Source organism: Nothoprocta perdicaria, unplaced genomic scaffold, assembly GCF_003342845.1.
Source record: "Nothoprocta perdicaria isolate Ctin4 unplaced genomic scaffold, notPer1 scaffold_370, whole genome shotgun sequence".
Lineage (NCBI taxonomy): Eukaryota > Metazoa > Chordata > Aves > Tinamiformes > Tinamidae > Nothoprocta > Nothoprocta perdicaria.
Window position 1 is genome coordinate 267,240 of NW_020455611.1, and position 60,846 is coordinate 328,085.

At 43.6% G+C, this 60,846-nt stretch overlaps 2 protein-coding genes across 4 annotated transcripts in view; both read right to left on the reverse strand.

The window, feature by feature from the left end:
- Window positions 1-1,434: 1,434 nt before the first annotated feature.
- CAPN6 (calpain 6) lies at window positions 1,435-48,547 on the reverse strand. 3 transcript variants are annotated; one of them, XM_026044545.1, is made up of 13 exons: window positions 48,504-48,547; window positions 39,851-40,025; window positions 20,808-20,939; window positions 20,187-20,395; window positions 19,631-19,823; window positions 17,031-17,224; window positions 15,235-15,312; window positions 14,778-14,973; window positions 11,510-11,632; window positions 9,648-9,850; window positions 8,889-9,010; window positions 3,213-3,349; window positions 1,435-1,808 (listed from the first exon to the last, which is right to left on the reverse strand). In XM_026044545.1, the coding sequence occupies exons 2-13, from the start codon at window positions 40,013-40,015 to the stop codon at window positions 1,626-1,628; spliced, it is 1,935 nt and encodes a 644-aa protein (XP_025900330.1). In that variant the 5' UTR covers window positions 40,016-40,025; window positions 48,504-48,547; the 3' UTR covers window positions 1,435-1,625. The 3 variants fall into 3 exon arrangements, with proteins under 3 accessions (XP_025900330.1, XP_025900329.1, XP_025900331.1); XM_026044544.1 differs by lacking the exon at window positions 48,504-48,547 and adding an exon at window positions 46,151-46,313; XM_026044546.1 differs by lacking the exon at window positions 48,504-48,547 and adding an exon at window positions 42,874-42,890.
- Window positions 48,548-56,999: 8,452 nt separating this feature from the next.
- DCX (doublecortin) overlaps window positions 57,000-60,846 on the reverse strand; it is a 65,837-nt gene continuing 61,990 nt past the window's right edge. Inside the window, exon 8 of the transcript XR_003250278.1 lies at window positions 57,000-57,128. The gene's annotated coding sequence lies outside the window, so the exon portion shown is untranslated. The remainder of the gene's footprint in view (window positions 57,129-60,846) is intronic.

Sequence of the window (60,846 nt, forward strand, 5' to 3'; positions counted from 1 at the left end):
CCCAAGCATGCCAAAGAAAAGCCTACTACATGAGCTCAGCACACACACACAGGCGATCCAGTGCCCATCCAATGCCCGGGCGACAACACTCAATACGTTGTAGCCCAGCCTTGAGGTGTTGGTATTGCTCCCTCAGCAGCAATGCTTGGGGTGCACAAACCTCTTGTGAAAACATTAGTTCTATCCAGAGTCATTTTATAAACAAAAAAAAGCATAAAGTGGTGACCAGGTACAAAGAAACCAAACGCTGCATCTGAAGGAAAGGCAGCATGAGCAGCTCTGGTTTCACTCTCAGACTCAGTATTGCAATTACAGCCAGACCACTGTGTTTTTGAGGGGGCAGGAGGGTATCTAACAGCATGAGCCTCTCACACAGCCACAGTCACTGCAGCTTGACGACACAGAAAGCCCTGCTGAGGAGCCTCTACTTCTGGGCTAGGTGCACAAGGCAGTGTGACCTGATCCCTACCTTGAAGGGCATCTACAATCCCCTTGTGCCCTGCATCACACACAGCCTTTAGCAAACACGTCTGCTCTATCAGCTATACACTGATATAAAACTTGGCGCCAGAAAAACCTAACATGAGACAAGGCACAGCACTGTTGTTTTATCCCTGGTGGGAGGTGGCTGTATCTTTTTTCAGTCCAGTGCAACCCATCACATCTAATGAGGCAAAAGGAGTGTTATTCCAGCTGAGCAGTGAGTGCTTTAAAGAAAGCCTTTGCAACAAAGGGGCTCCTATCACTGAGTTTGTCCCCTGGGTGGAGCCACTGCTGAACTGGGAGGTGTCTTTCATCTGGCAGAGATACCCACTTGAGAGCCACCAGCATGGAATGGGCAATAAAATACTCTGAAAAAACAATCTGAGAGCAGCCACAGGGGCAAAGAGTTCCCTGGCTATTTTGTTCAACTAGGGACTACAAGCACCATCCTTCTATTTTAACATTGCCATGGCATGTACCTGATCTTTTGCTTATGACTGCTCAGGTGAGAACATCAGCTAAGGCACAGAATCATCCGATCCGCAGCAGCAACAGTAAAATGCATGAGACTGGTTATGTAAGAAAAATTCTTGTCAAAGTTCAGAGAAAATCACGTAACAAGAGGTCCAGCAGTGGACAAGGAATGAGCCTTACAAGTCCACCACATGCCCTCCACACCACCGACCTGCTGGTACCCTGGAGATGCAGCCACCCTGGCTGCCTCCCCTCCTCTGCTGAGGACGGATACCCCCATGCAGGGAGTCACATGCTCCTCCTGTGTCCATGTCAAGAGCTAGGCAAGATCCTCGTGGTTTAACAGGATGGGACGTTTAGCTTGGCCCATCGTCTGATGTGCTTACTGCATCTATCTAGCTATATGTTTGTGTGTGTGTTTTATTTTTTTTTATATATATAAACATATATATGTTTATGTATGTATATATAAACATATACATATAAAAATATATGTATTTGTTCCCCCTCCTGCAAGCCTCCCATTATCCCTGATAATATAGACTGTTATTTTTTTAGGTGATGCTGATTCTGTGCAACCTTTGCTCCTGAGCCATCCGCACAGAAAGCCCAGACAAGCACCCCCGCTGCGAGGTGACAGCTCTGTCTGGCTCTGTGGCATTTGGTATTCAGAGCGCCACGAGGTCATCGCTCGAGAAAACCTTGACGGTGATGCGACCTGGCAYGGCGGCTGCTTCCCGGCTGCCTCTCCCTCGGAGCTGCAGAGTCTGCTCTTCGCTGGGGTCACTGGGTGAGGCTGCCAGCAGTGCCTGTCCAAGGAACTGGTCACACAAGACATTGCTGTTCCAGACCTAGGGAGGAGGGAGCAGAAATAACTGCAGCTGAAGCAGCACTTCTCTTTCACACTCCACTTGAAAAGGCTGTGGCAGAGGAGGGTCATTCCCATTAACCCCAGCAAGGGCAGTGAGGAGGGYGGCCACATCTCCATGCAGCTAATTTCCTAAAGCCCATGGGGTCTGTGTGTGTCCACATTTGCATCCACATTTGCATCCCTTATGCAAATAAGGAGCTAAATGCAGCTTTTTGCTTTCTAGGCCACAGCCTGCCTAGCAGAGGAATAATAAAAAATTCTTCTCTGAGCTGCTGAGCAGTACAAATATACACGCAATGAGGCTGACCGCAGCACGGCGCCTGCAGTGCCCCGACACGCACTGTCCCCCTTGCGGCACCTTGTGCTTTGCTGCTGGCTCTGCGAGACCCAGGCCCCGGCACAGCCAGGGGCCCTGCACCCTCGGCCACAACCTTCCTCGGAGACTGCTCGGGGATGGGAGAACACGGCACGCTGCCGGGAGGCTGCCCGTGGCACGTGTCCATCAGATTGCTTAGTCTGCAAAACTCCCTAGTATCTAACCTTCAATTACCCTGGGAAAGCGAAGGTGCCTGCGCTGCAGGAGCGGGGAGGTCCCACCTGTAAATCCAACYTGTGCTATGGATTAGGCAGCAGAGTAAATCCTGCATATGCCAAGGAGACAAACTGCCCTCCAGCAGCCATTGTATCAACTCCCTCTCATCCACRCGTGCAGTCCGTGGGCTGGGAGGAACACTGCTATCGTCTTCCTTATGTTTATAACGCTTGTAGGCTATACTAATAATTCAGACAGCATCAGGAGACAGAAGTTCCTGATACTACATTAGGCAGCAAACACTCACAAATATAACTCTGCTTACAGCACAGTGCTATAAAAACACTTTAATTTCTGGCACTTGTAAGGCATAGTGAACTGATTCAGAGGTTCACTGTAGTATCTTGCTACACTGATGAAGGAGACATAGCTCTTATATTTGGTTGATGTTAAATGACTGTATATCAAACTGACATACCATCCTACTCACAGTCTTCATAAAAAACTTCTCAGCTGTAGCCTTAACTTTAGTTTTACTTCAAAGACTCACTCAAGACAACAGTTGTTTTTGCTTTGCTCCTGTTTTCTCAGGTAGCAAATGAGGTAATTCTGGGAATTCCTTCAGAGCGTAGAAATCAGGCTTTCTGAGCCGTAAGTGTAATCACTTGCTATTCTGCGGAAAAGAGGGCAACCAAAGAGACTGAGATGTAGCCCGCTAAGGGGAACAGTAATTCTCACTCTTCAAGGCTGGGCACYGGCCTTGTAAAGGAGCCACTGCTATGGGTCAGCATTCCAAATGGGTAGTGCTCCCTCGCCTGTGTTTGGCAGCCCACCCAGCACAGCCCAGCTCACCTGGACAGTGATGGGACTGTCRATGTTTCKTCTGTAGAAAATCACTTGTGTGTCRAAGACGGCGCTGGTTGTGTCTTGCTGAATGGCAGAGCGCACTTGCTGGTTCTCACACTTGATGAGCACATAGGGATCTGCTCCTAAAACACAGTCAGTGGCACAGCTGTCAGGAGACACAACAGCAGCTGGGAATCCCAGCAGGGACAATCTGCTCMTGTTCCTGGCTGAGGATCAGAGCAGGGGACACGTCAACAGGGCACCAGGGCACTGCTGGCTTTCCACCGGCTGCCAAGGTGAAACATCTCATTCTTGCCAGTGCTGGCTGGTTATTCAGTGGTAGGAGCTGAGCACTGTTTGCTATGAAACTAGCTCAAACTCAGTCCTGTCCAAGGACACAGCACTTACCACGGGCACATAATCCACACAGGACGATGCATGCTTGCACCTAGAAGGATCTTGGAGCACTCTGGAGGGAATACATAGCAATCCCCACTGCAAACCTCACACTCAGCAGGCACTTTGATCCTGAGAAGATTATGGAAAGGATGCTGCCCAAGCCCTAATGCCATGAACATCCAGCTCCTAAGCTAATGGCAATATTAACACTGCTCAACAGGCCACCATGGGGCCTCCCTTATGCTTTGATGAGGGTCATTTGCTCTCCACATCCCCTTGCTGTACATCCTCCTGGTTTAGGGAAGAGAAAGGTTTTAAAGTGAAACTCTAMGCTCCTGACTGCCCTAGTCTCAAAAGCCAAAATGCACATGTATGTACATGCAGCCAGATGGTACTTGGTGCCTGGATCAAAATGGAAGGTCAAAAGAACTCATCATCCCCCATTCCCAAGGAAGGCAGGCCAGAAAGGCACAGAGCTGCTTTTGGATCACCCAAAGCCCATCTTGGGGCCCAGAGACTTGCAAGTGGRAAGGTGCATTTTGCCAGGAGTGTTAGCATTAGCAGGGGCATTTGCAATAGGCCTGAAAGCTGGAGGAAAAACTATTGTCAAAATGTAAAACACCTTGTAGGAGTACACTGGTTTCAATAACATTTTCTGTGGGAAACGATCAAAGCAAATGTCCACAAATTTCTCATTTCCTTCCCCCCTGTTTCTTTGAACCTATCATTTTGATTCTTGTCATTTTAAATCTTATATTAGCATAACACATTAGAGAGTAATATTTTAGATTACACGCTAATCAGATGTAAATTAAATGCTTTGTAGCCACTGATAAAACATTCTAGAAATGCTTTGCTGTTTTCAGATTGAACATTTTCAGTTTGTGCTAAATGTTGAAGGTTTCTTTCCATTCCAGTAGAGAGCAACAGCCTCTTTGGAAACACCTGCCTTCTCCTTGGAATGAACTAGACAATTCTATATTTAATTTTTTCATTAACTAAAATTAATATTTAACATGGGCTGTGTCATATTTTTTATATTTCAGCACGGCTATTTCTGTCCATTCCTATTGTTAATGACAGCATCCCTAGTAAAGATAGATGGCTCTACTTTATATAGAAAGATTTAAAATCAAGTTCACCATATCTGCCTAAGTGTTAAGATAGAGTCAAGCGTGTTTATGTTTTGTCATCATCTGCTWGAAAATGCCCCCACTGGAATGACAGTCATAAGACAGCATAATTTTAAGGCATCTTTCATTTTGTAACGATTCATACATAAGATTCCCCTCAAACACCTCACTCAGCTACAGGAATTGATACCAACATTTCACACAAATAAATCCCAYAACAGCTACATCCAAAGCAGAAGGAGCCACTTCCATTTCCGAGAGAGCGGCAGCTTTTTCCATCTGCCGCACAGTGATTAGCCCTGGCCAGAGCCCCAGCAAGCCTGTTACCCTGACAACGTATCACACTTGCTCTAGCAGGTAGCAGTGCACTGGCTTCTCCGGTATTGCCTTTTCCTTTCTGTGCCACTGAATGTGTGGCTTTAGCCCTGGGGCAGGAGGCTGCACCAGGCTCTGTGACAAGGGAGGGAGCAGCTCCTCCCTTTGCAAAGAGATTGGGAAAGCAAAACTGAATAAAACTGGGTCTTGCATGTAATAGTGTCAACTGCTTTGACCTTAGGCAAACAGCAAAGCAACAGCCCATCAGAAACTGTAATCAGGAGATGTTGGGCATAAGGAGGACTGGGATACGGACAGAGCTTTCAGTGTTAACAGACATATCTGCTGGACCACAATGCTGTTGAGGAAGGAGACTTGCCAAATCGAAGCAGTCTTGGAAAGAAACAGATTCAAATTCTCAGAAAGAGGGAGGGGGAAAAAAAGGAAAAAAAAGGAAGATTTAGGAGGAAGCTGGAAGGCACCCACACAGCATGATTTCACGATGGCCCTGCTGAAAGGTCACTTACATTAGGAGGACCATCTCCCAAGTCCAGAAGCAGAGAGGGAAATGGGAGAGTTGCATATGTGCGATGAGACAAGAGACCCTCACAGTTTCAGCAAGCCCCAGTCTTTGCAGCAATTTGCCTGGTTTATTTACACCCATACAAAGACACTGCAGGAATGGTTGCTACCATGGAAAAGCAGCACCTCCACCATAAATTGGGAATGAAGCACCAAGAGTTGCTGCTCTGGCAGTGGAAGAACAAGGTTCAGTTCTCAGGCACACAAGTCTCAGACTACGCCTTGAGCACTAAACCCTGTATACACAGAGTTATGACAAATCTGACAAGTGGAAAAAGGGCCAAACAGAGCAGACACAGTGCTGGGGTGTATGGACTGCCTGGACAATCACAGCAGTTTGGACTGCTCTGCCTTTGCAGTTGAGTCCTTGTCCACATGATGCTCCTTATCTTCTCCTGCAATTCAAGTAATAATAAAAGAGAATATTCAAAGTGGCCTCTGCAAATGCTTGGCCACCAATTTCTCCCCACTTTCCTTCTTGTGCTCTGCCTGGCTATTTGCAAGGTGCTTTTTGCCCTCTCTTTTCCTTCTATTTCTCAGACTTCTCCTTGGGCAACTGCCATTAGAAGTATTGAATTCAGCTTAAAGTTTCTGTGGAAAGATCTTAAAAAAAAAAAAAAAAAATCTTAAAGATACACCGTTAGGAAAAGAGCGTGATAGCCAGCAGTGAGAGCCATTTTCAGAATAGGCCTGTGAGATGCCTGGAGGAAATGCTCCGAGAGAGCAGCACTTCTGTGTCTTTGCAGATCTCCCACCATACTTGGCTCACAGAGAGCTGGATCAACCTCAGAACAAGCTAACTCAGAGAGAGGTACTTCCAAGAGAAGCAGCCACTATACAGATAAAAAAAAAAATTAGTGTGGGCAGTTAGACTCATCCATTAACGTTGGCACCAGCAAACCATCCATTCAGTTTTCCAGACAGGAAAATGGATCAAAGACAGCACCAAGGAGGAGCTTTCAAACAAACATTTAAAATAGAGATTAAACTGTCTCCTTCTGGCAGTCAGAAGAGTCCTGATGACAACCTGCACGGGAGTCATGCTGCAATTACTAAAGTAATCTTCGCTCTGCCTCTCGACCTTTTTCATCTCTCTTCTTTTTTTTTTTTTTTTTTTTTTTTTTTAAGAAGTTGCTCAGAAATACGTTCAGCTCTCACATAAGACTCATGGGCTTGTGTGCTGAACAGTGCATTCAAGTCTGAACTCCCTTAAGCTGTATCAAAACTGGCATCTCTGTTCAGGCTTCTCTCCTCTTGTAGGACTATCTTCCCTTCCTCAACTGCACACCCCAAAGTCAGAGGTTAGATATACTAGAGCTGGTGTCTCCAAGGCAGACTTTGTCACAGAGATGCAGTGAGGTGTTTCAGTTCTCAGAAGCCTTAGAAAGAACCCTATTCTCCTTCTTTATCATCAGGCAGCCAGACAACAAGGAATAAGGAAGATGTGTGGCAGAGACTCAGCATAAGAAATACCGTACCTTGGCTGAGATGCTGCAGCAGAGAAAATCTCTACTTGCACGTGGGTATTGCTGGGTAGCTCTTCCCTCATCTCACTTGATGATCAGACTGTTGTTGACTTTGAAGTTTAGTTCACACCATAAATGCTAGTCAAGGCTGGTATTTTGGTAACCACCCAGGGAACACTACGGTCTAAACTCACTTCTTCTGGGAAGAAATCATACATGTACAGAAATGAGGCTTTTCTAAATGCCTGGCCCCTACTTCCCTTTGAGAAAAACATGCAAGAGGGTCCTGATGTGGATCCAGAGAAGAYAGAGGGGAGAGAGCAGCAAGGAGCTGCATTCTTTGACAGCAGGCAACTCTTTTGAAGGATCTTGTCATGGCTGCAATTGTGCTAATGACTGTGAAATGCTGAGAGTGGAGAACTGGCTTTTATGAGGGATTGTTAGAGGACAATGTTTAAGGAATTCAAAAATGGAACAAAAAGAAAAAAAAGAAGTATCCTTCACAGAGCAAGAACAAGAAAAAGAACTGCCTCTTTCCAAATCATACTCCGCTCCTCTGCTCTTCCTGTGATAAACTGCCCCTTCAGACTCACCCATGCATCCCACCTTTCTGAGCATATGGAGCCATAGTAAGTGTTTGATTGAGGTGTATGCGGTCACTGTTGTTAAGGAAAAGTGCCAAGAAAAATGAACCGAAACTGTTTCCTACATCTCTCCCCTCCAACATTCCTGTCCCCTAAAAGGACAACCAGAGTCAACAGAAAGAACCCTGCACAGTGAAAAGTACTTTTGGTCACCACTCTGCAGGTGTCAGGAGTAAGTGTGGAAAGAGGACTGGAATCAAATTGTAACCAGCTGATGGAAGATGTTTTGCAGCTGTTTCTTGAAGCTGGAGATGAACTGTATTACAGGCCTACATCTACTCACTTCTCTACCACCAGGAGTTACTGCAGCTGAGTTCTGCATCTTAAGCTAACGAACACTCAAGAGCTATCTGGAGCAAATGGTGTTTCAACAGTCTCTTTTAGTTTCCTATTCCAGGTTCACCAGTGTCTTTGCTCCTTTGATTCCCCCCTACCAACCACTTGGGGCAGGATGTGACTGCCAATTTCTATTCCAGTGGGAATAGCGAAGGGTAGTAGATGGAGAGCAGGTGCAGAAAAAAGCAAATGACAAGTGCTGGACAATTTCTTAATTAACTGTCACCATCAGGAACTAAAGAAAATCTTAGTGTTCTCATTTCAGGACGCTTCCTTTGACATATAGACCTCTAGTMCTGTGCAAGCCATTTAACCTCTTTCTCTCTCAGTTTGCCCAGCTGAAGGTATTTGTTTGAATATAGCAATTTCCTCCCTGAAATGCTACTAAGCCTGTGGTAACAAACAGCAAAGTGCTCTGAAGGCCCTGAATGACATTGCTGAGGTAGGAGAAATGTGCTGCCTTAGTGTGTGCTATTCAACTGCCTTCCTGGATCTGGGCATCTTCCATTTACAAAACAGAAAGCCCTGAGAGGTGAATTGCTTACTGCTCTCCAGAAAAAGCCCTTCAGGAGTGTCTGGCTGCTACTGCGCGCCTGGACCAGCAGAAATGACTCAAGACTCTTGCTGTTTTGCATCGTCATATCCATCTCATCTCTCCTTTCAAGCAGACTGTACAAACTGCTGCAAAMACCTCCCACAAACTTTCAATTTGTTTGGGTAATTTCTGACTGCCTGCTTAATTATTCAGCTCAAGTTTAGAGGACTGAGAAAGCCCTTCCCATCTTTCCAAGTTTACTTTACACTTACCACCTGCTCTGTCTTGCTTCTGCAAGCCCTCTGCAGACTGAATTTTGATTTGGGTGACTCTACGTGGATAGCCACAAAGAAGACTCCAACAGGTCATTTTGGGCTTATCTGCCTTCAGCTCTCTGAAAAAAATCAAGGCAAACAACTGTGGTGATGAAAGTCAAGCAAGCAACCAAATAATAGCGGTGGAAGCTGGGCCTTTATGGAACATTAGATTTATACTCTCCCCCCACATGTCATCCTGGAAGTTTGCGAGACAGGCATGATGTACTTAAGGAAACAAAAGCAAAGCAAACCCAAGTCATCCTTTGCATTATAGTGACCCAGAAAACTTGAAACTATAGAAAATAATATCAAAACAAGAACTCAGTGGTCCAATTTCACTGTGCACTAGTTTTACACTCACAGATATCCAATGGTTTCAAGAGAGAGAGAGAGAAGCAAATGGTATGAACTGCACTTGTGAGCCCCAGCACTCAGGGAGTTCAGATCTAGAACTGGAGACAAGTACAAATGCCTAACTAAAGGATCAAACAACACAAACTCATTTATCTGCTCCTAGGTTGCTATATGTCCTAACCATGTACCAATCCCAGTGAGTCACATGGAGATTCTTGGAGATGACCATAACTATTTCAAGGCCTAAATCTCAAGTGAAGTATGTCAGTGAGCCAAGGACATTTGACAGCAACCCCTTCCAAGCTGATGCAGTCAATATGAACAAGGGRAGATCCCATACCACTGTGATGTTCCAAGTACCTGAGTTTTGATGGCACATCTGTGAAGAGTCTCAGGATAAACTTTGTAATGATGCCAGGATGGTAAGTAGTTGGAATAAGTGCGTAGCGGCCTTGTTTAAGGACTCTTTTCAGGAACACGGTGCGTGTATTGATGTACATAGATGTGGCCACTCTCTCCTGCACAGTGAGCTTGTGTAGCCGGTAGCTTCTGTTATCCTCCACCTAAAGCCAAAAAGCAGTAGATGCAATGAGGGATATGAGAGGTGAGGTCAGCAGGCAAGACTTTCCCTGTACAGGTCACAGCCTTTTATGAGCAGAAGAGATAACGTAAGGTCTGGCACAGTTCACCTGCTGGAGATGGGCAGACATAGTCTTGATGGTCAACGCAATGCTCAAAGCTTTTGCCTACACTGTCTGCCGAGCAGTGCTGTTCTGCACTTCACTGCAGTGGTATAAACATGTACCTAAGCGAGGAAAGGGGTGCCCTGGCAAAGACACACACCTAATAACAAAGTTATAATACTGTAAGGGCAGAGTTAGGGACATAAAAGTCCTTCATACATGCACATACACACCAACAACTCCATCCACTAAATTCATCTTACTTCTCCAGCACACTCTGTGTGCCAAAGTGCCTAAGAGCAGGTTCTCAATCCACACCAYGAACAAATGCCCCCAGCTGCATTTTTGTTGTCCTCTCCCCAATACAAAAACSACAGAATAACTATTTATGATTTGTTCTAAGCCTTGAAGCTGTGCTCAGCTATTAACATCCTTTTCTAGGAGCTGTTGKTTGCAACAGCACAGTTTAAACACTAACTGTTTTCTTCAGCAATTCCTGGGGCAAGGACAGCCCTACATTCTTTTCTGGTAGCTCCCATTTGTCTTTGGATAATGTAGGCATGRTCTTCCAAAGGCCCTTAGTCATGTTAATGCATTTGGCAGGCAACAACATTTCTGAAACAAAAAATATTACACAGAAATAGCAGATAGAGCTATTTCTATCACACTTTTCTGAAGGTGTGATTTTCTTTCTGAGGCTTTTTGCCTGATAGGCTGACTAGTCAAGAATAAGGAATAAAAAAATGATGCCACTTCCCATAACAACACCTTTAAATATATCTGGTTAACATATTAGTGTCCAAATGTGTAGGTGTGATGCAAATGGCAAAAGCTCTATATGGCACCATTATTTACTGTTCTCTGGGGCAGGGCCATAGACTCAGTGTAGCCCCACCAGTTGTAGCAACAGATGATAAAATAATCCTAATCCCTAGTGAAAAAGCAGATCCACAGCTGTTTTTCTTGATTTTCTCTTCTTCTCTGGGTTCTTGTGGTTTCATTTTAATTATATTAGTCAATTTGTCCTGGAACTACAATTAAATTATTGTTTGGGATCCCTCTGCTTCTTTTTCACATTTGTTCATTTATTTTCGCTATTCCAACTTTTCAAAGCACCTTGACTCTTCTGGTTTTCTATGTGGCAAAAGAAAAACTGCAAACTTTTCAAACTCATTTGGCTGTATTTCCTGATGAAAAGGAGGCAGGAACAGAGAAAATCCACTGAGAAGGGGAAAGAGAAAATGAAAAAAAAAAAAAAACCACTACCACCACCAACAAAAAAAAACAACAAATAAATCCTCCAAGTTTCAAGAGTTTCAAGCACTAATGTTTGTTTTTTTTATGACAGAAAAAAATCTCTCTTATCCAAGCTTGAGGAAGAAAAAGTACTTGAACTTCTTTTATAATATGGAAAAATGACTTTCACCAGTTCAGGTGGCATTAGAATGGAACTAAGTTGAATTTACCTCAGATAGGGCATAATGGCAGCCCCAGTGGCTGAATGCAGCACGTGTGTGAGACTCATAGCTGGCTACCTACCTTAAGGATTTCAAAGCCAATGGGGATGCTCTCGCCTTTCCCCTCTTTCTTGTACCTGCGCCGATCCTCCTGCTGTAACGAGACCAACACTTTGTCCTCGGTCTTCTTAACATCAAAGATGTACTAGCACAAGAGAGGAGAGATGAGCTGTTAAAAATGCCTTAGGAGACGTATATAAAGCCATCACTGAAGATACACATATATCTGACAGAGGTACCTGAAAATTCATTTGTGTGTGTGTGTGTGGGGAGAGAGTTCGGCATGACAGAGACATTCTCAGAAAATCAAAGATGAAAACTAATGCTGATAATAGAAGTCTTTTTAAAAAAACCTAGAAGTATCAGATACTGAAGGAAGTAATTCTCCTAGCAGACAGCAGGAGACAGTATTACAAAATAACTGTTGAGGCAGCAACAAAACACAGCTGCCCAAAAAGCAAAAGATCAAAAATCAGGTTGTATTTAGATTTATATAAATTGGGAGAGATTTCTAAAACAAAAAATAAATGGACTCCAGATGGAGTATTTGATCATTTTGGATTCTTTTAATAACTCAGATTTCTGAGAGCCTGTGAACCTCAAACATATTTTTTGCACATGATCTACAAATGAAGGAATCTTCTGAATGCCAGTTGAAATTGCATTGCGCCTACAATTCCTATTTAATATAAGAATTTCAGGAACACAAATTTTGGTCCTTCTTATTTTTCCTGAGAGTCTTAGAAATATCCAGGTGAAAACAGCTAAGGGACTTTAGCACCTTTAGCATGCAAACWTTTTATCTATTTAAAGTCAATTTAAATTAACTTGGATTTAAGACCAACTAAAGCTAACTACATAAAGTTTAGACAGCAAGTCCTACTTCAAAAAAATCAGATTTGCATTGCTTACATTATTAAAATATCACTGTCAGATCAGTTTTCCAGAAAATTCAAAGGTTTTCAATAGGCAAAAATCTCTGATAAAATTTTGTTCTGCAAAGAAACCTAACATTCAAATGCTTTCACTCTTAAAAATACCTTTAAATTTTGATTCTTCTTGCATACTGAGGACAAATCTAAACTGAAGCAACGAAAGAAGGCAAGAAGATGCTATTTTAAAAAGTTTAGGCAGATGTTGTATTCTCCATCCTTACAGGCCAKTAACTGAAAAAAATGCATAACAGCGTAAAACCACAGCAGTGTCTGCTGACTGCTGTATCACACACCCCAGTTAGAGCAAAACCAGAGCTTTCTGACTTCTAGCATGGAGAGGAATATCATCAGAGGTTCAATTCCCTCCTCCCTGCCTCTCCAAATGCTGCTGAAAAGCAAGTTCTCCCTGAGCTCTGCCCAAGGGGGATACTGAGATTGCTGTGGTTGCTGCTGCRGAGCGATCCCCTGTAAGGACTCCGCATCCCTTGTGGTCAGAGCTCTGCAGAATGCAGTATCATCCTGTTTCTCACCCCTGACTCTCTCCCGCACAGGCAGGAAATAGCAACCAAGGCAGCTGGCTGAAGCACAGCAGTATTGCAAAGAAAATCAATTCCTTCCCAAGCCTCTGGCCTTCATTAGTTATTCCCAGTATTTACAATCCAGATCATCTTCCTACTACTGCAGGCAGAACTACTGCCTGCTGTTCTGAGCTGGTTCTTTCTTAGAACAAAATCAATGTTTCTTTGTACCCTCACCTGTGTGTTATTCAGCACCGGGCACATTTCCTAAGGATTGTAAAGAGCCTCTGCAAAGAGAGCCTAAGAGAGACATAAATATGCAGTCACACGTATGGGGGCACATTCAAATGCTTGTCCCTGGTATACTACATGCAGTGTGACTTTGTCAGACAGCCTGGGATGAGCCTGGCATGTCCCAGGGCATATGGAACTGCGGAAAGGAAACCAGGGGCTCCAGAGTCTCGATCTGATGACATGTGTGTGGCTTTTAAGACCTTTAATCTGATGACATTTCAGTTGTGCTAATGGGTAATGATTCGAAAATCAGCAGGAGGCTGTAGAAATACGTTTATATCTGGCTTAAATTCCCTTATTTTAATGGATCTGGAATTGTCACAATTCCCCTCTGAATAGGTGAACTTCACAGGAGGTCTCAGAATCAGGAAGTTGATCTTGGAAGACCGGATAGATTATCTCTAGAATATCATAGCATATCCTGCCACAGTCATTTATAATGACCCTAAGCTAACATAAATATGTCCCAGCACTGCTATGAAGAGCCTTTTAATAAACCAGCCTTGAGACAAAACTGGAACAAGAAGTCCTTCCAGTGCACTGGGCACTGTACTCAACCATAACAGCTATGGATTTTTGTTCTCTGTGGCAGCTAAACACTTGCAAGCAAGACCCACACACACACTTCAATATATCAGAAAGAACATGTGAACAAAATTGCCCTTTGGAAGGAGGCACTGGCACAAGCTAAAGCAGTGAAGAACTGTTTCTCTGTCTGCACCTAAAGGACAGGATGAGCTGGGAGTTTCAGATCACTCTAGTTTGAACAGCAAATGCTACAGTTCCCCAGGGCCCAGCAAAGAAAACTGCAAGGTGCTGACACAAACCTCCCATATAAGTGCAGAAAAGCAGAGACAGGAACATCTTTAACAACTCAGTATTTAGGGAATTATAAAAAAGCAGAAAGATGAATTTTCAAAGTAATGCCTAAAAGAGTAACTGGCCAGCAATCATTGACAGGAAAAGCAGTTTTACGCCTGTATCTGCATACACTGGGCTGAAAATGTACAATACTGAGAGGAGGAGAAAGCTGAGAAAGGGAAGAAGAATGGATGAGTAGATAAACTGAATAGCTCAAGAGTTACCAGCTAGAATGAGACAAGGCAAGTTCTGTAATATTCATGGGCCACAAACTGGATACTTTCCAAACCCTAAATTAGAACAAGGAGATACTAATTAATGTGGACCAGATCCTCTTGACGTTTAAGGGTGTTAAGTGAACAGATTTCTGCCAGTAGAAAAGCAACCTGTTGTTTTTCTACAAATGAGAAACTAAATAAATTCTAGGTAGGACTTGACTCATTCATGTGTCCCTGTTTCATCAGCCTTAAACATGGTCAGTTCTAAATAAATATCCAAACAGTTTTGAAAGATCTCACTGAAAATCACTGAAATATGCAGTGAACTCCCATAGGACAGACACCTGTAATGAGATTTGTATCAGGTGGTCAGTACGGAGTCCTAAATAAAGTGGATACTTCAGAAGTCTAATTAAGACGGACACACTTTAGTACTGTTCAAAGAACAGAAACTGAATTCCCACCTGGGGGTTTTGTAGGAAGGTCTCTCTGTTATCAAAGCATCCACCAGAACGATTTAGCAGGGGCTCTGAATTCTTTGTCCAAGCCCCCTGCATCATTTTCTTCTCCCAGGTCTTGTGGATACTGAAGTAGGAGGTATTCACTATGCGGCAGATGTCCACATCAGTGAAATTTTTACACCAGTCCTCAAACGTCATCCTGAATCAGGGAACACAAAGAAATTAGTGTTTATTTAAAAATAAACAGTGCGACTGATCCAAAGAGCCAAAATAACATTCAAAATCTTGCAGTAATTAAAGAGGAGACACGGCTCAGTTTTGCAGATTAAGTCAAGGACAAACTGCTTCACTGGAAATCTCTCCATGCAGAAACACTTGTGAAGCTGCAATCACAGTACCTTAGAACCCAATGTGCAGTGTGTTGGGTCACCCTGAGATGACCCGCCTGACTCTCACTTACCAGAACTCTCCATCATTCTCAACAGTGAGTCCCAGCCTCTTACGTTCGGAGCTGCTGACTTTCTTCCACTCCTCGGAACTAGAAGGAGGTGGGGAATAACCACAAATACAATTTATTAAATTAAATATTATTATCTAGAAGAAAAACAGTTCCAAGTAAAATTCCCTCATGGCCCCTTTTAAAAAGGTAACATCAGGGTACTGAAAGAGTCAGTTATACTGAAGAACATGTGGCTCATGGAAGGATAGTTTAAAAACATGCATTGATTTGAAAGTGACCATAAAAAAGATACGTGATGAATGGCAAATTGGCACAACTAGAGCAGAATTTTATTGATTTCTTCTATTACACTCTCCCTTAAGAGAGCTGGTGTGGAAGGGCATATCAGATTGATTCCATTCTCTTAAAGAGAATGTATTCAAAAGTAGATGATAAATAACCTGCATTGCAGCATTCTGAATCTTAGACCTTCACTTAGGCAAGGATGTTATCTCTGTCTTTCAGCCTCCCTAGATAAAGTAGGGATGAGAACTGCCCAGATTTCCCCAGAGAGCCTCCAAGAAGAAACAGTTGTATTGCAGTCTTAGTGTCCAGTTTCCAGGGTAACAGGACACTACAAACACATCCCATTGCCTGCACTGCCCTGTGACTTCGGTGTGCTGTGTGGTCACCTGGAGACATCTGCCCYTTTTGCTGGCTGCAGTGAACACAGGAACCTAATTTCAAATGTTCTGATGCTTTAGTTGTCTGACAGGAGACAGCATGAACCTCTTTCCCTATATGCTGCATATGAAGCCATGATTTCTTATTCCCTTTCTAATAAGTCCTTGTCAGATAAAGCAGAAAGGGGTTGTCAGGAGGGAGGAGGTTGCTTGTCATAGCAGTCTTTTTTTAACCAATTGGCCATTTCTCTGTTTAATTCTACTAGGTCAAATGTACAAAATGACTTCAGAGCCCTTTCTCAGTGTTTCTATCAGAGTGTGTGGCAACTTTGCCATGGTAAATCGTAGCTGAGAATCACATAGGTTGAACTACAGACATTCTGAAACTACAGACATTCACTCTTCTTTGCATTCTGCCAGCTCAGCATCTCATCTATTTAAAGCTGTATTTGAAAGGAATAGCTTTTTGCCATGTAACCTATTAAGATGGGTATTTAACATGCTGTCATTAACAGCATTGCATTATACAGTGCTAATGGCTCTGAGTGAGAGACTGTGAAGCACAGAGTTGAACTGTAACATCCTAGTTAAACATTTCTCATAAGTGACAGCATATATCCCTTCCAGCAGTCACTTTCATCTCYAGGGGGGAGCTACTAAGCCCATGGGTCACACTGAAACTCATGACAAAATTATTCAAGACATTACAAATGTGGTAATTTTACAGCATTTTTCATCAGTCTGTATTTTGAAATGATGGACTTACACTATCCCTAGTAGTTACATATGGGAAACTGAGTCACAGAGATTCCATGCTGAAGCTAGGAAGAGACCTCCTGTTCTTGACTCATYGTCTAAATTACGGGGTATTTGGCTACCCATGCTCCAATGTGCCAGGAGAATGATGTATGCAGTAAAGTAAGGGCTAGGCAGTCATTTCCTCCTTACTGTTTCAGGATGAGATGCTCATTTGTTCACAAAAYGTTATACTCATGAAGGGATGGCAAAACGCTTCAGCCATCAATGAGTACTGCAGACTGACGTTGTGTCTCAGAGYGTTTAATCATACATCCAACTTCCAGCAGCCCCCAAATGGAGTTTCATTCCTTTGACACTGGAGTTTGCAGCACTTACTTGTCGCTCCAAGCACCGTTCCACTCCCTCTTCCCCCAGGGATTCCTCAGTCTGATCATGAAGAGTTTTTCTGCCTTAAAAGAGAGGATGAGTCTTTCTCCGAGGCGCAGCTTGCGAACTGCAGTCACTGAGTAGGCATGACCAATGACGAGACCCATCGCTGTCTCCATCTCATTGGCACTGTCAGAGGAAGCCTTTAGCACCAAGAAATGGCAATTAGAATTTGAGGCTCAAAGCTTGTGTTTGAGCAATTTGGATTTCCATATGACAGTTGCAGACAAGCCCTGGCAGAGGGAGACCCGGAGCACAGAAGAGTGCCTGCTCTGCCCATACTGTCTCCTCCTGGCTGCACAGAGTGAAAGCCTGGCTGACACATAACCTAATTCAGTCCCTGCAAAATCTTGTCAACTTTACAAGTGAGCATTCTGGATACTAAAGACTGTGTAACGACTTAGCACTGTCTGGTGGTTTCTTTAACTGGACGCCCTGTAGGACCTAAGGATTTAGCTGGTGATTCCAGCGGCTGTTTCTTTGTTGGAGTGGATCTCATAACCATAAAGAACTACCCACAGTGGTTAAAAATAGCTGGCACAATCAAGAAAGGTTTTTACCTGTGTGGCAAATCTGCCTTGTACCTCATACCTGACCTGGCTGGTCCCCCTCATTTACTAAGTGTCAGCTCTGCAGGCTTTGATAGGAACTTGGTTTGTTCCTCATAGACTTCACTTAAGCATCCTGCTTTCCAGCAGTGACTGGGCAGTGAACTGCCCTGCTGGGTGACCTAAGCTTGATCAGATGCTCATCTAAGAATATGTGACAATTGCTACCAAAAAGACTCCATTTTCACTTATCAGATCAGGCTCAAATCTTATAGGTATATCTAAAAACAGAAAAGCAATGTCATATAAAGATGCTGAAGTGGCTCTGAATGACCTGGTCCCTTTCTTCTGCCTTTGGAGGAGGATGACGTCTACTTAGACCAGATACTTAGACCAGATGCAGGAGCTGCACTGAGACAACTGTGCTTAGTCTAGTCCTGAAAGATAAGAAATCAGTGGAAAAAAAGAAAGAGAGAAAGGGAAAGAGATAAAGTTCTATCAAATCAGAACCGACAGATGCTCCGGCAACTGTGAGACTCTCACCAAGATCCCCACACTTTTCACTGACAACAGCTCCTAGAGAATCAGCTCACGTGCTGTGTCAAGACTGGTTGGCGTTTCCAATGGGCTTGGGTTTTCTCCAATGTAACACTTTCACTCGCATTTTTCACAACTAAAAGCAAATAAGAATCCCTGACAGCCCAGGAGCCTGTGCTCACTCCTGCTCCCTTCATTACCCCCCAGGCGTTTCTTACTGCTATCTGCTGTTGCCACTTCGCTCCGAAAACATTTATTTATTTATTTTAATAATATATTTAAATATCTACTGTCTGTTCAAATTTGCAAATGCTGAAGCTCAGGACTGTTCTACATTCCAAGGAAAATGTTGGCATGTTTGTAAGTCAGCAGTGAAGCCACTTGGGTATTACATAGGCTACATTTAACATGCTTCATTGTGCACAGAATGCCTCTATCACAAAGTGATATATGGTAAATGAATGAAACCAAATCAATAGAAGCAGCCCCTGTGCAATCATGTTCAAAAGCACCTGTTTCATTTGACAGCAATAAAATACCAGGAAGAAGCAAAGGGATTCCCAATGCCTAATTAATTAATTACTTTTCCAGTGCAACTCCCCATACATTGCCTGCCCCCTCACAGGGCTCCTGTTAAGAAAAAGAGCCTGCTTTAGTGTTTGGGGGAGTGTTTATACAGCGTTTAGCCAGGCTTTGTTAGCCAGGGTTTTTTTTTAAAGCATTCCAAACTTGGATGATATCCTGTGGTTCTGGATAACTACCATCATATTTGCAAAAGTCTCTAAATGAACCAGCACTGCATCACCCTGAATCACCCATGGGTGGCAAAAGCCTTCCCTATCTAAAGTCAGCCTTTCTCTATAGATTAAGACAGTCTCAGACTAGTGTAGGCACTTGTGCTGGCTACCTGGCATAAACTAGCATAGGCAGTTACACTGGTCAGTCCTGATAGGGAGTCTTATCAACAAATAGGCCTGCCTGAGTACCTAAGGGAGGTCAGTCTTCAGCTCAGCTCCAGCGTCACACTGACAAGGTGACTCTGTCACCACAACCAGAGAGAAGAAGCCTCAGCAGGTTAGTGTCAGAGTGTTTTCTGTAAAGGGATTTCCATAAGAAATAAAGGAATTGAGTGCTGCCATTTGGACTGTAAATTAGGGCATTCTAGGCAGATTAACCTTGGGTCACTACCCAGCTGTGGCCATTCAAAAGGAACTGGACTGCAGGTCCACAGTGATGTGGCAAGCAGCACAACAGCTCTGTGGTTTTGTGACTGTGTTTGGTGGCTCTGGGAGTTGTTCTTGGCTGACAGCACTGCCAATTTGTTAGCTTTTTCCACATAAAGTGTTTCCAAAGCTCACAGCTGAAGGACAATTTCAATGTACTTATACTGATAGTGGTATTTTTTTCCAGATAAGAATATTAACTGAAAAAGAAAATTCTTTAAATCCATCTCTCTCTACATACCGTGATGTAACAGCTGATCAATCCTCCTCTTCTATGCACTTTCAGCAAGTCTTCAAAYAGCTTCATCTGTTCGGAAATAGTTTCTTTGTATTCGCCCTTTGTGAGATCAACAGATTCTGCCACTGCTCCAGTGAAATCCACAATTGCATCTGCAGCGCTGCCTCCATCTAGAGCTTCGTAAGATCCAGCCAGCCTAGAGGCAACCCACAACATTGTCACTTACCCAGTAGTCATTAGAAGGGCTCTGATTTAGCCTGAATGTAGATAATATATTTATGAAACACCACAGGAAAAAATGAAGCAAAAAGTGTGAATTGTAGATGGAGCTTTGGTAGGGTTCCAGCAAAAGGAGCAGAAAAATCCTTAAGGGTTTTGAGCTGCTAAAGTTGAATGCACTGGACTGCTTTAGAGTGCACATCCAGCATGCAGATTATAGGAAGAGTTTTTAATTATTTTAGGCTTTCTGCTGGCAGCAAACCTAAAATCTGTAGAAAGTATGATAAGGCTGAGAGACAAAATGAGCAGATGGACAGCAGGACAATGAAGTACTTCATACTTTGCATAAGCTTTCTCCAGCAATGCGCTCCAGAATTCATTTTTCACATTGGAGTGGCAATAGATCAAGTTCCCATCCACTGTTGGCAGCAGATCATCAACAACCACCTCTGTCCATTCTCCAAAACACCAGAACCGGAAACGGAAAATCCCAGCATATTTCTCTGTTTTTTTAGGGTCCCATTCTTGTTCTTTAAAGTCTGGAATCACCTGAGAAATCATGCAAGGCAAAGTTCACCAAATGCAGTATGTCAACACTTACTCGGGGGGCAGACTGCCCTGGAGCACTCACTACACCAGCTTTCAGCTTCATGAGCAGTTGATCTTAAATAGCTGAAGCACAAAAGCGATGGTGAATTTGGTACAAATCTAAGCGTAATCCCATTTGAAATAATCTTTTAGGAACATAAAATTCAGAAAGGACAAAAGGACTATGGGCTAGAGGGGGGACTCATAACATGAAATATGAACTTGCAAAGAAAAGGAATATCTGAATCCTCCAAAACTTACCACTCATCAGCTGCATATTAGTCTCAGAGGGAAAATCATCCGTAGATAGATAGGGAATCAAGCAGGTTTTATTAACCTTATTTCCCCTACCAAGCCATACCATATCACCCACCTTCTGCCAAAGGGTCTCCTGCAGAGCCAAGCAGGAGCATGCGGCCACAAACCAGCAGTTGCCCAGTATGCCTTGGTGCAAGTCATGGGAGCTGATTCCGTTCACAAACAGGTGAGGATCTTCACAGAGCTCCTGTCAAAACAAACCACCAATTGCTGGAAACTTCACAGTAGAAGTGAGCATGGCATCCCTTACCAGCTATAGTTTTTCACACTTGTTCTACATCATATTTTGCTATTTTATGTATAACATCATTTAAATATATAATATTAGTATTTATATATAACTTTTATATATAACATTTTACATATAATGTCATATAACATCACACTTGCTATTGTCCCACTGTTAAAGCCTGGAATTTCTACGCTAGAGTAGTTCAAAGGCCCTCTAGTATCAAGTATATTTGAAAGACAAGATACACAGGCTTATTTACGTGCTCACACACAGATTATGTTACCTATATAAACAACCAGCATTTGCCATTTCTTTTTGGATGTGTTCCTAGGTCTGTACACAGCTGAAGGTGAATTTTGAGGACTAGCATGAATGCAGCATTCGGAAGATTTATTTGACATTGGGGCAGTATTTGACAAGAGAGTTTACTCATTGACTAACAGTAGCTTATAAAATAAAAAAAATTAAATGTCTCTTAGGAAACAAGTGAGTGGTCACTGTATGATACGCTGTTTTTWGTCAATATTTCTTAAATGTGGCTTCACTCAGAAAAAACTACGAGGACTTACTAAAAATTCTGAATAACAAAATRGTGAGTATGAGGAAACCGTCTGTGCATAAGATACTTATCCATGTAACACACAGATACAGCAATTTGCCTGCACATCTTGACGCAGGATGGCAGCAGGAAAGCAGGGCCAGCACTTTAGCTAGTGTCAACTGATGCAGCAATCTGCATCAGAGCTTGATATCAGTTGACTACCTTGCCTTGGCTTCAACAGGGTAGTAGATAATCTAGACCAAGCACGGGTTGGCTCAAGTTTCATATCCCTTTTCCATGCCTCACTGGCTGTATTACATTCCACTTTGTTTTTTCCTTCAAAACATTGTTTTATCAGCATAATAAACGGGATGAATTGATCCATCAAGACTAAAATAGTCCAAACTTTTCTGTCAATAAAGGAAGCCAAAAACAGGCTTAGAAGCTCCCTCTCTCTATTTTCACAGCAGTCACTTAATTCTTCAGAATCTCACTTGATAAATCTTTACTTATCAAACTGCCTAAGAGTCCTAGGCATCTAAGATGTAAGAGCAGTGATAGAAAATGACATCATCCCTGTTTCTCTTGCCATTACTTATAGGCATTATAATAGCTTCTATGATGACTGTCACTGTATGGTACAGATGAAAAACACAGTAACACCCAGGTACAAGCTACAGTTAGTTTGAACCACTTTTTTTTTGTTTTTTTTTTTTTACCATTTATGTAACACAGAAAATTGCAAGGAATAATTCCTAGATGAAATTAGCAATCTAARCCCTGAACAGAAATGTGCTATTTAAATATGTTATTCTGCAGATCTTGTGAGGATCTTTTAAGCACTTTTGGTTTTCCCTGGCATGTTTAAAAAAAAAAAAAAATCAGTTCTCCAACATGGTGACAATTTAGAACAGCTAAGAAAAAGCCAGCTAACAGCAATGGAATTAAAAGTAGAAACATGAGACAATAACTTTGCCACGGCATTTTCAGGATCCCTGACACCTGCTCTACCTTGCCCTATGGGTGCAGCCTACACACTGATGCTCAGGCTCTGAGTTTCACCAGGAGCACGTCCTTTTCAAGCACTGCTGTTTAGTCCAAATTCCTTTCCCCTGGGTCAGTCTGCAAAACACATAAGCTGTGAACAAGAGAAATACCTTCACATTTCCAGGGAAAAACTTCAAGGAGATTACCGGGTCTTATTATACAACATCAATGTCACACTATTTCTGGCAGAACAACACTAATAAAAGCATTTTGCTCTATTATTTACACACAGAGCCAAGATATAGAGCTCTTGCCAGTCCTCTTCATGTGCATACTAAAATAAATGCCATCTGCAGAACTATAATTAGGTCGCATAGAGCCTGTAAAGGAGCTTACAAAGGCTCAGAGTTCTGCTGAAAATCATGCCCTTCTCAGTTTCATGCTCAAAATTTCACTTGSATGCTAGAAGTCCATTTGTGCCACTTTCTATCTGATACTGCGTAGGCTCGAGAATCTGACATTTAATGATACTGATTTAATACCACTGATGCTGTGAGAAGTAGGGTGGCTCACTAACGACTTTGTCTGACATTAACTGGCTCATCTCTTTCCAACAGAGCTAGTAAATGAATCAGTAAATGGGAGAAAGGAGAAGACACCAAGCAGCTTGGAGGGGACAAATGGCAACCTGCGAAATAGCACTGACACAGACCTTAAGAAGTTGGTCAATCTCAACACCTGCCTCAAGCGCAAATCTGCGAGTCCTATGCCACTTGTGACAGATGTTTCTTGAACCTGTGCTCAGTACAATGGAAAAACAACTGTCCAACCAGGCTAGATACTTCATCACAAGCAAAAAGTCTTCTGAAACCTCGTTATGTCTGAGAAAATTTCGCCCATGGAATGATAAAGGTGTTAAGCAATAATCCTGCTGTCTATGAACCCCTTAGAGCACAAAGAAATTTTCACCAAAAAGAAATTGGGGTCTAGTCATGAATGAACTGCAAATATGCATGATAATCCATCARAAAAGAGTATCCAGTTTGTTTCAGCCTTGCAAACAAGACAACTCAGTAATCGGGAAATTGAGAAATGCTTCTCCCCACCCCTCTGTCTCCAATAAAACATGTTCCAGAACCAAACTCCTCACAAACATTTTTTRTAGCACTCTTCTTTTGGCCATTTCCAGTCCGGAGCTAGCAGTGACTAACACTAAATGAAAGCCATGGGTTTCAGTCCTGCCCTGTCTACAGGGCATAGATACTTGGCGAGGAACTGAATCAATGTTTGGGAAGAAAAAAACCCACAAATGTTAAGCAATGTGGTGTGTATCTTGGCTGCTGCTAGATTTCACCTGACCCTTGGCTTGCTGAAGCTGCTCTCATGCAGATTGCKGACAGTTGCTGGAAAGAGCACAGATGATTTGCTGTAGGGATGACCTTCTCCTGAACCTCAGTAACAACGTGGTGTTTATTGCACCAGAATCCTCTGCCACACATACCCAGAAATCGCTCGAGACTGCGAGGAAGGACTTTCTGGTCTCCAGTCATCCTGTTAGAAATATCCCCTGCAATCATTTGTTGTAATGTCTTTGTCTGTGATGGTTTAGATCAATGTGCTACTTTCCCTCACGTGCYAGTGAACAGAGCTGCCACGCTCAGGATCAGACTCACCTCAGGTAACATCCCAGCTAGGTGTCTAGACTCCGCTGTGGCCAAACAAGATGCAAACAAGATGCTTACAAAGTCTGATTCAGAGCCTTTATGTTAAGCACTTCTCACAGTGGGATAACCCTGGAGASAGGCCTGTCTCCCTTCATTGACCATGTAAAACAAGGTAAATAGGCCAGAAGAGACCCCTACCTTTTAAACAGTTGCTACATAAAATAACAACCTTGGTGTCTATGACAATACTACCAAATAACTCCAGTGCTATACATCAGTTATATATGTCCAAATGGTTAAAGGAAATGCATTCAAAGTAGCACAGGTCAAACCACAGAATGTAACTATTCTTTAGGTTATTTTTGCTAAAATATAAGAAAGTGTTAACTAGTCTGAAGCTAACTCCCCCCCCATGAAAGATTTTTATTATTGTTGGTTTAGCCAAGGTGCTGAGGAGCTTTTCACCAAGATCACCATTTTCATCAGGTAATATTGCTGCCCACTGTGTATTAGTATTTAGTTTCCTTTATCTCTCACTCATTAATGATTCTATGGACCTTCATTCTGTGACATTCCAAAACTACTAGAAGTTTGATGTAATCCAGGGAGAAGGGTTTAACCAAACTATCACTTCTGTTGGTTGCAACTTGGAGTGGGGTGGGAAGCAGTCTTTTCCATCAGAAAAGACACTGTTTTCTAGAAGCTAACCTAAAGTTTTCTTGTAAAATGCTTTCTCCACTGTGATTTTAGATGGTGAGCTCCAGTAAAAACAAGTGTCATCTTAAACAGTAGATATTACTTGGGGCTGAATCATGCTCAACACTGTATTGTGAACAAAAACATTAAAGGAGCTTTTGTTGGATTAGCTGCCCACGAGCAGGAATAAGGAAATTACAAATCTAGTCTTTGGCACTGAATAAAATCAATTACAAATGTATGCAAAATCATTAGCAATTAGAATTTGTAAAGCCTAAAGCAGGGAGCTCAAAATACTCAACTTTCTATGCCACTCACCTCAGAATCAAACAACTCAAAGTGGGAGATATCTGGACCCACGGGCTTCTTCACGACCAGTGCAGAGCACCTCCAGTGATCTCTTTTCTAGGCACATGCTCGTGTGGTTGAGGTCAGCCCCAGGTTATATATCTGTGTGCACTAGACTAAGAGGTCACCTGTTCTCTACCAAAGGGCTTTTACTGAGAAAAAATAATTTCAAAAGCAGAGTGGATGGAACTTTCGAAGCACGATTTTTCATAACCCTGAAATGCTCTGCGGCAGCATGGAGGGGAAGGCCTCCATCCCGGGTGGACGCTGGAGCCTGCACCTCTGGCTTCGCTCTGCCCCAGCAGCCGTGGCCTTTCCACACCCCCTGCATGAACTTCTGCTCCATCTCCAGGGACTTGCGCAGACTCAAGTCTTGGTCACCGCCTTTTAGGAGGAAGTGAATTAGCTGTTTGCAAAAGAATATTAGGTATATTTCAGCAAAACAGATTTTGAAATTAATGCGGTTTGGCTATTTTAATAGAAGTTTTGTACAAGCATAGCTCAACTTTTTTTGAGCCTATGTAAGTCAGTAAAATTCTTCCATTAGTTTTAATAGGACACAGCCCAGACTCTTAAATTCTAGTCTGGACATCCTTTCTGGCAATGGTCAGTGTATGGTCATGTAAAATAGAGTATGTCTTTTATTAACACAGAAATATTTGCACAGAACTGGAGCTTGTGCTCTTGGGCCACAAGACCCTTAGCAGATTGCTCACCTCCCGACTCAGGAAAAGGGTCTTCCCAGCAGCCAAGTGCCTGGCCCTTGTGTTAGAGCTCCCTCCGTTCCCTCACTGCCCAGAGCCATGTGAGCCATAGCCAGGATGGTGACATCCGTGTCTAGGCTTGTCTCCAGCCCAAACGTAAGCAAGTTTCATGGCAGCAACGCCGTGGGAGGATAGACATCAGCAACCTCCAATGTGGTCCAAAAGGTCAACAATATTGTCAATTTATAGCCAAAGAGAGTAGCAAATAGAAAATGTTGCTATGGAGCAAAGACCAAGTAGACTGTGCAGAATCAACCTGAAATATGTGATGCCAACTTGCCCAGTCTGTACAACTGCTTTTTTTCCACTTTAAGGAATACTATTACCTGCCTATGGGTCAAACTCAGAGTTATAAAACAAAAATATTGCACAAAAATTACACAGTGGCTGCAGCTTTATTTCTTGCTACTGAAAGCAATTATACTTCTCAGCCAAATCTAGTAACTGCAGAACATCTGCTTTAATTCACAGAAACTACCAAAAGGGATTTTATTTGTACAACTTGAAAATAAGGAGCAACTTCTACTCCTAAAACATCTTTAAACCTCATCTTGGAAAGAGGTTCTTTTCAACAGCAAGAAAGTTATCAGCACACGACTTGTGTGTCTGTAGTTTTGAGTGATGGAAAGTGAACAACTCACAGCAGCAGTGCTTTCTGAAGGAGGGCACTTAAGGAAAATCACAGCTGCCTCATCTCTCTGCCAATCAAGCCATATTTTTCCTTCTCTGTAGGTTAGGTTATTCTGCCTAGGATAAGTCATTCTTTGAGGATATTGCAAAAAGAACAAAATGAATAAAACATTTAGGACAAGCTTTTTTTCTCCTCAAAAATTTCAGGAAGTTTTGGAAATCAGGGGAACAGCAGCAGTTGCTGAAGGGTAAAATTCTTAAGGGTAGTTGTGCAACTAAATACACTTTTTCTGCAGCTGATAGGAGAAAAATCTGTGTGCCAAATGGCCAGCATTGCCACTATTCCCATGACCTTACTTAGCTTCATGCTTTGGTCAGTCATCTTTCTAGTTTGTAGCTACCTGTTTTCACAGAATACTGAAAATACTGAAAATAAAATACATAGTTCAGTGATACTTCCCCCCCCCCCCCCATCTGACACAAAAGAACACTATCCAGTTGCCAGAAGAAAGAGAAAAATCAATATGGAAACAAGAGACACAACCATTTTTAAATAAAGTTCACTGTCAACAGCCCTGCATCTTCATCAGTTCAAACAGGGTTAGTACAAGGTGTGTAGTAGAAGGGATGGTAGTTTATTAAGGATCACATGGCATTCCTTATCTTCAAGGAGGGCATTATGTATTATGGATAAGGAAAAAACAGAAACTCTGGAACTGTCTATTTAAATAAACCTTTAAGTTAGCTGGAATTGAGCAAAGGACAGAAATGACCAAAAGATGAGTCAGTGCCACCACTCAGAAATTAGCCTCTTTGCTTGCCAGTTGAGGCAAAACAGTATAGAGAAATTCTGACAATCCCAATATGAAGTCAGTTCCCATTCATCTTAGGCAATGCCTGTTCCTGGCCATGGGAAGGTTTTCACTGGCCAGTCCCACAACAGCTTTGCAGAAACCATAGGCAGTTAGATTTGAAGTTATGTTCCAGGAAAACAGAAGAGATTCAGAACTCTTCTTATCAAAGCTGGTCTAAACAACAACAACAAAAAAATCCTTTAAAGATGGTCACTCTTGTACGAACATTTAGGAAGTGCTATGAAAATTTCCAGCCTCCCAATAATATTTCCATTATGAGAAAATAAAAAATTCCTTAGGCGCTAATGACACAGACATGAACTCAGCCAAAAGTTAGTCTCGCCAAACTCCACCTAGACTTAGAGCATGAAGTTCCACCTATATGTTCTGGGGAGCCACTCCAGTCCCAGCCCTGCTCCTCTCCTGTCAAGTTTAATTTCTTCATGATGCGCCATGAGGAGCATGAGCTGGCTGGAACACCAAATCCCATCAGAGACTCTGAAATCACTCTGGCTCATTARTCATTAGTGATGGTGAGCACTGGAGACCCAACGTCTCCAGTGCTCACCATGCAGACTGCTTCCAAGAGAAAGGTTATGAGTCACCTCTTAACCCCACCCTCACACTAGCAATCACTTCAATTATTTTATTCAACCAGAATCACATAGCCAAGGAAAAGCTAGTGGAAAATACGAGGAAACTTTTCTTAACTCTCAAAAGGCTAAGGAAATGGTCTGGTTTTAATAACGTTGAGATTTGCCAATATAGGTTTTTTTTTTCTCTTGTCTTACAAGCTGAGTATTTACAGTACAGCCATTACTTTTCTCAAGCCTTTTTTTTCTCTTCAGTTTTTGGAATGTCTGCAGAAATTGCTTAGTATGGGGTCCCTATCTCTGCCAAGCAGAGCAGCCCACCTGGTGTCTATGTTTTTTTCTCCATTCAGATGTAGGGAAGCTTGCCAGACCTGCAGCTGTAAATCAGAATCTCTTTAGCAGAACCAATGGGCTGCTTCATGTCAGCAGAGGCTTCTCAAGCCAGCTCCATCCACAGAGATACCACTTCATTTCTAATTTGCCTCTACATAAGAAATTCATGCTGTTTTTAGGATCAGAGAAAGACAAGTAAAAACAAGAATGAGAAATGCCATGTCCATGTTGTAAGTTGGCTTTGAAATATTCCTCTTACAGTGCACACATTGACTATTTTATTAGTTAGATCATATGTTCAAATATGAAAAGAGTTTTTAGCCAAATATTCTATTTGAGAACTTTCATTTGAAGAGAGCAGGGTCTGTGACTGTAAAAGAGAGAAGGGAAAAAGAGAGAGGTTGGGGGGCGGGGGGGGGGCAGAGGATGAGGTGCTTGGATTCACAGCTCCAGTTCAGGAGAAAAGTTGGATATCCAGAGTCCTTTATGTGATGGGAAGGGGAAAGGGATGACAGTGACCATGCACAGCAGCTCCTGCAAAGGAAACTCTCCAGAAAGTCTTTGCAGAAAAAAATCCAGGTATCTATGGGATTAGCCCAAGGACTGAGGTGGGCAAAGCCCTGCATTCACTTTCTTCATTTGAAGAGCTGAAACACCAATAAACCCCTAAAACTACAGGCCAAATTTCAACCCATAGCTGGCTCACTGCAAACTGCCATCCTGTAAACATACAGCTTTATTTAATTCTAAGACATTCATACTAAAGGAAATAATTCACTAGGAAACAGCTTGAAAAACCAAAATTATTTTGCAAATCTAAAACATAACAGCTTAGAAGACCTCAAATTCCAGAACTTTAGTCATCCTAAATACTCTTTTAGATGTGGAAATAAACTGAGAGTGGTTTAAAGCTCTTAACATGCAGTACATTCTTTCAAATTCATTCCAAAAGATGCCCCACATCTGGGGCAAACGTTGATAGARCAACACCTTAATTTTCCTTGCAACTGGCACATTTGGGCTATAATTTACATTCACTGCAGCCAGACATTTAATTCTTTAGGTAGAATGAATCAATGAACTAATAATTACTGTAAGAGCAGCTGAGGATCTGATCTCCAGGCTTTGTTTAACAGGCTCGAAATAAATTCTACTGTGTCACTCTTAACGTCATCATACTGCCTCAGGACAAACAAGTTGACTCTCTGAGAAACCTATTTTCATTTAATGGTGGTTAAACCAGCTAAACAAAAACAGACATTTTAAACTTTAAAGAAATATTCAGAACCTCCAAATTAAATTTATGATGTAGATGTGACACCAAGGTCTTTTATCATTTTTTTCTTTAGAGACAACAACAGCAACAAAGTAAAAAAGCCTCCAACCAGTCTGAGGGAGGGGAAAATAAACTGGACAAACTGCCAAGAGAGAAGATAACAAAATGCTGGCATCCGTGGAGCTGTTTGCTGGCAAGCATGAATATCATTTACTAATGTTTGCTCCTAATTATATCCCTGCAAGATCCAGAGTAATACCGTTGAGAAAGCTGCCACTTTTAAAACACTGCCTCTCCTGCACAGGTCTCTGGGCATGGAGGGGTGAGTGCATTGGAGGACAGAGCCACAGAAAAGGGAGCCCCTGCCCCTCTCTGCTCTGGTGCCCGAGAGGCAGGGGGGGAAGGATGAAGCTCCTCTGAGCCCCCGGCTCCACTGCAGAATCCCAGAGGAGTGAGGACAGGGATCCTGGAAAGATGCCAGGGTGTTTTTGCTTCCTCTCCCAAAGTGGCCAACAGAGATGGGCACGAATAAGAACAAGGAATTTTCTGAAGTGACACCAGAAAGTGGATTGAGCAGCCAAGTTCATGTCACACCAGGTCTACAGAGCCACCAGATGGTAATGGAGGGATCAGATATGGGGTGTTTGCTCACAGCAAAAGGCTTTACAGCTCCTTGCTCATCTCCTGTCCTGAGTATGCTCCACCTTAACAAGATCTTTCACAAAAAATAAAATTACAGAATTAAAAGAATGAGGGTGAACAACAGCTCCATTCTGGGAATGTCAGCAATCCTCCCCCCACTCCCTCCCCCCCCCTTCCCCCCCCAAAAAAAACTGTCATAATTTACTCAGAAGAAGACAGTAAGGACAAAATACAGAAGAATGGTCTATTCAGTCAGAAAACAAGATGGAAACATGTCAAACAGCGTTTTCCAAATGTCTCTCATACTCAGACTATTGTAGATAGGCAAGGTGAGAGGCTGGTCAAGAGTAAAAATTCCCAGGCTTTGAAAGGGGCCAGATTTTCACCCCCMAAAATGTTAATAATGTTAAGCCACACTCCCTTACACCACTGATGAGGATGAGAGTGAATTTAACTAAGCTCATGAATCCCCATTCTTTGGAAAAAAAAAAATAACAATCTTCCTTAGAAGATTAAAACTGTATGCATTCAGTTCTTGAAGGACTTTTTAAACACCCATGACAACAAAAGGAAAGAAAAAAGAAAGAAATAAAGAAAGAAAAAGGAAGCAAGACCCCCCCCCCCCCCCCCCCCCCCCATGGTTCTGGAGCACTGGGTTCGGCCACATGGAGAGTTTTACATTACTTAATGCTCAAGGAGGCACAACTGAGGCCTCTCCAGGACGTCAGTCACCTGGAGAAGGATGAGGAGAAACAAAGGTGAGGAGAAACCTTAGAGASAAGCAGAGCTCCTGTTCCTATTCCTGTCAAACCTCAAAGGCAGAAATAGAGCTCACTTCAGATCTGATGTGATCTATAACATTTGCGCTTTTGTACTGCGTTGTACATTTGCACTACATAACATTTGCAGAGCTTCATTCAGAGCATGGCTGGGTCACAACACACTGAGCTCCCTAGTGCACCTTCCCTCACTGCACTGTGCAGAATGAATTTCAGCCCTTAATTTGAAAAGCAGATTCTGGTCTAGAAAAATGGACCACAGCTGAGGGTCACCCAGCTGCACATACCTCTCCGAGACGTGAACGGTGGCCACTGCCAGCAATAACTGCTGGAACAGATTAGGGGAGTTAAGAGATCCCTGCTTGTTTGTTTGGCTAAAATGAGTCCTCAGGGCACAGGCCATAGCTCTGCTCACTTCCTCTCTGCAGGAACAAGACTTTTGTGGATGAAAGCATTCGGTAACATGTCTGTGACTAGCGACAACCCTCTGCATTTGAGTGCTATGTTCGCCCTGCTATCTTCAATAACTTCTCCATATTTCTATTACCCATTTTTCAGAAAGGCAGGCGGCTGTACCAACCATCTGGAATATTAGTATTTTCCCATCGGTCTTTTTAGCAGATGCAAACACCAACTCATCTCCAAAGGAAGATTTTAAATAAAGAAAAAAATCTCCTTTACAAAGCTAGCACTGGTCCATCAGTACAGGCTCTGGGTCCTGAGTTCAAAGCACAGCTTCATCTTTCCTTCCACTGCACTTCTTTCCAGGTTCCCAGAAAATATCCACATATCCAAACAGCCGTAAGTGGGAAAGTGCAAGTGTGAAGCACTTGCAGTTCATTCCAGTTACTGGGACTGGGCATAAGACTTAGTGCTCTCACATCTACAGACCTACATGCTTCACATTCATATTAGATATTTGGGCTGGTCTTGTCTCCGGTGGGAACACTATTACAATTGAATTAAGCAATCAGAGTGGTTCCTGGGTTGTATGCTGCTGAAATGTGGCCCTCACCTTTCAAGCTCTTTTGCAGAATGCAATCAAATGCAAAATATTTGCTGTTCACAGGGTTCTGGCATGGTCCAGGACATAATAAATGCTCTGAGACAGGCTTGTTAATTATTATTCTGGTGCTTGGGTGACAGAGGTTGCTGCAGAAGAACAACACACTGAATGTGCAGACCATGTCAACATGCATTTTCAAGGCGAAACCTCTGACAGCAAACTCTACCTAAAGCTGTTGCAGATGAGGAGGCAGGACTTGCAGCAGAACGTGTCTTGTTGTGAGAGCATCAGTGTCACCCTCAACATGAGGGAGCCAGCTGCGCAAGGCCTGGGTTCTTTGCCCCAGGATGGTCTCCCATCCTCCTCTACTGCAATCGAGGTAATGTGTCCTCAAGTGCTGGAGGAGGGATACCTTGTGGCAGCTGTCTCCTCTACTTAGGCAATAAAGGCCTTTCCCCTCTCTTTAAAAGGCAGGTTTTTACTCCCCAAGAGACTAGCAAAGAACAGATGAATAATAAAGTTAAACTCAAACACGAGAGATAAAGACTTTTCAGTGCCTCTTTTCGAGTCTCCCAGGTTCTCCAGGCTGGTCTCCGGTGCGGTGAGCTATCTGCCACGCTTTGTGTGGCTAGCCTGAAATTTGCTCTCTCAATGCCATTTTGATGTGGAAATTCAATCAGCTGCATTTGCAAAGAACTTGGCACAGCTCCACATGCAAAGCTCTCCTGGAGCTGCTGGCAGGATGAGATGGGGAGAGGCACACGGGCTGCTGTAGAGAGAAACCCTGCTCCCTGTTGCTGGACCTTGCTGTCCATCCTACAGTACCATTTTTCAGCAATGTAAACTTACTGAAAAGTATTTTATATTTGCTGAGGGAGCTCTGCCCTGGGCTTCACAACTAGGTTCTGGTCCCTCCTTCTCACTCACTTTGGCTGCCAGCTCAATATGCCTGATCTCTGGTGCAACAGAAACATCCCAGATATGGAAGACACTGTTGCTTCTGTGACCCATTGGGATGCTACAAGAGCCTGAGCACTCTGCTGTCAAACAAGGATGACATTCATTTGGTCTTCGTCTTTCCTCCTCATGCAGATGCCCCCTCCTCCCAAACCCAAAGTGTTTATCACCATAGAAAAATCTAGAGACAAAGAATATGCTCTGCTACCCTCACAATGTCAGACCTATTTAGTGCTTAAGGCAATTATSGCAATAATATTCTAAAAATAGGCTCTAAAATAGAAAGACTAGAAGAAAAAGGCTGGAAAAGTCCAACATGACTTTCCTCAGAACATCTAGATCATTGACTAAGGTATCAGAAACTACAGAAGTTTGGGTGATTTGCTTGGACAATCTGCTTCCTTTATTTCTACAAATAATATGAGCACAAAAGGCATGATTCCTTGCAAAAGGAGAAGTCATTTCCTTTTTAAGACACATTCACTGAGGAAAAACTAAAAATCTTAGGAGAAAATAATGATATAAGAAAAGAGACAAAACAAAGCCCACACTGTTTGCAGGGAATTACTTGGCTGGACACCATCAGAACATGCCATTCCAACTACCTTAGAAGATCAGCAGGGAGAAGTCTCTTTCCATCTGGAAAACTTTCCTTGCCTACAAGGAAAATTTCAAGATGCATTTCATGTTTATTATTTTATCTGGGGGAAAGTTGCAATAGTCTTTAAAAAATAATAATCTAAATATTTCCCCTGCTTCAAAAAACACCCTGCCAAAATCCTCCTTCCTCTCTGTCTCAAAAAAGTTATGCTTTAAAAGATCAGTTAGTTATAACCATTTAAAAAATTTAATAGTCCTGGCCATTCCTGGATCATACTAGAGTAGTAGCAATAACAATGCATTGTCTCCTTCTTTAGGATACTGGGCTGCAAAACAAGAACTCACACTCCAGTAGATCCCAAGTACTTGCCTGCTCTGCACACAGCAGATTTTAACTCATGTATTTAGGTTATTATTACCACTGGCATCATGGCCAATAAAAGAGGATAGAGGGAAGTCAACTGTAAAGTAGTAACTCACTTTTTTTCTTCAGTCATGCTTGAAAATGAAGTCCATATTTTCCTATAATTCATACCAACTTTGATGTTTTTTATTCAAACTTTTTTTAAAAAAAAACATAAAATAAAAATGAGGTATTACGATCAAATGGTTTTTATCAATCTCCTCTGTGCTGAGCCCCTCTCCTTGCGGCGGTTCCCGGGGCAGTCTGTAGCATAGGTCCCTTATTAAATCTATCCTGCTTTATCCCTTATGAACCTGCATGTGTCCCTCTGACAGTATCCAGCCCTCTCTTGCTTGTCTTGCATAACAAAGGGGATCTTTAAACTTTGAACTGAGACGATCTGATAAAACTTTGCAGTGGGAGCGAAGACCCTTCTCAGAGCAGCCTCAAGTTTTTGATGTTATTTTCACCAGTTTATATGGTCCACGTTACACTTACATCTTATCATAAGCTTCAATGCTTCCATCACATTATAAACAATATTCCAGACCTAAAACAATTCCTGTGAATATATTAGAAGCAACGACATCAAGGYCTAGTCCCTAAGATCCTATGTGATTTTTAAATCCCTGGGCTATGATGAAACAGAGTTGCCTTTCTGATTGTCCTTACATCCTCCTCAACCTCCCACCAAAAAAACACCAACAGGTCTGGTTTTTTTTCGTATCAGAGCAGAAAGACAGCACCACTATAACTGCATGTATTTATTTCCCAGCTCATCAACCTAAACATGGTGCATCCACGTACGCAAGAGGCAAACGCAGAAGCTCCAGGCTGCGGACTCGGCAGGATGCAGGAACAGGAACAGTTGATGGGTAAGCAAGGCCGCTAACTCCACTGAATTCCCCTCTTAGCATCATTAAAATGTCTAACAAACTCCAGAGTTCTTGAGGTAATTTTTTGGTCTCTCCAACAAAACAACAAGGCTCAGAACCCCATGCCAGTACTCATCGCAACCTTAGAGAGATCCGCAGCGCAATGAATGCTTATGCCAGGACCTCAGATAGGCAGCAGCTCACAGGCGGTACCACCAGTGCTCACTCAGCCCCTTTCCCTTGTTCCCCTGCAGCTCAGAATTAAACATAACAACCTGCAGACAATTTGACTTAATTGCAACTGCACAGTCGCAGGCAGGAGGTGGCTGCTAATCAAATGGGCAGTAGCCAGGGCAACGAGTGAAGAACAGCTTTTGCCATATGCAGCTGCGGCTGGGACGGGCTTAACGCCTTCCTCACCAGAGCCACCCCACCTTGTTCCCAACGCGGAGGTTTTGGCCAYCCGCCCCTGGCATTTGGCTACTGCTCCTTGGCCGACTGACATGTGCGTGGCAAGGACAGACGGCCGCCACCAAGTGCAGCTGAACCAGGCACCAGGGACACCGTGACACGTTAGCAACTCAAGCGTTGAGCAGTGCCAGACTTCGCTTGCAGGGGGCTGTGCAGCTCCTTGCACACATAGCTAATGAGAAACAGAAAGATCGTTCACTATCATTTAAGAATAATTTTCTTCTGATGGGCTCCTGTCTGCATGTTGCTGTCCCCTCCTCAACTCCACCCTTGCAAACAACTGTGTCATATCCAGGGGACTACAGCCTTCTCCCTGCTGCTGCAGTTCCAGTCTAAGCAGCACAGTTAGGATTTCTACACACACTTTCCAATCAGCCTCTCTGATTATCTTCCCAGTTCAGCAAGTTTCTTTCTTGAGGTTAACTCTTAATTTATTTCATATTTCTTTAGCAATGGAAGGCTTACCACTTAGCCTATTTTATATATGACTTTTTGTATCTCCTTCCTGGGAGAGCCTTCAGGCTCTAGGGCTTATGCTCTCCTGTAAAGATTAGGGTGTCTGTCAAGCCTCTCCTTTACMTATGCACACATGGATGTTTAGGGAACCCAACACACCTGATCTAATCTTAACAGTTATGGGGAGCAAAGGGTTCCTATATGGAGCTCAAGGTCATGAGCCAAATCTGCTTTTAATGGTAAGTAAAACTGTTCGTAACAGTAGCCAGGAGCCCTCCTGTTACTGCGCTGATGTAAAAACACAGCTAAATATAGCACACAACAGTGTATGTTAAAATGACAAAGACCGTAATTAGAAAATCCTGTCCTCCCCATAGAGCACCAGCAATGGGGCACAGGATCCCAAAGTTACCTGCAGAAGGTTATAGTGGGTACCTGGCTCTCACTTGGGATGCCTGAGGACAAGAAGAACCACAGCRTTACCATATGGGGCGTGAGAGAGGGGAAAAAGGAAAGAGAAACTGGCTAAATTTTCATGCTAATACATGGCTGTTTTCCACTGTCCCTTTTGCCTACAAAGGCAGCACAGAGCAGCACAAYACAGAAACAAGCTGCACAATGTCAGTGCATGGGCCACACGCCACCCTACGACTTAAAGGCACCTTCTGTACTCTCTTCCTTTCATGTAGTCACTCACACACTCCTCCTTCCACTCCAGGCTAAGGAACATAAAAGAAATCCCAATCTCCTTTAAAGCTACCTTAGGGAAGTTCAGGCTCCCTTTCTCCTTGGAAAGCCATGTCATCAGAGAGTGAGCACATTGTAATTATCAAGATTTTTGTGTTCTTCTGTATCTTCATACTGGGGTGCCATAAAAGTTACATCACTCTGGCTTTGTTCCTTTTCCCAAAGGGATTCAAAAGTACTTAACTAATTAATGTCAAATTATTAATGATCTATTGCTTCATGTCTGACTGGAAGGAGAAAAAAAATTCATTGCAGGTGCAGAAATAAGCAGGAAAATAAAGAGGGAAGAAACTATCCTCTTTCTCTCTCCTCACACACTCCTTTCTTCACCTTCGGAATATACAGGCACAGCTTCCTAAGGATTTGTTCTGTTGGCCAATATCCAATCATTCAGGGGCTGAACAAACCAAGCWTATTTTCAAGACTAGAAGAGCAGCATTCACCTCTCCTGAGCYTGGATTCCCAGATCCCAATGTACTTGTTTGGACACCAGCACCAGTGCCAGCAAATGCAGCAACAGCTCCCAGCTCTGGATGCACTGAGCAGCGTTCCTCAGCTGCTCAGATTGCTTCACAGATGGCATTTCAAAGCAAAAGCATCTGCTTGTGTGCTAATATGAGCATCTGCACAGGCTACGCAGGTAGCACTGCCTGGCTCGACAGAAGCAGGATGGGATTAACGGATCATCACTTAGCTCCTTACACACACACACACACACACACACAAATGCACACACACCAGTAGGGAGGGAAGTGGAGGGAGCAACAACAGTAGTTTCTGGATGAGTTGGAAACATAGACTTGGCGAGCAAAGATCTGCTCAGCATCTGTCTCAGCAGTTGACAGTTTGGGCCCCTCTATTTCACTCATATTGCAAGGCCAGGCCACCTTTCTCTACAAAAGAGAATCACTGCAAAAGCCACCTGCTCAAAAAACAGTCAAGCATTCAGCAACTTTAAGTACAAACACTGTTCCACGCAGCAGAAAGGACATAACCCATGAAGAGCTGTGGGCGGGGAAGATCCTTAGCTCTGCTCCAATGCACAGAGATAAGCCTGTCTCCCTCAAGATGTTTCTTTAGGTCTACCATGAAAGCACAGGCACAGGCAGCTCCACCACCTTCTCAAGCGTCTGCTCCTACTCCTTCTCCACTGCAGAAGGGCTATTTGCTACAAGAGTGCAGAAGCAGCCCTGAGTGGGCCCTGAGGGTGAATACAGCCTGGAGCAAGGAAGGAGAATAGGGAAACACAATTTTAGAGTAACATAAAAGATTGGCTTAAAATGGCATCCTTGCCTTGAGTCTAATTCTTGCTTCACATCTCTTAGGAGGTAAAAAGCCTTTCCTTGACCTTGTTGTGAGCAGTTTCATGGTATTTCCTCTTCTGGGAAGGGAGGAAGGACTCCAGTAACCAAAGAAATAAAATAAATTTGAAGACTCTGGAATGCCTGCATTTGTTCCAAACTGCTCTTATGGCTATTTTCGCTCTCCTTGTTCTTCAGTATCACCTCTTGGAAAATTAAAACCAGAAGTAGAAAAGTAACTTTAGTTCTAACTAAAACATCAGTAGTTAGGTTGACTGGAGAAATTACCCCCACCAAGCAAAGGGTCTACCACCATCCTGGCAAATACAGGGCAGCCTTGGTCGGCCTCCTCTGCCCTTGGAGGAYAAGGGACAGCTCCGGCTGTGTGCGAAGTAGGTCATGTTGTCATTGGCACTGACTTTTCTAGGAAAAGCCACCCAAGTTTGTGCTTCCAGAAGATTAAGCCTAATCCCAACAGTGGATGTGGATAAGGTTGAGGCCAAATTCTTCATGCTTAAGGATAAAAGCACTGTATGCGTCTGGCCAAGAGGCTTTCTTCCTCCACTACACTTGTSAGCATATGAGCACACATTACATACTCTGAGAGAAAGCCACATGGTCAGAGGTGAGAATGATTTTATGTTCCTCTAAGTTATTTGTTCATGGTTGTGCATTGTTTTAGGRATACAAAATATGTGATGCATAAAACCTCAGCAATCCAATTAGCAGACTCCAAATATGAACATCATTAACAGTTTGAAGTGTGCAGTACATTAGTGACAGTCAGATAAGAATGATGATACTTGGCTTCCATTAAGATGCTAATAAAGATAGTAAATAGTCACGAGCATTATTGGCTGTGTGCACACAAAAGCTGTTCACTTTGAATAGGAAGTTGTTGGTAGTAAAATCCAAAATTTTATAGAAATTYGGTGGCAAAATGCTCTTGTAACTTCAGTGTAGCCATGGAATGACCAGCACTGATGTCAATAAAGGAAAACACTCCAATCACTCCAGACAGCCTTTGCTGTTAAGGTGTTACATGAACCTCTTGGAAATACAGCAGAGAACGAGGGTTCAATGCAAACTCATAGTTCAGCACAGAACAGCACCTTCCTTCCTCTGCATCACCTTAATCTGCTCCATCCCAAAGGTGCCCAAAGGACATCTGCATGGCAGAGCTCTCCCTGACAGGGTCTCCAGCCTTTACTTCAGAAGCCATGCAAACTTGTGGTTCTGGTACAGTTAATACATTTGCAAATTGCAAATTTGGGAGCCAAAACAACTGCACACACATGATGAGCTAAAAAGCAGATTTTGGAAGCACAAGTAGGTTCTCCTTGGAAGGAAACAAAGCTATTTACTCTGAGCTGAAAGTGGATACATGCTGATAACAAGGGCTTGCAAGTCATTCTGGTTTTGACACTTAGTAATATCCCCAAAACCTTTGGCTGGGAGGTGATATTTCCTACAGTACAGAAACCTCAGTTAAGAAATTTTTACACATAACTGAACACCTTCTGTCAACACAGCTACCTAGACAGAGATGTACCTGCTCACTGGCCCACCAAACTAAGAATTTAATCCCACATTATACTTCTGCGTTGACCGATATATTACAGATAAATATTTCCAACTAAATACAGAGTGCTGATTTAAGTGGTGCATAGCCTGGAGTTACCTTGCCTTGTTGCTTGTTATCAGAAAGGTGTTAACAGTAAAAAGCATGAATATGCCGTGCAAAATCTCTCCTTTCTTTTTATCTTTATTAAGTATGACTTGCATTTTGGTCAGCAACGTAATACAGAGGGGCTGATGAGTAAAGTACTGACAAGAAATTAATGGGAAAAGGAAGGGAGAATAGGCTCATAAATGGAGTTTTAGCACTGAGGAGAAAGGAGTGGAGTAATACAGAGCTCCTCATCATGAGGAGTGCTGGTTACCTTTGGACGCTTCCATTCAACTTTCCTTGGTGGGGCCCTTGTATAGAAAAGGGACTCGTCTGAGGCTGGAAATTCAGGATCTTCAAAGAGTCGTCCATGCTCAATGCACTGCCCTTTCAGCTCCTGGTACTTCTGTTCTCTGAAGAGTCGCACTGATGGAGACATATCTCTCTGTCTAGACAAAAAGAACATTGGTTTGTGTAAGTTGTAAGTCTCTTTGAACAACACAGATAATGCCATTCACCGACCTTTGACAAGACAGCATATAACCAGTTGTTCAAAACAAAATTAATTATAGATTTCAATTAAAAATAGGATTATAAATCAGATTATCCTAAGGGCTAGACAGGAAAACGTTAATAGACAAGATGATCACATACATCAGGGTGACACTAGGATGATATTTTGGCTGGAGAGGTTGCTAATCAGAAGAAAACATTAGATAGCACAGACTAGACACAAGGACAAATTTTTGCCTGGTCTAATGGATTGGAAAAGTAATCTAGATAACAGAGTGAGGTCTGCCACTCAGTTTATACTTTCTGTGAAGGGCAGGACTMTGTTTCTGTTCTCATGGAACTGTAGTACATTCCTCCTCTGGCCACTAAAGCTCTAATTCTCTACTTCAATCTGAAGATTGGGAAATGAGAGAAAAACAAAGTAGATTTCCACAACTATCCATCTTAATTTCAATGAGGATACTTCAGCTAGTATTGTTGCCTTTGATCTTTTTGTTACATTCCAGGGATATGCATTCAAACAAGTGGCAAATATTTGCAAACATTGATGGGGAACTGAAAAAGATTGCTTCCAGTTCATGATTCTGAGAATCATGACTGTCTAGTCCGGCAAGTTTATGGTCACAGCTACAAGACTCAAATAAATTGCTGAATAACATGTTGCAAATGAGAAATTAACTGAAGAAAATATTTAGGACAGCTTGAAGGGGAATGCAAAGGATGCTCCCATCTTTCTAAAGAGCTGTTTGAAGAGAAGGAATGGAGGGAGTATGTGAATTTCCTGTTTGAAACACACTTGCACATCASTTGCTCTCTTCTCCCTTCTCACCGTTGGTTAGGCATGTATCTCCCCTTCCTTAAGTTATCTACAGGAATAAATACTAAAAAAAAAGTAGGGTTTTGATTTGTTTTCTTTTTTTGTTTGTTTTCTTTGTTTTTAAAAAAAGAGAAAAATAAGAAGCAATAAAGGTTATCTTGCTGCACGTAACGGAACTAGTTCCGAGCCAGCACTTCAACTGCTAGCCTGGTAAGTTCTCCCCCTTTCTCAAGGCAAAACTCCAGCAATAGATTTTGCATGCCTCAAAACTGGAATGACTTTAAGTCAAGTCCTGATATTGCTGGAATTGATGGAAAAAAATCCCATGCCTGCAATTATGCCAGGGTTTCCCATTTCAGAACTGGGCCAGAGAATCCCTCACTGTATTAAGGATCACTTCAACAGACTRAAACTGTACATTAAGGAATTGTTCAGAAATAGAATCGTTTGGTGCTAGTGGGTCATTTCTAACTATTTCTTTGTTTTTTTTTTTCTGAAAGGCTATTTTCTTGGTTATTATCCTGAAAAAGTCACACCAGGCATCTTATTTTGCAGATGGTCTCCCAAGAAAAGGCAAAATATGCAGTCTTGCTTCCTCCCCACCATGCAATTCTTCAAAGTCAAGTGCACAACAACTTGTTGAATATACAAATATAGTTGAGGGACCAAAAAAAAAGGCTAATTTGGGTGGAAGAGAGATTATCTCATTATAACTGGCACTCTTGCTTATTAAAAATTCCCCACCAGCTAACAAAGATTCCAAACTGAGCCTATTTGCAAGATAGGCTTGTTTTTAAAATCGCCCCAGGGTGATAAGGTTTCAGCTGTCATTGCCTAATTCACACAGATAGRTCTGTAATGACCTCATTCCCCCACCCTTACCCCCTTTTAGCTGCTGCATTGCAGTGTGAGACCTTCCAGCATTAACTCTCCTGGGCACAGCAGCAAGTCTCACACCAAGGCACAGAACAAAGGAAAAATGCAGCAYGAGAAGCCAGGTTGCTGCCCACCTCATCCTTGGCCCCGGGGCAGCACTCCCCAAGGGACCACTAACAACAACAAACTTGTCCCATGAACTTGTTAACACAGCCCTATCCAGGCTCCCTGCACCATCCTGAGTACAGTGGACGGGGGCTGCTACTGCTCCCCAGCCTGGCTGTTGACTGCTTTTGAGCTACCCAAGAAAAACAGAGCATCACAGCTGAACCAGATCCCAACACTGCTGGGTACACTGGCAGGAACTCAAAGACACCCTTTAGAAACACAAGGGAAGGCTCTTTTCWTGTTGAAAAGTACACAGGGAAGGAGGTCACTCTAACTTCTCTATAATAGAATGTTTCTCTATAGTTTCTCTATATGTGCTCCTCCTGCCAAGGTGGGCACCTACCAGCAAACTGCTTAAGCTGGCTGATGCTGAGAGCAAGCACGTCTTCTGAAAGAGATCCCCTCCAGTGAGTGCTCCTGCTGCTGCCTGCAATATGGAGCAGTGCTGCATAGCAAGGGCTAGAAGCACTGTCCTAAAAACACTGTACTACTCTTTGGAGACCCTCTGCTGCTCTATGGCTGTACAGAGAGGGTGGCATGATTCCTGTGGCAAGGGATCAAACAGCCCTACAGCACAGTCCTTTCTCTGAGTTTGGTCATGGTTTCCCGACTYGATTGTGTTTTGCTCCTTTGAGTTTTTCCAGACTCCAAGCTGAGCTCCTAGCACTCCATTCTACTGGCAGCACAGCCGATTCCAAGGTCTTASTGAGCCACGAGAGATCCTCTCAGTGTCAGCAGGCATAGAGGAGCTCATGAATCTCTCGGCTTTCTAACACCAAGCTGGTAAAGTCTTTCTCTAACCCTCTCACTCCAGAGGGATTCCTATTTGGACTGGAAAAAGGATCTCAAGTCAGCACAGGCCCCTTTTTCAGTAAGCCCCCTCTGYAGCCTGACAGCAGCGACATTTTTGCAATCTTACTTACAGCTAATACTCAGAGACGCTTCCCTCTGACGGAGTGAGCACGAGTTCGGCTAAGTTGCATTCAGTACAGCTGTAAATGCCAGCTCCTGGCACTATTAGCAGTTTTAATTAAAGGGACATCCACTTGAAATCCAATTCTTCCCAAGAGCATGAAGACAAACTTAAAATATTGTTCCAGCTCTGGAGAGCCACTACCAGGCAGTTTCTCTACATTCACATTTTCCTTTCTTAAGCTTTTTCTTTCCCTGCTGCAACACAAGAGACACAACAAACAGGGTGACTAACTGTCCAGAGAGGCACGCAAGTAAAAATTACATCCTAGTTGCTCTTAAATGCATGGAAGCAGCACACCAAAACTAAGGGAGAAAGTCACCACTTCTTAATCCCTTTTCTGTTACTCTGTATTATTAAGTATCATGCACAGGAGAAACTGGAGAGAGAAGTGGAGCTGCTGAGCTCTCTCTGCCACTCAGCACTGTGCTAGCCCATAAGCAAAAGCCTCTGACAYGCAGGAGGGGCACGGGATGGCATCAAGCTGCTCTGTCTTAACCAAAACCAGCGCTTTCAATTGCAAAGACGCTCTGAGACATTGCCAAGTGCTGCCGTAAGCCTTGCCTTCTAGATGAAACCAAGGAAGAGTCTTGGCACGTTGCAGTACATTCATTTCATCAGGAATTCAGCTTTCTGTTCCAACTGAAGGACTCGCAGGAATTTCCACACACAGCAGCACCGAGACTAAAAGGACAAAGTGCACTTCCAGCCTGTATTTATCTCCAGAGTTGAACACAGCTGTGAACAGGAATATTGCTTCTTCCAGCAAGAGGACAGATGATCAGGGGAATGCCAGAAAGGATGCACACAGTGTATGCTGCACTCTGGGGTAGCACCCTTGATTTAAGAATAGCCCTTAATTCGTACTGAGCTTGCATTGGTTTCATTTAAACCATAACTAGTCATCAATACTAGTAACAACCTGGTTCTCAGGTTTCTCTTCTGTAACTGCAGCTGTATGCTTGCCTTGATAACATGCAAAATCCCCAAAGCTAAACTGTGCTTCTAACAGCGAGCTATCATGCAACCCCAGAGTCACTGTTTGGACTACGAGAGCAAGTCAGAGATTCAAGTATTTTACTTTTCAAACATAACTCTAGTTTACTTCTGAGTAATCACACAGAGTGCTTCCCAAAAAGCAAACCTGTGGCTAAAAGCTTTAAATTAATGCCCCTCTGAACTGTTTCCCTGTAAAACTCCTAATTGAAAGCACTTCCAGGATTCCATCTGGAAAAGGTTATTGCATTGTTATTCTGCGCAGCATGATTGAAGGTCTTCAAGCAATGACTTCGTAAATTTGTACAATGGGTACAGGAGAATTCAAAGTTGTTGCAAAACTTCCATTTCATATGCACTGCAGCTTGCTGCTTTCGGCTGTTATCAGCTCCCACTGATACATCAGGAGTGTCAACGCCCGTAACTTAAAGCACTGCAACAAGAGACATTTAATTCTTCAAATTCTTCATAAAGTTAACATGCTGACTGCACCAGGTTCTGATGCTATTTTGCTGTCCAGTTTTGCCATACTTGGCAGTATAATTGAGAAGAAAATTCACACACATTTTCTGTTAGGAATATCCATCCATATCCTATTATGTCTGAGCAGAAATGGAGGGGAGACTAATTAGACACCAGGAACTGGACAGTCCACCACTTGGCATCAAGAACTGGCAGAATCATCTGGCTACCAGGCAAAGTGCTGCTGGAATAAAAACAAATAATTAAATAAATCACAGCATGCAGCTTTTCTCTACTGCTGCAACGKGGTGATGGCAACCAGGTTTTCCTTTCAGGTTTCTTGCAAATGGTCATTTCCCCAGAGAAAGGGACTCCACCTGGCTTGAGCAGGAAGAGGTAGAATTTATGGGACCAGTGGTCAAGAAAAGAAACAAACGAAAACCTCTTCCTGCTTGAAAACCAAGACAAATCCACATGCATGTGCACATCAGAACACCGTGCAGTATGATGCTGCGGTTTATGGTCAAAAGCACTCAAATTCTGGCAGAACTTGCTTAGAGAGGGCAAGCACTGGCATTACTCCTCTCACCTTCTTGCCTCTTCTGGAGAAGTTTATCACTAACAGCTGCCTGCAAAATAGCTTTTAACCATTTCCTCTGTCACTCCTTGAGAAAAGGCATAGTTTTCACAAGGAGCAGAGTCCAGAACAGTGCAGAACTGCCATCTCCAGCTGACAGGCTTCCCCATGAAAACTTCAACAGCTCAAACACCTCAGCTGCCCGGAAAGCGGAGACGGAAACCCAGGGCTCCCTTTTTGCAACTGAGTCCTCTTTGCCCAGGCTCTAGGGAGTCCTTCAGGACAGAAGCTGCCACTTAATCATTTTTGCTGCCATTTTATTCCCTAGTGAAAGGCGACCCATTTAGGGATGTGTACATTGCACAATCTGGATCCTTTAATTAGGATCAGCCAAGGGCAACACCTTCAAGGCACTGCAGGCAGTGAAGATATTTAAACCTCAGAGGTATCTACATATTTTGAAGAATAGACCTCCACGTGACTTCCACAATAACCCTAAATCCAGGTAGATTTGCAGTTAGCTAGAGAGAGCTACAAGCTAAGTTCTTAATTGAAAAGAAAGTGATTTAGYGTTATAGATACCGGCTATTACAATTACTATTAATGCAACTTGAGAGATCTTTAACTTGCTGTACAGAAAATGCTRACAGCAATATTGGCTGATTTGTCCAGGACACACCTTTATGCACAAATCAACAGAAACTTAGCTACTATGTGAGACACAGAACAAAAGCCTTTGCTTTATTAAAATTTTAAAAAGCCTCGCTTGATATTTTACAMTAATCCACAGTGAGAACCAATGGGATTTCTACCAGACCTGAGACTGAGACACTATGAAAACCAGAATTATATGGGGAACAAAACTAAAACACGCTTTATCAGCCTGGCTCCTTCATTTGGGATATCTGTTAATCAAATCTGCAGAGAGAACAGTCCTGCTCATGCTAGGCCAGAAGAATGCCCCCATTCTCAGTGGGGAATGGGGGCATCCCCACTTCTGCAATAAATCACAGGGAGCAGCAGGCTCCAGGGTTAGCGTGCAATCGAGATGCAACTTTCTCAAACACACATTACTGCAGCACACACAAACATCTCCTCCCTGTGTAGATTACTACTAAGAAAAAGTTTTCATGCTGATGTTAAAGCAGCAAACCAAGTAAATACAAATGTATGTGACACCTTTGGCACTTACCTGGTGTGGTCAGTCCCTGCTCTGAGGCACAAAGCTCCTCAAATCACTTCTGCAAACAACATCCCCTCCTCGCTTCTTAACCTGAAACTCTCGGACTGTACCACGATCCCATCACTAGAGGGGTGTGCTCCAGGATGACCCTTTCCAGAGATGACTCACAGGGACACCAGGAAACCATGGGAGCTGCCCCGAAATGCACAGCCTTGTTTATTCCTCCCAAACTGTTTGTGAGCTGTGACTGCGGCCCTAACTGCAAATGAATTTTTAAAGGAGGAGAGGAGGCAAGGCCATCTGGCAAGAGTTACAGGCTTTTTTTTTTTTTCTTTTTTTTTCCTTTTTCTTTGTATGGAAAACAGGGTAGATTAATGTGTACAACTAAAGAATGATACTCCTTTTTAGGCTGCATGCTGTTTCCTCACTTGCATAAAGCCAGCGCCGATGCCTGTGGCTCTGGTTCTAGTGGCTCTGGTTTGGGGATTCAAGGGGCTCTGGTTTGGGGATTCAAGGGGCTCTGGTTTTGCAGCTCCTGAGCTGTGGCAAAAGCCAACAGGCACCTTCATGCCCTCAGCTCTGAGCACCACAGCAGCGTTGGACATTAAAAGGGACCTTTTCTTGCGTCTAGAGTCCAGTATATCCCCCGATCCTGCTCTTCCCGTTTTACTTGTGGAGGAGAAAACAACGTGAACAGTGAAGAAATCCTGCATGGCCAAAGGACAGAGCAGGCTCCAGAGGTCCCGTGTCATTAACGAGTGACACACGTGACACTCCGGGCCTTCTTGCCCAAGCCCTGACCCAGCCCCACCAACCAGTCCTGCGACACTCGAGCACTCGGGTGTCCTGCTAACCAAGGGAAGATACATCATTTCACATGGGTAAGGACACAATTTAGAAATGGGAAAAAATGCATTTTATAACTAAAGTACAATAAAAAAAGGAGAAAAATAAATTCTCATCAAAACACAGTAATTTAGCCAAAAAAAAAAAAAAAAAAAAAAAAAAAAAAAAAAAAAAAAAACTTATCTCCATAAACCCCTCAGCCTCAATTTCATTTGGAGTAAGCCCAGGACATATGGATTTGACATGAAAGATACCTTATTTGAGAATTCCATAATTTATCCCTTTATATAGCTTTTGTTATGTTTTTGTAAATGTAGGCCATTTTTTAAACAAGCACCACTTAAAATACATCGCAAAATTTAATCTGACAGATATCAAGACAAACTCTCAGCATTTTAAAATATTTTCCCTTGCCTTCCTCCACCACATAATCCCTCCTATTTCCACAGGGCTGATCTAAATTTACAAACAAGTCCATTCCCCTGGTGGGCTGGGTATTCAGCACAGCTCCTGCTTGCTCAGAGAAGGTTAGTTCTGGGGGGTGAGACACATCCAGGAAATGTTCTGAAGATGAAGTGTTAAGTACTGCCATAAATCTCTGTTCTGCAAGGTTCACTGTCAGACTATTTGCTCTCTTATAAAACACTTGTTTGACTCCCTTCTGAAGGCATGCTGAATTTTGGACAGACATAAAGTCCGTGGAAGCTACAGTTAAAGCATTCACTGCCTTAAAAAAAAAGAAAGAAACAATGATATGAAAAAGCCATGTGTTTTCAATACTTGACTGAACATGCAGATCAGAGTTTAAACCATAATAAAAGCTGGCTTYATCCTACATACAACACGCAGGGTTGAGGAAGAACATTTTCATGTCACACTGGGGTACAACCTAATTCCATTGTTTTTTGTGAGCTGATAMTATCCACAGCTTATGCAGGCATGTTCTCGCCGTAGGAGCCTTTGATCCAATGCTATAACAAAAGTCATAAGAAATATTTTTCATGTAAGTAACAAAGTTGGTGGTATAAACCAAGAGTCATATAAGATCTCTGGGAACTAGGGAGGAGCTTTTCCTGAAATCTCTTCAGAAACAGGAATTGCTTTAGAAAGGGAGCAAGGTGAGCCACACAGACAAGTATTTGAAGACAAGTGGAAAACTCTCCTCTTATTGCAAAATCATGGCAGAAAAAAAGCTTGTAAGTCAGTAAGGGCCATGCTGAAGTAATCAAAGAGACATGCTCATCATGGTTTGGAAAAAGGCCTTACTAACTGTGGACAGTCTGGACTTCCAGCACATCCCCTGAAAATCCTGGATGCTGCTCCCAGTAGCTTCTAGGCTCCTTACTAGAGAGATGTCCTAAGCATCATCATCACACCTTCATCTAGGCTGGTTTACATGAGTGACTGCTGCATTTCTAGATGTCCCAAACTCTCCCCTTCCCTTGCTCCTAGAAACAGTCCCAACTACACCTAACAGCATCCCTTCCCTAGGCACTGTCCCCAGCACTACACATACCTCCAACTGCTCCAAATCCTTGAGCCAGCCACAGGATCTCCCTTACCTCCTTACAGCTCGCCAGCCCCTCTCTGACTAGAGCTCTACAGGCCGGGCTGCAGCACTCAGCCTCATTACTGGTTTAGGGGCCACCTGTGCCTAACACAGGACAATTCACAGCTGAGGGAGACCACAAGCCAGCACCACGGTCAGGTACTTCACCACATGGCTGCCAGGGACTTCAGGAGACTGTTTTGAACCAGGCAGTTCCCTTTGGTTCTGTGCTCCTGTGGGGCCCTCAGTCATACACAATAACTGAGCCTGGCTCCAGGCTTACAGACTAATGGGCAACACTTCTGAACAGAATTATCAAAGTGCGTAAGAGCTGCCCCAAATACAAATGACAGTCATTAGAAGAGAAACTGTTCCTTTGGAGAGCAGCTGGAGCTCTCGTCCTTGTGGCCCAAGTCTCCGCTGTGTCAGTAATCGTGGCGCATTTCCCATTTGAGCCCCGTGACTGTTTTGCCAACACAGCCACATCTTTTAAGTTTTAATATGCTTGAGGCCAAACTTGTGCAGACTATACTCTAACACCACCTATTTCTTAGATTCAGCACTTTTTTCCTCTCTCACCATATAACCTTAAGCAGAGCTATTSTTAGGGAAACAGCAGAAGGAAGGTGTGATGGCAGGGTCTGCCTGGTGCCAAAGGATTTCAGGGTTTCACAGAAAGGGCATGAGCCTTCAATCCAGACCCAGTTCCAGATTGCTTTGCTTTAGTATCTCTGCTCACGCCTGCGAGACGAGCTATTCCTGCAGTGTGTCAGGGAGGTTTGGCCCCACTCACAACTGTTTATCACGGGTGCCTGTGACCTGCTTGTCACCTTGAAACACGCTCCGCTGCCAGTGCCTCATGTTCCACCAGAGCCACATTCATGTATTATTCACTTATTTGCATGGGGCAAATTGTTAATAAAACATTAGGTGGTTTCCAGCAGAGATTCTCCTTGAGGGSTACATGGCTGTTTTGCTTTTTCTCACTTAGGCAGTTTTGTATAGACAGGAACCCAAGAGGCAAAAATGGAAAACAGACCTGGATAAACAAAAGCTCCAAATTCAGCCTCGTGTTCTCAGCTGAGTCTAGTCAAGGAAAGCACTTGGAAAACGGACCACTCAGAGAAACGAATGGGGGGAAGGGGGCTGCAGAACAGACCCAGGACCTTGAAGTAACTCAAACTCAACTCACCTGCAAGGCCACCTGCAGCTCGGTGCTCCTCCACCCCTGTTGGCGCTCTGCACAAACAGCTTTTCTCCTGCAGTCTCATGGCCACCTCCTCTGTGCACAGAGCCCCAGAGCAGGGCTTGCGGGCCCCTCTGCCCCCGTGTCCCCGTGCAGGGAGGTCCTGCCGGGAGGGCACCCTGTGTGGCACCTCAGGGTGCTGGGCGGCTTTCCCTCAGCCCCGTGCTCCTCGCCGGCACCACGTATGGCGCCGTGGGTCGGAGATGCGGGGAACCAAGCAGCCGCCGAGGAGCCAAGCACCCGCGCAGCGCTCGCTGCTCCCACTGCGGCGACCGACCCTGCCGTGCAGGGGCGCTAGGGCCACCTGGCCGAGCGTTAACGGCAGCCCGGAGCGCGCGGCGCGGCCCGCTAGGTGGCGGCCTCGCCCAACGGTCGCTCAACGGTCGCTCAACGGTCGGCGCGTGCGGGGCCGCGCGGGCGCCGCCGCCCCTGCGGCGAGGGGGAGCCGCCGCCTTTCTCCACACGAAGCCCTCAGTGTCGCCGAGTGCCGTTCGTGCTGCGGGCGCCCACGGAGACAACCCGCCTTGAGGGGCGAGGAACGGCCGGGGTGGCCTGCTCTGTGAGCTGTGTCCATGTTAGACGGCTAAGGTGCTGCCAGGAGCGCTCCTCTTGCTCCGTGGGGTTGGCTACAGCCATTCCTGTCTCGGGGCGAGGAGAAAAGTGCTCGGGCTGAAAGGTTCTGCCTTCTCCACCCAAGCCACTGAGACCTGTGGAAGGCTTCAGGTGACCTCTAGAAGGACACGGGCTGCTTCTCTGCAGCACCCTTGGCTATAGGATACCATTTTATCCATTATATTTACCGGAGGAGCGTGCCTTGGCAAAGCACACAGTGCCTAACACGTATCCATGTGCATATCCACTTGTTTCACCTGAAACATTAGTTGCACAGAGGCTCAAAGGGCAGTTACTGCTCCTGCCATCAGGATCAACGCACAGAGCAGCAGTTTGATGTTTACAGCCTCTTGTCTGCAGCTGCCCRGGAAGGCTTCTTGACCTGCTCTCACTTGTGGTACTTAAGCCCACTGTGGACATCTGCCCTGCTCCTTGGCTCTGGCCCTAGGTGACCCTCCAGGCCACAAAGAAACCTGTGGTTTCATCAGGATGAAACCAGCTCTCCTGAGATGTAGCCTACTGCTCTAATTACTCTTTTTGTAATGTTACTGTGTGGCATTTTTAAAAGTCACAGCTGATCTACTTTTCTGACCATTTAGATTTCAAGATCAAAGACACTAAGGGCAGGCTTGGTTTTTTTTTTTATTATTTTATTTATTTATTTTTTTTTTTATTTTATCTAAATCTGTGTCAAGGGGTCTGAAGAGTGGTTTAGCTAATGCTTTAATGGAATAAGCCACGAAGGAGATGCCGTGGTTGTGCACACGTGCCSGGGTGCCTGTCCCAGAGCACTTTGTGATAAGCCACTAGTATAAGGAAGCTGTCCTTCAAAAAGAGCAATGAGAAGGGCACAGGAGAACACATTTGCTCTCATTTCAAGTTCTTCAGCACATAACTACATTGCCTCCCTTTTTGGTTCACTTCCTTCCCCAAAGGACAGCCTCTTTATTCGCACAGCTCTAAAAGCTTGGCCTCATCTCGCTGCGTTTGGCTCAACCTCCTTCTATATACATATAGTACTAGTGGGTGGGTGGCCTTGTTTGAGAGCTGATTTCATTATAGATTGAGGGTGTTCCTCCCATCACGTATCTCTTAGTTATCATCTTCCTTGATGAGGATGTCTCAATTAAAGCATGAGCAATTTGTGACAGAGCAGCATCTTCCAAATATTTTCTCTGCTGGATCCAGAAATACATYGTTCTCCAAAAACCAAGGCCAATAATATGCTAATCTAAAATCAAGGCTTTATTGCTTTGTCCTGCTATATATGCTGGTCACAACATGCTCTTAGTCATAGTTCTTATGCCTAGGTATTTGTAAGCTTTTAAGGCAAATAAAGATGCAGGTTAGCCCAAAGGGACTGATAAAGCACTGATGAAGTTAAAGTACTGCTACTGTGATGTTTAGACCACTAATGTGTTTTCGATGCTCTCATGGGGCTCTTTCCATGGTTAAAATGCTCGTATGCATTTGGACATCTCCATTTTACAAGGTGGACAAATACTGTCTGATACCTTTTCTGGAGAACACAAACAGCTGGCCTGAGAGAAAACTGGTTAAATTGCAGTATTTAATGCCAAAGGTTTAAAAGGTGCATCTGAAAAAGCGATCAAACTCAGTTTGTTGATCTATGCTTGAGAAAGCCAAGATATAAACAAAGGGTTGAACATCATTTCCAGATCGCAGAAGGATTTTAGAACCTTCTGCAAGTGACCCTGTTTCTATATTCCTCTAAAAGCAATAAAAGTCCTGTGAAACCTCAGTGCTGTGCAAATGACAGCTTGTATTATCGAAATGACATACTGCCAGGGACCTTCTGCAATACCTTACATCTCAGCTCTGGCTGTCACCCTCTCAAGGTGCCAGAAGAACAGAAGTTTAACGAGCCTAATGACACTTCCCGTGACTGTACACGGGTGATAAAAGCCCACTCTGAACACTTAAATTAGAAGATGACACACACCATGGCTAAAGCACAGTTGACAGAAGAAAGCAACTCACATCTTTTTCAARTAGCTGTTCAAATGCTGGCACTTGATGGTTGTACCAACTGTGGGAATACCTGTGCTTAAAATAAATGAGTTTCCAGCACAAGGCAAGCAGTGTTTTTGACTTACTTAGCATCCTTTATTGGTTCTTGTGTTTGCTGCAGCTTTGCATCATCCTTCTAGCCCAGCTGGATCCCTCCTAAGCAAGTTTGGAGAACATCCTTGGAAGAAGTTTCTTTGCTGCTTCTTTGCTATGGTGCATTGCTCCAGCAAAACCCAGCTGCAGCTGGTGGCCTGGAAATGAGAGTTTATGCAGGAGCAGGGCTGAGAGAGGACAGCAGGAAGGGATGTCMCTGGTGGGTCAGCACCATGTTTCACACAGCAAGAGGTGCTTTCCTGAGGGCTTTGCAGTCTCTGATCATCCCAGTGATGCCCAGCTGCAAGCGCATAACTGCACCGCGGGTGCATGCCAGCATACTCTGGCTTTTTAATAAAATTAAACCATACTGGTTTAGTGCCTTTAAAAACATGTTTTATGATTTTTTCCCAATGGACTTTTTCTCCCCGCTAGAGTTCATATCTGCTTACAGATGTGCGGGACCTGCATTATGGTGCAGGTGATGTGTGCCCAGAAACGCAAACCTTCCCATCCAGCATGGGCGCACTTGGAAAACATCACTATAAAAACCTTGGGCCACAGAGCTGATGCTACGGCCACATTCCACATTTTGCAGGCAGCACATGCTGACACAGTGCTGCAAATGTCCCATTACACCACGGATCTGGCTGCCATATTTTGGGCTAGAAATGAAAGCCAGCAGCCACAGAAACTCTGGATCATTTGCAGCTGACAGGCCCGACAGGCAGAAAATACGCTAGGTTTGATTGGAGGCAGACTTGTACAGCAAGCACTGCTTAAGCACCCAGTAATGGAGATGAGGTCAAGAGACCAGGCAAAGGTTTCCAACCAGGCCCAACATTTAGTTCAGTCCAAACGACTGACACAGAATGGAGCCAATGCACTTAAGCCTGGAGTTTTTACAGATGCACACGCTCTGTTCTGCTGAGTCCTAACCTGTATTTCTGTATGGAGCTGGGCTGACGTAATAGGAATTCTGGGCTTTGGAAACTTCGTTTTGCTCTCACAGGGAAGTAAATTTGGAGTAATTTCGTATGTGTCAGTGGGGCGTCTAGTAGCAGAGCAGCATCAGTTCCAGTGGTTTCAAGTGCTGATTTGTGATAGTTAAGTAGGATACCATCTCAGCCTAACTTTCCTCTTGACACTAAAACCCCTTGGATAGCTGTGTTAAATGCATACAGTGGGATAATGGTTTGAAAGTTGCCATTTTCAGAACATTTTCTGAAAAAAATTGTGCAGGAGCACAAATTCTTTTGTCTATTGACCTCACCTAATGCTTAACCCCTAGAAAACCCATCAGGAAGCTTTGTTGGCTTTGGGGGTGCACAAGGACACGTGCCAAATATTATTTTCTAACGTATTTGTTCTGCTTTTCTGTTAACATTTGCTTTGGTTCCAGTTCATGCACATTCAAATAAAGGCTGCTCAGATGGCATTTTTAATCCCACTGCTTTTATTCTGGGAACTGCAGTTTATTTAGTGTGGTCTTTCAGCAAAAACAGTACTGTACTGTGTGCCCTGCTCTGCTCCGTCCAAGCCAGCACAATAATGGCAAGTGGCTGCCACTGGCCAAGTGGGGCACCCCCTGTGCTGGCAGCCCCTGCTGCTCCCCGTCGGTGTGGGGCCCTCTCTGGATGTGGGGGGGCCYGGAGCGAGCCCTCTGTGCCCTGAAGTATGGTGAAAGCAGGAAAAAAAGGATGAAGGGCTCCCTCCGAGTACACAGCAGTGGGAAGGAGCTGRGCCTTTTCATGACAGCTCTGTCCCCAGCCAGGAGGGTCAGAGCTGACTCACCACATTCACTTTTAATTTTGCAGATGCAAAGCAGAAGCAAGCAGGGAAGTGGCTTGTACTGTATAATTAAATGAGGAGGTTTAAGCCTTATGCATATTTTTCAGGGCATACAAGGTTTCCGAGTGGTTCTGACAGGRTCACTGTCAAAGAAGAACTTGGGCCTTGCTCAGGCCTATGGGGAAAGCCAGGACAAAGACATATCCTCTCTCAAATCTCACCAAACCTTCCAAGCTGAAGTGAGAGGAAACAGGTCTTGCCCAGACCCAGATGCAAACACAGAGCTCAGCTTAGGGGCCAAATCCTGCTGTTCTGGGTCTGCAGCTCTGGCTGAAGAGCGGCACATAAGAAAACAGCTGGCCTTACCTGGGTCAGCTGTAGCACACACTGGGCTAGTCCTGCCATCACGAGGCCGAGTCCTTCGCTGGTTACGTTGTTTAGTCCGACACACASATCTTAGTTAATTCGGGGCAGTCTCATTTCCTCCCCAGTCTTTTTTCTCCATTTGTACAACTGGGTCTGATTTAAGGAAGTTAAGGAATCAAAATGAACCATTACCACTTTAGTGCATAAGATATAATATATATAGTTAGATATCCTAAGATAGTTTGTAAGTCAACAGTCATTTGTCAGGCCAAATAAAGGCATCCAAGAAGTTTTATCGGCCTAAATATTGAAACCAAATTTTATTTTTTGAAAATGACATTACACACATCTTGCAAATGTACATTTAGATGAGAAAACAATGAGTAACAAATATTGAGAGCAAAGCTATAAAGTGGACAGGATCTCTGCTGCATGGCATTGCATTACAAGAATAATCAGACCTGGGATGGTTGTTACAAGTAGTAAAAACAGTTCACAACACCTCACAAAAACAGAAATTTGTTCTAGAAAGTCAAATCTTCTAACAAAAGGAAATCCTACTAAGGGAGAAGAGGCATGGGGGATAGTAATGAGGAAGTAGGTAGGCTTCATGGGTTTGGGGATATTTTTTAAGTCCATTTCCTACAAAATCCATCTTTGCAAGTGACTATTTTCCAAGCCTTTGGCTGTTGTGTCCCCTGTTGCCAGCAGAACCACAGCTATCAAGCAAGCCCTGCATGCTGAAAGCAGAGCTCAGAACTGTGGAGAAGTGGTTTGTTTTCCGAACCCCTAACAACACTGTTCCTGTATATCATCCCCCATTCCCTTCTACTGCATATCCAGGAAAATGAAAAAGCGTGTGCAAACTCCGCAAATCAAGGGCCTTGCGACCGGTCCCATGTTCAACAACCATGTGTGGGACGCCACGGCCGGTACCCCACCTGCCTCAGCTGCATGATCCCACATTTTACCAATGACACAAACTTCCAAAAATTTACACTGTTCTCCAGCTCAAGCAGAGACAGCAGATGACTGATCTCTGTTTGTKTTGCCTTGACAGTTAGAGTCCAAACAAAGTGCCGAGGTGAGGCAAGGCGCTGTGAGAAGTTCCCCAAGAGAACCTGTTGAGAACTACTTTTCAAATCTCATTCATTGTATGCCATTTTATTTACGCCCAAATCTGTACTTTACAACCACGAGAGAGACAAAGACAGAGCAATAGAGAGAGAGGGAGAGTCTTTCCAGAAGGAAAGGAAGAGCTAATTAAGAAAAGAGGTACAGGACCATGCATTTACTCTCAAAAGCTTGTTCACGAGCAAGCTAACATTTCTAAAACTACAACCACTCACCTACATCTGTTTGCTAAGTAATTGAGTTCTACCTACAACTAGGGAGCAGAAGGGGTTTTTTGTTTTTTGTTTTTTTTTTTCCTTTTCCTCCCCTTGTCTTTAAAACGTCAATAAAAATGTTTTCTGTACAAGTTGAATGGCACGAAAGGTGGTTAAAATGCTAAATAACTCACCACAAATGCAGAATGCGAAATTAGTTCAAAACATGCATGGACTGTGTACACGTAAGCGAGGAATCATTGGCATAAAGCTGCAATATATTACAAGATGATACAGTCTAGATCTTTTGGCATAACTTCTGCTTGTTCTACCCCTTTAAGAGAATTCCGCATTAAAACTCAGTTTAAAGGGACTTCAAGGGATATCCCCAAGCAGAAAGTTAGCTCTGGGCAACATTATTTGTCTGAAGAGAAAGAATTCCCCCTCCCCTTCCCTTCACTCCCCAAGGTACAGAAGTCAACATCATGCTACATGGAGCATTGCTGCAGGCTTGCCAAAGAGAAAGGTTAGACAGTTCTGGTTTATGAGAACAAAAGCATCATTTAAATTAATAACTCTTTGTACAACATGTCATTAAATACTTATTAAACAAAATCAAAATGAAATTCACCAGTCCAAAAAAATAACAGCTCAGCCCACACCACCCACGTGTCCTCCAAGGTTATGTACACCGAGTTTAAAGTATACCAGCTAAACTTTAAACCTGGCTCCCCCGCCAACCCCCCCACAGAACGACTATATGAAAATACATTGCGGCCTCCCAGTTATATTATATTGCAGCTTTGCTATTAATGACAAAAATCACACACACAAAAAAATGATCTAAGACAGTAACCCACGATCAAGCTCCAGTTCAGCTGCGCATCTCCCTCCTTTAGTACAACTGGCTTCTCCATGGACTTGCAGACGGCCGAGAGCCGCCAGCTCCAGGTGCTGAGTGAAAGCAGCTCATGTCCTTTGGGAAAAGTGGTGCTCAGCGTGGGCTCAGCTTGGCTAGAGCCTCCTACCTGTGATTATATCTGTGACCAAGGAAACAGGCAGAGGCTAGTGACAGCAGTCAGCAAGCCGGTACTCCTTTCCTGTGCTTGGAGACTCGACAGTGTCCTAAGATTCAGGAGATCAAGGAGGGAAATGTGTCACGATTTCAGAGAAAAAGAGGAGATGTGGCTAGACAGGGTTCCTCTTTCTGAAAGACCCTGCACATCTTCTAAATTGACAACTATAGCAATGCTAGTGGTAAAGCCACTTAGATCACACATCATTTAAATAAGAAGCAAACAATAACTTCACATGTCAGAATCGGCATGTACTTAGAACTCACAGGCTTTCTTGTTCTTACATTCAATACTTCTGCTTCACCTTATCTATAAACACCAATTAACAGTGCAATTCATTCCCTAGACATTCTTCTTTTTGACACATCATTAGAYACCACACTAAATCTGGAAAAAAGCTCTTCTGTTGTGTTAAAAAAAAGGGGGGGGCAAAAGCGGGGGGTAGTGTGTGCTGTTCTGCACCCCTCAGTGACACGACAGGGAGACAGAGCAGGGCTACGTTTCAGCTGCCACCTGCAAAGACAGACCCATCCATATCTGCTGTGCTACGGTTAGAAGGAGATGGAGAAAAGCAGCCTACAAATGCTAAAATTCTTCACTTCTAGAAGTCTAGTTCTGGGATCCAAACCCAGCTTGGGGTCCCTTTGCTCCAATACAGACATTTCCTAAGTTTGACTCTGTGCATGGGTGACACAGAAACTGGAGGGGGTTCAGAACCAGGGTTTGCTTTAGGTCCACCTTGGCCAAGCACCACCAGCAYACTCCTTTGCAGTTGCTTGTGCCCAGTGACTCAACAACTCTGCAACTTCTCCACTGTTCAAATGGGAGTTGAATTAATCTTGATTTCCTATATATAAAACTGAGGCAGGTTTTAGTGACAAATAAAGATAGAAGAACCAGCTTGGATAAAATCAAAAGCAGACTTGAGTATAGTTGAAGTATTTCAACCAAAYAAACCTTCCTTTTTATGTTCAAAGACATTTGGTAATACTTTTCTCTAAAAAGCAAGCTAACCATAAATCTCTATTCTGCTTGGTACTAGCTAGGACTAGCACAGAAAAACAGYGAAAGAAACAGAAATGCTTCCCCTGCTTCCATAAACATGCTGGGCTCAGGACAGGTCTATTGGTGCACTGAGGTGACAGTAAAGCCAGCACTCTTCAGAGTAGCAGATGCAGAGAGCCTGGTTTGCTAGGGCTCCTTGCTTGATTTCCAGCCCTATGTTTTACAGGGCGATACTTCAACAAATGGAATCATTTCATCATCATCATTAGCTACCATAAAATGATACCAAACATGCGCCGAATGTAACTTTCTATTGCAGAGACATGCAAGCGATCACCTTCTCGCTGGCGCCAACGAGGTTTTCTCTGAAAAATCTGCAGCTATCACCCAAGAAACAGAATCCACACTTAACTAATCAATCACACAGAGCTCTTTACAGCAATTGATCTTTGAAACAGCAGACCAACCCTGACCCAAATGGATTCAGCTCCCTTAATTACACAGGAGTTTCTGTCTGTTTTAAACAGCAGAGAATTAGGTGTATTGGGTTTCCACTTGTGTTATATTGAGTGTCAGAGAATCTACAGACACACACACACACAAAAAAAAAAAAAAAAAAGCCCTGCAGTGAATATGTATATATAAGTAAACAGCAAAAACTATGTTCACCTCAGTCACTTGTCCTGCCTTTCAGGAGTAAATTTGCAAGCACTGTAATTCCACTGAAGTTCAGTGAATGATTCCAGGAGACAAACAAACATTAATCATAGATGCCTTTGTTCAGTATAGYCTTCCTATGGATTTACTGACCACAATAGCTCTAATACATGTGGCTCAGGATTTCATGGGCAAAATCATCATCAGCCATTCTGTGTGTGCAACACTACAAGGCATCCTTGCCCAGGAGCCAATCTTGCCTTCACTCTGCTGAAAATGCTCCTGGCTCCTTTACCAAAGTCTTCTGGGCTCCCTGGGGAAGGCCCGGAGGTCCCATGGTGCCTTCCTTATTCTGTTGGACACATCTTGCAACCTCCCAGCGTGCCAGGTCTGTACCGACGAATTTCTATTTCTGATCTAATAGAGGTGGACAAAACCAAAGCCAAAGCACAGCACAGCTGGTGCTGCCGTCCAGCAAACAGCTGGACTTCCCCCTTTCGGGGAGGGCACAGACATCCACACACCAGCAGGAGTGAAAACTGGGGGTAGGGGAGCAATTTCAAACCGAGTTCTCCTGCCTGCGGCCAAGTGTGACCTTATTTCCACAACTGATAGGGGGGCACAGACTGTTTTGGCAGATAGCCCGCATCCCGGCTTAGATACCTGCAGGGGCAATAACTCTCTCGACAGGCAGCCAGGCTCCCCTGCTGCTTTTCCATCCAGCACCAAGCTGCAGGGCCCGGCTGGCCCCAGCCTCCCACTTTGCTTCCCCTGGAGTTTCTTGGCTCTCTTCCTTCATTATTCCCTACATTGATGGCACTGAGGATTGCAGTGCTCTGCCTCATGCTCTCCCTTCAATCTGATTTTCTGTGAAGTTTAAGCTTATTTCACCATTCAGTAAACATCTCCTAACATCTCCTTCCTCCGCTCCTCTTGGAAACAAGTCTCTTTGTTTTCCATGACACCGGCCATCAGAGCATCTTTCTCTAATGATGCCAGCTTTCTTCCTTTTTTCTTTTTTTTTTTCTTTCTTTTTTTTTTTTCTTCAAGCTGACACACTCTAATTGCTGCAAACAGTTGTTAATTCCCTTTGGGAATCCTCCTGCTTCAATTGTTTTAGTGGCAAACTGTCAAACCTAAGAAGTTTGAGAACTGGCACGAGTGTCCTGAGCTACAGTTCACTGAGCTACAGAGCAAGAGCSAGAATAGGTTAGTTCAACCAAATGCATTAAGCAGACTGAAAGGCAGTTCTTTCTCATGAATGCAGCTCCAAACAAGGAAGCTTTCAACAAGCCCACTGTCTTCTTGGTAGAAGTCCACTGAAGTCATTAGATTTACTCATCATTTACAAATGAATGTCCTGCTTTTTGGACAGTAACTCAAATTCCCCTCAGATCTGCACACAGACACATTAGAAGAGGGACTGTCTTCTGTACAGAGGTGGCTGGTTCAGTTCAGGTCTGGATGACAGCACTGAGTTTTTGGATGTGGCCTTGCTCTCAGGCCATTGCTGCCTCTTTCACAGACTTGGGGAGAACTGAAAATGGCATGGCTATTTCATCATTCATGAAATAACAACAGCTCTTACCCAGCATTTGTACTACTAGCAACTAAGCACGCCAAAGTTCCTGAAAAGACTTGCCAAAAAACAGTGGGCCATCGTTTGCTTCAATATGGTTTTCAGATTTTTCTAAATAATCAATAAATCTTAAGAATGATATATATATATATGTATATATATCTCTTAAGAGCCTTCTGTAGCCATTTGTCTGAGCAGATCTCAAAAYACTATAGAAGGAAGTATTATTAGCTGCTTTTGATGCATCGGGACACGTGGTACATGCAGAACTGATCTGCCCGTGGTCACGCATCAGGTTGCATGCGAACCTGTGACTCAGAGTCTTACTGCAGCATCCGTTAGGTTTGATCCACATTTGCCATAAGTTTAATATTGGCTAAAAATTGCTGTCAGTGTTTTCAACCTTCTTTAAAATGTCTTGAGGGATGAGAAACGGTCTATGACCCCAGTGCTCTACAACTTCACCTGCAGAAGCAGCAGTCTTGCCTTGCCTGGGAATCTATCACAGTAGCTACACAGTGGAAAT